Source organism: Fundulus heteroclitus, chromosome 9 (genome assembly GCF_011125445.2).
Source record: "Fundulus heteroclitus isolate FHET01 chromosome 9, MU-UCD_Fhet_4.1, whole genome shotgun sequence".
NCBI classification, from domain to species: Eukaryota; Metazoa; Chordata; class Actinopteri; order Cyprinodontiformes; family Fundulidae; genus Fundulus; species Fundulus heteroclitus.
Genome location: NC_046369.1, coordinates 35,859,798 through 35,928,523, shown reverse-complemented (window position 1 = coordinate 35,928,523; position 68,726 = coordinate 35,859,798). Strand labels below are relative to the sequence as shown.

The 68,726-nt window shown below is 39.4% G+C and overlaps 3 protein-coding genes across 4 annotated transcripts; 1 reads left to right on the top strand and 2 right to left on the bottom strand.

Moving 5' to 3' along the window:
• Positions 1-10,721: 10,721 nt before the first annotated feature.
• On the bottom strand, positions 10,722-22,150 carry lrrc8db (leucine rich repeat containing 8 VRAC subunit Db). The gene is made up of 2 exons (XM_012882527.3): positions 20,432-22,150; positions 10,722-13,965 (listed from the first exon to the last, which is right to left on the bottom strand). Exon 2 carries the CDS (start codon positions 13,961-13,963, stop codon positions 11,408-11,410), a length of 2,556 nt encoding a protein of 851 aa, XP_012737981.2. The 5' UTR covers positions 13,964-13,965; positions 20,432-22,150; the 3' UTR covers positions 10,722-11,407.
• A 1,448-nt stretch (positions 22,151-23,598) lies between these two features.
• lrrc8c (leucine rich repeat containing 8 VRAC subunit C) lies at positions 23,599-42,991 on the bottom strand. Its single transcript, XM_036141583.1, has 3 exons — positions 42,881-42,991; positions 33,613-33,755; positions 23,599-27,109 (listed from the first exon to the last, which is right to left on the bottom strand). Exons 2-3 carry the CDS (start codon positions 33,748-33,750, stop codon positions 24,857-24,859), a joined length of 2,391 nt encoding a protein of 796 aa, XP_035997476.1. The 5' UTR covers positions 33,751-33,755; positions 42,881-42,991; the 3' UTR covers positions 23,599-24,856.
• A 5,882-nt stretch (positions 42,992-48,873) lies between these two features.
• LOC105926470 (kynurenine--oxoglutarate transaminase 3) lies at positions 48,874-62,402 on the top strand. Of its 2 annotated transcripts, XM_012862831.3 has the most exons (14): positions 48,874-48,964; positions 52,853-52,940; positions 53,207-53,268; positions 54,101-54,245; positions 54,534-54,683; positions 54,783-54,869; positions 55,780-55,902; positions 56,003-56,123; positions 56,226-56,302; positions 56,381-56,470; positions 60,369-60,555; positions 60,919-60,992; positions 61,076-61,162; positions 62,194-62,402. In XM_012862831.3, exons 1-14 carry the CDS (start codon positions 48,900-48,902, stop codon positions 62,248-62,250), a joined length of 1,413 nt encoding a protein of 470 aa, XP_012718285.2. In that variant the 5' UTR covers positions 48,874-48,899; the 3' UTR covers positions 62,251-62,402. The 2 variants fall into 2 exon arrangements, with proteins under 2 accessions (XP_012718285.2, XP_035997475.1); XM_036141582.1 differs by lacking the exons at positions 48,874-48,964; positions 52,853-52,940; positions 54,101-54,245.
• Positions 62,403-68,726: the final 6,324 nt, after the last annotated feature.

Below are 68,726 nucleotides of genomic sequence, written 5' to 3'. Positions count from 1 at the left end.
TAAATTAAATGTACCAAATTAAATTCTACCCTGGACATTTTTAGAAACACAAGCAGTACCTGCTCAGACTTTCACATTCAACTAATCACAGCACTCGTGTTTCTAATCTACACACAGGCATCAAACACAACTGCAAACACAAGGTCACATGACAAATGAAAAAAAAAGTCAGATGTTTAATCGCAAAAAATGTCCAACACTAACTGAGAGGCCTAATTTAAATAACACAAACATATTTGAACTTTTTTCTCCACATCAACACACTGTTTAAAACAATTAGGTGTTACTTCGGTGTGTTGTAAGGTTAAGAAAGAAATCAGACTCAAGAAAACTAAACAAAAATGAAATCAATTAATAAAACCAAAAGAAAATAACAAAGAATTTACTTTTAAACATATTTCGAGTGTTTTACTCATTTATTTTGTTATTAATTTTTCAGCAACTTTCAGCAATTTTTAAGGCAGCCAGTAGCTACTTTCCCTACTGCTGACCCAATCATCGCCTGGGAGCCGCACATCTTGGCTCTGGTCGTCAGGGAAAAGGTTCACATGCCATCTTGTTAGAATAGATTTCAATGGATTGGTTCAGTTAACTTTTATGCCCTAAACACAAGCCAATCCTCACTTTTGGTTTCTTTTAAAATGGAGGATGAACCAGACAAAAGACATAGTGAAAGAGCTTGTCTCTACCGGCAAGAAGGACCCAGCAGGCGTGTGTTGCGATAGAGGGGATTTGTGCACTTGTTTAATGAATGTGAAGCTGATGGATTCTCATTCATCAGCCGCACGTGCGCGTGTGTGTGTGTGTGTGTGTGTGTGTGTGTGTGTGTGTGTGTGTGTGTGGGTCTAAAATCAATATAGAATTAGAACCAGATTTAATTGAATATGTAAATTAGATAATTTCAGTGAAATTATCAAGAAAGTTGAATAGGTGATTTTTTTCTAAATTATTCAAGTGTCTTTTAGTTGTTAAAACTAATTTAATCTCTACTCAGAAATATTGATTAAATTCTACGCAAATTGACTGTTTTCCAGTGGTTCCAGCGGTTCAATTGCTTAAATCGTAACAACTTGTTTTGCCAGTGTAAGCCTTCTCCTCTGCCAAGTAGGGAGCAAAAGCCAAGCAAAAATTGAGTTCTGGAGACGGTTCAGTGGCAGTGAACCCTGAGCGAGAGGTCCTGCTGAAAGTGGTGGAGGTGGCGGCGAAGCCTTGAAACACAGGAGGCGGAAAAAGAAGAGCTGCAAGCTTGTTGTCAAAGTATTTGCCAGAGGAGCCAGCCTCGGCTCCCAGAAACACAGCTTCCAATGCATTTAACATATATGAAAGAAGAACAGCTCTCTCTCCTCACACCATCCTTAACTATGTGTACTAACAAGACAGATGGAGGCCAAAGATGCAGACAGATCACATCAGGACATCTGTCACTTCATGGCAACAGCCCCCTTAATAAGTGACAAGGCTTCCTCACCCTGTGGGCACAGGACGGGGGAGGAGGGAGGCGGGGCTCTGTCTCGGAGCGGTGGCTGTGCGAAGCAGCCGTCAAAGTCATGCTACAGTACCCCCCCCCCCCCCCCCTCCAACCACCCCTGCCTTTTGTCTCTTTTTCTTTTTTATAAAAACAACTTGTCCCAATTACAGCCAATCACACGCGATGTGCACCCTTGATTAGCATCCTGGGCAGGAGACATCAAAGCTGGCTTCTAAGGGTGCTGACACGAGGCTGCGCAAGTAATTAGTGGACTTCACTGGAGAGAGTTTCATCACCGAATGTTTTCAAAATATCCAACGACTTAATTTGCACGATGAGGGAGGACATGTGTGTGTGTGTGGGGGGGATTTCACGTCGACAGAGCATAATACCCCACAGAAATAATTAAAACGTAATTAAAGCTCATCAGCTGTGCAAGTGCCTCGTAAAGTGCTGTCGCTGTTCCGTCGCTTTCCTCGGGACATTGGATGAGTGGAAGGCCACATGCAGATCCGAAATTCGCCGCGCCGCCATGCAGGGGCTAAATGAAAGCTCACGTCTTATTACCAGAAATACCAGGAGGGAATGGCATTGGGACTGATATGTATTTCTCTCGCAGTTCCAATTACAGCACTTACTATCCTCAGTGGGCACCAGCTTTTGTTAAAGATGTGCTGTCTGCCAAGGACAAAGCAGGCTTTAAATTAGACAGCTTGATGCTGATTGGATCATTAGAGCAATAACCTATTTCCTCAGTTGATGTGTCAAAGCTCAATGTAAGACCCAGATAAACAGATTGAGTCGATCTTTAAAAATGACAGCATGTTAGTCGTGTCCTCAGGATGCGCTGTGGTCTGTGATGACCACTTCCTGCAGTTCTAGCTAAGAGGGCAGGCCTTACCCAGGGGGTGGTGCATGCTAAGTGTTTATGACGAGCACTAAGGCCACAGCCTGATCCCAAGGAAGTAATGAAGGCTGAACCGGGGCCATGCGTTTTTCTCTGTCTACCTGACGGCAGGCTTATAACAAACTCGGTGTCATTCCAGCTTAAAGTCACCGTTTCTTGTCCGTGCTCCTCTGCCCAAAGTTATCAAGAAACACATTTACCCCTTCCAGCCTGGAGTTGGAGGGACGGTTGGCAAAATAGTTTCTATCAACGGAGCTATAATGATGTCCACGCTGTTTTCAGTGCAGCTGGGGAAGTGTTCGTAGTAAAACATGAACCATGCACATGTTAGGACGCAAGAAATCCATCTAGTGATGAAATGCTGCTACAGATACTAAAGATGCACCGATCACAATTTGTTGCCTGATTTCCAATTTCTGGTTTTAATAAAGCTTTAATGTGGCAATGCATATTAAGAATTGAAAATACTTTTTTCTGGCCTTCCTGCTATAAATTGTCACCAATAATTAATGTTTGGAGCAGAAGCACCATCCCGCAATGTGTTAGAGAGCTCTTAAGCTTCACACAATAGGCAAGGCAAATGTATCTGTGTAGCACATTTCAGTACAAGGACAATGCACAGTGCTTTACAATGTGTCAGGTAACAAGCATGAGACACATTTTGATAACTACACACAGGACATTCCTAATGCTTTAATGATTGTACACTGGGAACCCAATATTCAAATCGGAAACGGGGATGTGTTTTGAAAGATTTATTGTAGAGTTGAGAACAGGCTGGTGATGGCTGGTGATGGCTGGTGATGGCTGAGACAGGTAGACCAGGTGATGACAGTAGAGACCGATTGACCAGGTGAAGACGGTAAGGCAAGGCAAGGCAAGGCAAGGCAAATTTTTATGGCACATTTCTCTACAACGACAACGCAAAGTGCTTTACATGATTAAATATAGGGAAGTAAAAACAGAATAAAAGCAAGTTGGAATAAAATGTTGAAAATTTTAAGAAAATAAAACATGGGAAAATGGAAGCTAGAAGCAAATATTAAAAACAGTTGGACTACAAAGTTGAACTAATGATGCTTCAGTAAACATTTTAACTAGAACATTCAAATGTAATCCTAAACAGATGTGTTTTAATCTTGATTTAAAGGAACTCAGGCACTCAGCACTTTTACAGTTTTCTGGAAGTTCGTTCCAGATAAGTGGAGCATAGGAACTAAATGCTCCTTCTCCATGTTTGGTTCTGGTTCTAGGTATGCAGAGTAGGCTGGAGCCAGAAGACCTTAGTGGTCTGGAAGGTTGATACACTGATAACAAGTCTGTGATGTATTTAGGTGCTAAGCCATTCAAGGATTTATAGACTAACAGAAGTATTTTAAAGTCTATTCTCTGAGATACAGGGAGCCAGTGTAAGGACTTTAGAACTGGGGTGATGTGCTCTACTTTCTTAGTCTTAGTGAGGACGCGGGCAGCAGGTTGTGGATCAGCTGCAGCTGTCTTATCCACTTTTTAGGCAGACCTGTGAAAACACCGTTGCAGTAATCAATTATACTAAAAATAAACGCACGGATTAGTTTTTCCAGATCCTGCTGAGACATTAGTCCTTTAATTAAGATACGATAGTTCTGCAGAAATAGTTTGTCCAAATAGGTTTTTCTAGACAGGGGTTTGATTATTGCTGTTTTTAAGAACTGAGGGAAAACACCAGACCGGTTGACCAGGTGATGATCACAGAGACTACTTGACCAGATGAAGACAGAAGAGACCGGTTAACCAGGTGAAGATGAAGAGGGATGTCCGAAGTAACAGCTGATGAATCCCCAGAGAGGGTAGGGCGAGCCCTAGATCTCATGGTTTGCCCATATTCTAGAGAATGATCTCTCAACTCCCCACTCCGCCATTGGTCAGAAGCTAGTGAAAACATTGAGGACTTCCACATCAGAGCCAACAGGACAGGAGAGAGCGGTAAAAAAGCAAGGAGGGGGTGTGGCCGTGTTTATTAATAACCGCTGGTGCAGCTCTGACCACATTACAGTTAAGGAGATATTTTGCATAAAAAACATTGAGCTGCTAGCTGTTGGTCTCAGACTGTACATGCTTCTCCTTCTTCTTCTTCTTCTTTTTTAATGGCAGATTGCAACCATGACTTTTAAGTACATACCACCACCTACCATATCGGAGTATGTATCATGAATCATATCCAATGTGACATATACTTTATATAATAATAATAAAAGAGGACTGTATATCAGCAGTGCTGTGAGCAGAATGCAGACAAAGCACCCCCAGGCACTCATCCCTATTTCCCTGTCCTCCACCTTACCCACATTTAAACAATATGTTACATGCAAAACTAGAGACAATAAAATTCTGGACTTATTGTATGCTAATTGCAAAGAGGCATACGGCTCCTCACCCCTTCCTCCCCTGGGTTCTTCTGATCACAATTTAATTTATTTACAAACTTTGTACGAGCCACCGGTGACCAGGGAGCCAGTGGTAACACGCACTGTGAGGAGATGGTCAGAGGAGGCAGGAGAAGCCCTGAGAGACTGTTTCAGCTCCACTAAGTGAGATGAACAGTGTGATCCTCTTCTGTGTGGATTCCACCATTCCTCCTGTGAAGGTGAGATGTTTCTCCAACAGCATGTCCTGGATAAACTTGGAGATAGAATATTTGCTAAATAAGAGGAAAGGGGCTTTCAGGTAAGGAGATTAAAAAGAGCTGTTGAGGTCTTTATTGGATCCCCGGCAGTTTGCTTTCCAGTCTGGCAACGGGGTGGATGATGCCATCTTTTACCTGCTGCACCGAGTTCTGGCCCATCTGGAGAATCCTGGAAGCATGGTGAGGATCATGTTCTTTGATTTATCCAGTACATTCAACACCATCCAACCAGGACTCCTGAAGGACAAGCTGGAGTGGTCAGGAATGGACCACCAACTCTCCTAGTGGATACTGGATCACCTCACTGGTCGACCGCAGTATGTGAGGACAACAAACTGACCTGCAGTACAGGAGCACCACAGGTAATTGCAGACTCCTCCATCAGCTCACCAGGCTGCCACCTGCAGAAGTTCTCAGATGACTCCGCTATAGTCGGTCTCATTACAGATGAGGATGAGTCACAGTAAAGACAGGGGATCCAGAGCTTTGAGGGTCCACCTAATGCTAAATCCAGGGAAACAAAGGAGCTGGAGGGGGACTTTCAGAGGCGCAGACCCACCTCACTGACACAGGTGGACATCCAGGAAACTGATGTGGAGATAGTGGACTTTTATAAGTACCTGGGTGTCCCCCCGGACCATAAACTGGACTGGACTCATAATACTGATGCTCTTTACATGAAGGGCCAAAGCAGACTCTACCTGCTGAGGAGGGTGAGGTTTATGGAGTGCAGGGTGCGCTCCTGAAGACCTTCTTCAGCTCTGTGGTGGCATCAGCCATCTTCTATGGTGTGGTTTGCTGGAGCAGCAGCTTGACTGTAGCCGAGAGGAAACAGCTGGATACGCTCATTAGGAGAGCCAGCTCTCTCCTGGGATGCCCTCTGGACCCAGTGCAGGTGGTGAGAGACAGACGGACTATAAGAGAAATCACATCACTCATGGACAATGTCTCCCACCCCATGCATGGAGCTGGAGCAGAGCTGGAGAGCTCTTTTAACGGCAGGCTGCTGCATCCTAGATGCTCTAAGGAGCGCTTCCACAGATCCTTCATCCCAGCTGCTGTTAGACTTTATAATCTTAGCTGCTCCCAACAAACAAATATTTGTTTAAACCATACAAATTGTTTTACGGGTCATGAGCCAACCATTAACTATTAACACTGTTCAAAGATGCTAAGATCACTGTCCACATCATGCATATCATTGCACAGGCTCTAACTCAGCCATTAATTATTTACACCGTACACAAATGCTAAGGTAACTTGCTGCTGGACTATTATAAATAGTGCATATTGTCCAAGCTTTGTAGGTTATGGAAAATGCACGTATGGATATATTGCATTTGCTATTTAATTATAATAATTGTGTGTGTTTGTCACTGTCACACCCGACTGCAGAGTCATCTGAGTATTTCTGTAGATGACAGGAGTATATCTTGTACTGGAAGTCTGAGATGTAAAGAGTGAAAAAGAATGGTGAGAGTACAGTGCCCTGTGGTGCTCCTGTACTGCTGACTACCTGGTCAGACACACAAGCCTTCAATCTAACAAACCGTAATCCGTTTGTGAGGTACTCTATAATCCAGGCAATTGTTGAGGTCCCCATCTGTTTTGTCAGAAACTCCATTCTGGAGTTTCTGACAAAACAAATCAGGTTAAATTGTGTTAAATACACTGGCGAAATCAAAGAACATGATCCCCACAGTGTTGTCTGCCTTGTCTAAATGACAATGGGTTTGTTGAAGCAGGTGTATGTTGGCATCTTCAACCCCAACTCCATAGGGATAAGCAAAATGCAGGGGATCCTGATAGTTGCTTGTCTGTTTACTCAGGTGTACCAACAGGAGTCTCTCTAAGACCTTCATGATGTAGGATGTCAGGGCAACAGGTCTAAAGTCATTGAGGACGAACAGGTGAGTTTTCCTCGGTACTGGAACTGTAACACTGGAACCTTCTCCTTAGGCAGACTAGGGTTGAACAGGTGCTATAGAATCCCAGAGAGCTGTTCTGAACAGGCCTTCAGCACTCTGGGGTAGACAACATCTGGACCTGCAGTCTTATTCCACTTCAATCTCTCCAGCTTCCTCTTCACTTGACTTCTAGAGACAGAAAAGTGGAAGGGGAAGGCAAAGGGAGAGGCACAATTTTCTGCTGAGAACAAACATGCAGAAGCTGAAGGGTCCATGGCTGAGGCAGAAGATAAAACATCTGAGGTGCTACGATGGTATTTCACCCACATCTACCTGTAAAGCTGAACTTGTTTTAATAACACCTGCAAATAACCACAAAGCCTTATATTGACAGGAATCCAGGTTCCCGTCAGAGTCTGATCCCTAAACCATACAACCAGAATCAACTATAGATCCCATGAGGCTTCTCCAAATTAGCTCTAAAGTATCTGTCTGAGCCTCATTCACACCCAACTAATCAACTCAATACATGTGTTTTATAGTCATATTCAATAAATTAGAATATGCATTTCTAAGAGTTAGAATAAAAGTACCTATTGAAAATAAACAACATGTACGCCGGTATTACATATACCATTCATTAAGCTCCCATTTCTACATAAAAATATTGTTTTTTATGGGTCACATACATTATTCTAATCTATTATCAGCCTGGGTTAATCTATTTAGTGTGTTTTCCTTAGTGAATTGAGTTACTGAAGTATATTAACTTTTCAGTAATATTCTAATTAATAGAATATGATCTTTGTATATGCAGTGTCGAGGTTAGTTTTTCCTCCAACCATAGCCTCGTTGTGTCACTCTCTCGTGCTCCTGGTTATGATATCAGTTTTCCGTCTTGATTAGTTTTCTCTGAAAATAACATCACTTTTATTTTATCAAACGAGAACTTGACACTCCATTTCTAAAACCACTGCTCAGTCTTAGAAAATGCATTCTGTACCTTAACAATAAATGTAACATTCTATGCATGCTTCCAGTTAGCCCCATTATCTGCAAACAGAGATAATTTCATTTCATGAAATGTTCAAATGGCTGGTTGACCATTTCTTTAAATGCATAATTTATCATAATTGAAAATAAAAGGACTTATAATAGCACTTTGTGGTGTCCGAGTTTTGATGCCATGTTTTCCTGTAAGAGCCTTTCTAACTCTTACCAATATTACTCTGGCAATTAACATGTTTTTCAACCAGGGATATATTCTTCCACCAACTACCATTTTCCTTAGTTTAATCAATATTCCCTCTTTCCACGTCATATCATGGGCCAAAGCACTTTCTCTATTTCCCTGGGCTATTTTGACAAACATATTACAGGTTCCATAGTGATGTGCTCATCTTCTGTCTTGAATGTTAGAATTACCTTTTTACCATCGACAGTCTAGGTATTTGGTTTGTTCCATCTCAAGCACACCTGATGCAACAAAAGTAGCCCCTGATTGGTGGCCACACCTGGTCTGTTAGCTCTCATTATCTGCTCTTATGAGTAATTCTGTTCAGGGGTAGGAATCATTATGTAGTTTAAGTAGACTTTAGTGTGGAATATGTTGTATTAGTTTAATGAAGCTGTTCTTGCGTAATTTATTTTAAAAAACAGTAGGATTTGAGTAACTTAGGTAAAACTGCATGTCCGTATCAGTGGGTTAAATCCCACTTGCACTAGCATCAAATTTCCACTCGAGGGCAGCACAACCTAAGATATTTGTTTAGGTTTTTCGTCTTTCATAATATTGTGTGGCTGCATTCGTGTTGGAATCTTTTTTATTAAGTTCATGTTGGTGTGGAGATTTCAAGGGTAAGGGGGGGGGGGGGGGGAGTTTTATTCCAGTGTTACCGTGAGTTTCAGCGTCAGAGACAAGAAAAAATGGAGCTTGTTTTGCAATTATGGGATCTTTATGTCAGTTCTTTGTCTGAAGAAAAGCAGCAATGCAAACAAGGTCTAGAGCAGCTAAAACAAAAAATAAACCTATTCAAATTCTGAAGCCAAAACATATGTTAAAAGAATAGCTCTTTAAACAAAATGAATGTTTAATTGATTTTTAGCAGTTTGTGTTATTCACAAACTTCCTCCGTTTCTTACCACTGTCTCTAGCACACAAGATAAGAAAGGACCACATTTTAATAGTTCCATTCTGAATAATTTGGTAATACAGAAGCATTTTAATTTGATGTTATAAGTTTAAGATTTAAAACCAGAAGACAAAACATAAATTCGGACTGAAAATAACTTAAGTTTTTAATTAGAGGCTCTGTTGTATTTATAGCCTTTCAATAATGACAAGTGTAGAGAATAGGATCCTGTTTATTCGTGTGGCAAGTTTCAAAACCAGGCAAAGTGCAGCAGATAAATTTGCACATTATACAATATACTCAAAAAGACAGCAAAACCATTTGTTGACATTGAAAATAACTTGAAAAAAAATCAAAGGTACAACTAATAAAACATTTCCTTGTAGCTGGAGACATAAATTATTATTATTATAATTAAACTAATATCATGACAGACAGTAATGGCAAAACAGATTTCATGTCAAAAACAAAACGTATAGTGGAAGGTATTGTTTTCTTGTGCTCCATGAGTAAAAGCTCATTCAACAAAGGGAGAGTTAAATTTGCCAAACTAAGGTTCTGTTAGCAGGTTATGAGCCGTTAATAACTTACTTGCAGTAGACAATATTATCAGACATCTGTAGCTGGATGCCAATGCAAAAGTTTAGCCAATGTCAGATATCTTGGTTCTTGTGAATGTTGTTTGTAAACCACCATCAAGTTTGCAGTTGATGGGTATTTTCATGGAAGTGAACTTTCATGATTGTTACATTACCTCGCAAAAGTATGTATACCCTTGAACTTTTTTCACTTAAATACAACTCACTACTTTTAATGTTTTTGTGGTAAACTGCAAAAGGGACTTCATTTATTTTTTTATGAATTTACCAATGCTGCGCTGCTGAAGCCAAACTTCTGAGGTCCACTCCTGCTACATGTCCTGTCAACAGATTATTCCACCTGAGTTGAGAATCTCTGCAGCTCCTCCAGTTGTTGTGGCCCTCATTTCTGCTATCCTGATTAATGGCCCAACCTTTCAGTTTAGGTCAACTTGATAGGTTTGCTGTTGCCCTAATTTTTTCCATTTCTAAAATGGAAACCAGTGGGTAACCATCCCATGCTTTGAACAATGAAATGTTCAATGCATGGAATATTGTTTTGTGTTTTCCACCCTTGCTTTTATGTGTTCATTGGTCTTTTTATTTTACACAGGTGAACTTTATTTACTACTATTTTGAAGGCTCTGGGGTAAAGGATTAAAGGGGCTAGATACAAATGCATGCAACACTTTTCAGATTTTAATGAATAAAACATTTTAAAAACCATGCATTATTTTTCTTTCGCTTCACAATGATCCACTACTCCTTGACGGTCTACCCCTTACAATCCCAAACAAAATACATTGAAAGTTTGTGGTTATTGTGTGAAAAAGGCTAAAGGAGTATGAATACATTTGCAAGGTGCTGTAAGAATATCTGGTTGGAGATACCTCGCTGACAGTCTAAAAGGAAGGCTAGTAGTATGGCTAATCGTGTTCTCTTGAACCACATATAAAGTTTGAGTTTTAACTCACATTACTTTTGAAACAAGCAGTTACAAGTAATGTAATATCAAAAGTTTCTTCACGAAAATGACCAGAAAATGTTTTATTTTTTAACCCTAACCCTTACTCAAAATCAACACTACTATCAATAATGCCCCCCTGGCTGACTGTTTACTGAGTTTAGTCCAAAAGTGAATTTACATATAAGAACAGTGGAGAGGTCTGTTAAATTATCAAGATACCAGAAGAAATAATTATGGCATTTTGGGAAGACAGTTAATATTTCTTTAGAAATGTAATTCAGAAACTTGAGGTATGTTAACCACATAGCTATTGTTAGCAAGTCAGAGGAAAACCTCAAGGTAAATTAATTTTACAGAACAAAATGTGGCATTCACTGAAATTTAGAGCATCAGTACATTTTGACATTGGATGCCAAAAAAAAGGCAAGCAGCAGGGAAACTAGGATAACTACCCAAAGAATCCAAATGAAATCTCAATGATATGGTTTGGAAGTTGTGTCTTGTTATAAGGTTTCCTAGATTCACTAAATATATTTAGTCATGCAGAAGATTTGGAAATAACAGTGTTTCAACTCCCAATGTGTTTTCACATGATCCAAACAGAAAAATAAAATGATGTATCCAAACAGGAGACAGGCCACAATACTATCAGGACATCCACTACATTTTCTCCAGGACACCACATGTAAAGGCTTTGGGCTATGCTAATCTGCAGTGTGCACTAAAATTTATTGTGTGTGCTGGAAACAACAACTAAGCAAAACCGCATAAAAAGCCAGTAGGCTACCGCCCTTCCATTAAACACTTACACCCATTTGCAAAGGAAACACTAGCTTCCTGATTTATGCTTTCTTTGACTTCAATAGGAAGGGAGTCAAACAGATGGTCCTCTACGACCAGACAGCTCTTGCGAAGCAGGCTGCAATGACCGAGCTGAACCGGGAGACGGTCCAGGCAGTTTCCCTTCAATTCCAAGTGTGTGAGTTGTGAGAGGTGGCCGATTTTTTCCGGTACTGAGGTGATGCAGTTGTGGCCGAGACATAATGTCCTTAGCTTTACGCACTTAAACAGCTGCTTTGGGACTACTTCGACTTTGTTGCCTGTGATGGCAAAATGTTGGAGGTTTTGCAGGAAGCCCACTTCTGGTGGGATTACCACTACTGAATTATGACTAAGATCAAGGTACCTCAACTTGAGCAGAGTGAATAACGGAGAGGGCAGAGATTCTAGCTTGTTGTGTGAGAGATAGAGAGACTCCAGGTTTTTCACATGACTGATTGACAATGGAATACTGATGATTTTGTTGTACCACAGTTTGAGACAAGTTAGTCTTTTGAGGTGCTGGAAGCTGATGACCTCTTCGATAGTACGGATGTTGTTTGATTTTAGATCAAGTTCCTGAAGGTTGTTCAAGCTGAAGATGGCATGGGGTATGCGCTCCAGCTCACAGTTATGCAACTCCAGCTCTGCGAGATTAATAATTTTCTTTAAAGTATTTAGCACTAAGAGCTTAGTGCCATCATTGTGAATAACCAACCTGACCAGGTGCGGCGAGAGGTCCGTGATGTTTGTGGGGATCTTTGTCAGGTTGCTTTTAAGATGCAAAATCTTCAAATGCCGGAGATCTCGCAGAGACTCAAGTCCAATCAGTTTGTTGTTTTCAGAGTTCAGGTTACCAACCAAATATAACTCCCGCAAATTCTTTAACAAGTACACCCAGCTAGGGATCTCAGCAACATCCGTGAACTTGACATGAAGGCACCGGAGGTGATCACAGAGGAAAATAAAAGCAGTCTGCTCAACTTTGGCTGGACAGTGGTAAAAGTGCAACTCCTGAAGATTGATCATTTGTGAGATCTTAGCTGTTATCTTGGCCTCTGGAATCAATTCTAATTTCAGGATTTCCAAGTCTGTAAGCTCAAACACGGCGTCTGGCAAACCGGACAGCATGAAAAGATGAAGCTCCAACTTGTCTTGAGGATTGCGGGTCACATGTTGCCGTAACTTCTCAAAGGTCCACTCATGATTAAGGCTGATCTCTCGAAGTTTGTTCTCACTCACCTCAGACAGAAAAACCCCAAAACGCTTTGAATACAACAAGTCATACTGATCAACCATGTGGAGGAGGAAAGCAAAGTCATTCTTAACATCAGGTATGTCACTGAAACTGCTCTCCTCTCTGACCTTTTCAAAGGAATACTCCTTCAGAGGACGACGAAAAAGCCAGAACAATGTGTAAATGCAGATCACTCCATAAACACATATGAGCGCGATATAACAGACAAGGAGTTTCTTCAACATAAAAGCCATGTTATGGGTGCAGTGAAACTTGGAATATCCAGTCAAATGCTTTATTTCTGGCTCGCACACATGGTCAAAGTCTATAGATGCCACGAATGTCATTGTGTAGCACAGGATCAAAATAAATTTCACAGTTTTGATGACAGTCTGAATGGCATAGAGTCTGTATATCAAATCACTGTCTTCCACGTGCGCACGGAATTTCCGGACCTTCTCAAACAGGGCCTTGGCCTGCTCGCCGTCTTTCTTGTCCAGTATGGTCATGGAAGGAACTTCACTCACAAGCTTTTCGGTAGAAAAGGCAACTCCCGGTTTGTTTCCCACTGTGGCAGACTGGTTTGGACTGCCCTCCTCGCTGCTTGTGGACAGATGCTTTAGGAGAGTGGAGGCACCAGCCAACCTCTGCTTATTCTCCTCTGAGTCCTCGCATGCGGTCTCAGAAAGGGCTTTGGTTGTCCAAGGTGACTCAAAGCATTTTCCAAGTATGGAAACAAAATGTTCCACTTTTGAACTTGTCTTTGGGTATTTGAACCAGAAGTTGCTGCTGACCATTAATACAATAGTATGAATTAAAGCAAGGTAAGGGAAATATTTAGAATACCAAGGAAGGGCAACATGGTAGCACATCTGATTGACAAAAACATACTGCTGAAAATCCAGCTTGGTTCTGACACCTTTAGGCTGTGGCTGTATGAATGCAGGTGATTGTGGAAAAGGATTTGAGGGGAAAATGCCGTTAGGAGGCCGTTTTGACATTAGAGGTGCAGCTTGCTCTCCAATTGCATTCTCCTTGTTCCAGAAACCATCCCCTGGCTCTGGGGTTTGGGTTTCCAAGAAGCCCTGTGACACATCTTGTGTTTGCTCCAAGATGGGAAGACAAACGACCTGGTCCTTGGTCAGCTGCATGGTTCCAGAGAATATGGCCAACATCAGCATGACGATGCCAAGATAATCCATAAAGACATCCCACCATGGTTTCAGAATCCTATAAGTTGGCTGGATGTCATTGAGAGATGCTACTTCTGTGAGGGTGAACATTCCTGAAAAAAGAAGCAGTGCAAGTAAATTTTAGCTGCAATTGAATAACAAGAAATGATGCATCAGAATTATTGAAATTGGGTATTTCCCTTTGTTTTGTACATCAATTTGCCAAGGTAAGGCAAGGCAAGGCAAGGCAAGGCAAATTTATTTGTATAGCACAATTCAGTACAGAGACAATGCAAAGTGCTTTACATGATTAAAATATAGGAAAAATAAAACAGAATAAAAGCAAGTAGGAATAAAATATAGAAACAAAAATAATCCTGGACATGTTCTTCAGGTGATAGAAAGCCGACCTTGTAATTGTCTTTAGATGCTTTTGCAGGTTCAGGTCTGAGTCCATCACTACTCCCAGATTTCGGGCCTGATCAGTGGTTCCTAGCTGAAGCAGCTGAAGCTGTGTGCTAACTTTGATCTCTCCTGTATTGGTCCAAAGATTATAACTTCAGTTTTGTTTTTATTCAATTGAAGAAAAATTTGGCACATCCAGGCATTGATTTCTTCTAACACTGAACAGTACTGAACAGTACTGAACAGTAGTTTTCTACTACAGAATATGTATGTTTTCTCAGATAGGTTTTGACACAAGTACCAACTGAACTGCTTGCAGATATTTCTCCCTTAATAACATGTTGTGGCAACCATGTTTATCCCCAAGATCTTGTCTATGGAATGGCGACTCAGCGGTAAACATGAGATGAGCAAAAACTATTTTGTTTCTTGAACATAAAAGACAAGACCAACCTTCTTTTTGATCACAAAGCTAATTATGGCCTGAATTACTCAGATTATAATAGATTCAGATTTTACTGGGCTACTAAAATCCCTCACTGCAAAAGTTTAAAAAGATACATGTTTAATGACTGATATATAAAGATGGCTTTGGATCAGGTTTAAAAGTCCTGTAGTAAATGCTGCCTGTTGCTAAACATTGTAGGTGATCCTGAAAGAAAAGCACACATCCTAATAACTCTCAGAATGCCTGGAGAGCCTTGTGAAGGTTTTTAGCGACAGCCATGTGAGAATTTAAAGATAGCCCATTTGGATCTGGACATCCCATGGCAGACATGTGTTTGTATGTGCCACAAACTACATTTTATTGTGATATTTGAATCATCCATCTCTTTTTCTCTATGTCATTCAATTTTGGTCAAAGTATTTTCTACAACTACAAGGTTTACTTACTATTGTCATTGGAATGAATGTCATTCATTTTGATCTTATAGTAATGCAGTGATAGCACATAATGCAGTGTTAATGATTTTAAAAGAAAGTAATGGATGCACACATTAGCATTTGATGACAATTTCCTCTAATCTACCCTGGCTCAAAATTAAGCATTCAAGCTCAGTTATATACATAAATGTCCACTGTATGTGGACATTTATGTATATAATAGTGTGGTTTCCAGAGAAACCACACTATTTTGTTGTTGTCATCAAGTTCCTGGCATAATGTTGGTTGGTCAATGGATTTCTTTGACTAAAGAGTTGGTAGAGTTAATTTAAACTGGTTGGTTTCCTTGCACCGGTCATTTCATACCTAACAGTTAATTTAATTTAAATCAATTTTATTTATATAGCGCTGTTACGGCCAGTGGCCTTCTTGTCTGTTTTGTTTTTCTTTCTTAATATGTTTGCAGGTGTAGCTCCAGTTTCCTGCCAGCTGGTGCCAATGTGGGAGTTTTCAGACCTCCTGAAGTCCTTCCTGTTTTGTGTTCAGTCACTTCCTGCTACCATCATCCTCCTTCTGGATTGGACACTCACCTAATTGCCTCACCAATCTTTGAAGAACCCTCCTTATTTAAACCCAGCTCTCCCACACAGACAGGGCAGCTGTGTTTTAGAGCAGCTTGCCTCACTGCTGGGTGGTTTTTGTTGTGTGCTAGGTTTTGCTGTAACACTCTGTTAACCTGACAATTGCAGGCTGTGTCACTAGTTTGCTGTTTTGCCGTGACACTCTGTTTAAACCTGACCAATGTTGGTTGTGTCACTAGTTTGATGTTTTGCTTTTGGTTTATTTCAGTGTTGCTGCTATTTCCAGCATCAACACTTCACTTCTTGTGGCATTAAATCATTTTGGGATTTATTTTATTAGATCACTTCCTGTCCTCTTTGAAAGTGTACTTATTATTTCCAGCCAACTAAACAATAAATTGTTTTTACCTAACCTTTTCATGTTGGCTCTAAATGTTACTTCCCCTTTCCCCCTAGACAAGTTGGGTTGTAACAAGTGCCCATTCACAACACGTCATCTCAAGGCACTTTACAAAGTCAAAACATAAAAATTGGTCAAAACGTTACCTATCTAAGGAAACCTAGCGGATGGCGTTGAGTCTTGACAAGCAGCATTCACTCCTGAAAGAGTGTCGAGCCAGAGTGGACAGTCGTCTGTATTGTCCATGGCTTTGCAGCAATCCCTTATACTGAGCATGCATGCAGTGATAGTGGAGAGGAAAACTCCCCTTTAAGAGGGAAGAAAACCTCCAGAAGAACCAGGCTCAGTGTGAACGGTCATCTACCTCGACCGACTGGGGGTTAGAGAAGACAGAGCAGGAGTTCTTTCTAGGTTATTTGGTAATAGCGCATGATCTGCCTCCCCTGGATTTCACGGCTAACAGAACACCAGATCAGGTGTACTTACTATGAAGAGAAAAATTACAGAGAACAAAAAGTTAAAAGTTGAAATAACAAACAATGGAAACTGGAGAACAGTAGGAGAACTCAGCAGAGTGAGAAAAATAGGCCCTGATGTTCTCCAGTAGCCAAAGCCTATAGCAGCATAACTACAGAGATACCTCAGGGTAACCTAAGTTACTCTAACTATAAGCTTTGTCAAAAAGGAAAGTTTTATGATTAGTCTTAAAGGTAGACAGGGTGTCTGCCTCACGGACCAAAACTGGGAGTTGGTTCCACAGGAGAGGAGCCTGATAGCCAAAGGATCTGCCTCCCATTCTACTTTTAGAGACTCTAGGAACCACCAGCAGACCTGCAGTCTGAGAGCGAAGTGCTCTGTTAGGAACATACGGGGTAATCAGAGCTTTGATATATGATGGAGCTTGATTAAGGTTTGTATACGTGAGAAGGAGAATTTTAAATTCTATTCCTGATTTAACAGGAAGACAATGAAGGGAAGCTAAAATAGGAGAGTATTTTCATCAGAACTCTTGCTGTAGCATTTTGGTTCAGCTGACGTTTCCTGCATTTTGTGGACTTCCTGATAGTAAAGAATCACAATAGTCCAGCCTTGAAGTAACAGACACATGGACTAGTTTTTCAGCATCACCCCTGGATAAAATATAGATTTTTTTAATTTCTTTTGCCAGTGACTTAACATTTTAAAACAGTCTGTTCCAACAAATGGAAAAACTTGAAAACATAATTGAGAAAAAATAAACAGAAATAAATGAAACAGAAAACAGAGAAAGTAGTAGAGAGGCTTACTTGACAACCAGATACCTTGGTATGAACACCCTACTGTATTCTACAATAAGAGTAATGGGTGGGTGGGAAGATGTGGTTTCACATGAAGTCCGACCTTACAGGCTTTACGTACTTACACCACTTTGACCAAATTCTATAAAATGTATCTTTTGTATCATGAAAGAAAATAAGATATTTTGCATTATATACATTTCATGCACTATAGCAAGCCATTCTACAAGCCATTTCCGTGTGATAATCTTTTTACATTGTCCCGATTTCATTAATGATAGGAAGACCTCTAAAAATCCAACACTGCAACCACTCAAGGCATGTTTCAGATTTTGGTTAAAATGATGTCTGACTTCAAGGTATCTGTAAAAGTCAGCTTTTTCTAGACCACGCTCATTTTGTAAAGCCTCAAGACTTCTGAATGACCCCTTGTGGAGAAATGGAGGCACATATAAGGCCTTTTTTTTTAAAGGGACCGTCTTTAAAATCTGTCATTGTTTTTGTTGGGTTGGAAATTAGAATCTATACTAGAGCTCAAGTTTAAAAAGGGAATTATATTCCATCTATGAAGATCAGATTTTATGTTTGACATTAGTGGCTGATAATTAACCTGAAACATCTGAGAATTATCTTTGTGCAGTTTAATCCCCAAATACTTCATAAAATCATTACCCCACTTCCATTTATATTTATTTTTCAGTTCTTTTGTTGGGCTAAAATTGAATGACAACACCTGAATTTTATTTATATTAATCTCATACCCAGAGTACTGGCCATATTCTTCCACCAGTCATCAGTTTTGGGAGTGTTTGAACAGGTTGTGTTAAAGCTATTAAAAGATCATCTGCGAACAGGGCTAATTTCTGCTCTCCATTTGAAGTCATTACTCCTGTTATGTCAGGCCTCTGTTGAATCCACTGACCCAAAGGTTCAATGAATACGGCGAAGAGGAGTGGCAAAGTGCAGCATTCTTGTCTTGTTCCTCTATGTAGACAAAATAACTTATATCCACTTTCATCTGGTTGTCAAGTTCACCTCAGAGTAAGCTGTTAAGAGTATGGAGGTTGTGCAAAACATCGATCCCACTGGCAGCAAAACAGACCCTCAGCATAATACCACCACGTTTGATAATTCTTAAAATTTCTGAAGGTTTGACAACTCTAACATTTTTTTTCATTGTGGTCATTGCTCCTGATCATGAAGCCTTTCTCCCTAACCATTTGCTCTTCATGTGGGAAGCAGGAAATTTCAACAGTGCTTCACACTTAATTTTTGATCAAACAACATCTCCTTGTGATCCCCACAAACAATCCATGTTGATGTTAACCTGCCTCTACTGTAGACAACAGCTTGAGTTTTGGTGGTTCCTGGATTTTTTCCTGAACATGTTTATTTCACCTGAGAGTGACACTTTGATTCAGATGTTTAAAACTTATACACAGTTGGGTGTTCTAACAGGGTAATGATCCCAAATGTACTAAAGAGGGCTTTCGAAGGCTTACATTAAGCTTCCTGAATGGCCTCCCTAAACCCTGAACCTCAAGCCTATTAACACTTTGTTTAAAATGTTGAAGCGCCTGGAATCAAACAATTTAAATGAGCTTATCTCTTGTTCATTTGAAACCTTTGACCAGAATTATGCTAAAAGCTTTTTGATAGCTAGAAAAAGCTAATCTCTTATATGTGGTGGTGTATGTATATAATTGAACCAATAAATATAATTTTGACAAGATGGCAATTTAAACAGTGCTTCAGTGCACAATAAATGTAAACTTTAATAGGTAAAATAATGTATTAGAAGCTTATAAATTCGTATGATGTTCATGCACACTATACAGAGTCAGACAGTATGGGATTTTAAGCAGAATTTGCGCTGGGGCCCCTCTTGGAGCTAACCCCCCCCCCCCCCCCCCTTCCCCCCCAACACTCACCTGGCCCCAAACAGAAGCTCTAATATCTCTTTAAAACTGTCCAAGCTTAACAACATGTTATGGATTCAAATCCCCTACATTTAATACTCTAATCTAACAGTTAAAGCAATGTAATCACAATATGTTTTTGGCTTGATCCACAACCTATTTAACTCACACTGTTTATTGAATAAAGAGCAGTAAAGAAATTCCAGATGTGAGGTTATTTTTATGACCTACTTCTTTAGGCTGATAGCCATGTATCCTCCAGAAAGGAGGGGCTAATTTAGCTGAATGTATGTGCATGCACTTTGAATCGTTTTCTTACTGAAACGTGCTTTATAAATAAACGTGCCTTGCCTTACATGGAACATGGTAATATTTTAACTGAATTAACCAAATATTTGTTACTGTTGCCATATGTAGAACAATATTAATATTTATACCTGTTTGACTACAGCTGGTACATTTATTAGTACAAGGAACCCTAAACAAGTTCAAATGCTCTTAAAGTTTGAAGTCTTGTCAATTATTATGTGTTAGAACATAAGTGATCTTGGTGGGCCCCCTTCTGGCCCAGGCTCAGAAGCAGTAGCTCAGTTCCATTGTGGCTTGGGCCGGCTGTGCCATCAACACTGCATGTGGACCTGTGACTGGAACTGTAAATCCTCAGTTTGCACCCATGTCCCCCAACAAACCCATCAGTGGATGCAAAGCGAAGATTTAAGATGCTGACTGCAGGTTGAAGTGTTCCAGAGTGGTTTAAATGCAAAGCGCTGATTAGAACTAAACACACCACAAGATCTGATTTGTGCTGTTTGCACTGAAAGCATCAAGTTCACTATTTATCACAGCAGCAGCGGAGCAGGCTGAGACCGGTTCCATTACTCAGGCGCATCCATGGATGCAGAACAAGAGGAGGAGCTGACCCTGACGCGCTGCTCCACGGTTTGGGTTCCTATTATAAAAGCAACCTGCTCATATAATGCATCTGATTTAAATGTATTTTAAGCCTACCCTGAGTAATAAATAGCCCCGTATCTCTCTGCAAGTAGTACTGGGCCACACCACCACAGATTCATTAACAGACCTTGGTAAAGTGAGACACTGCAGGTACTCACCTTCAGGGTGCCTGATTCCGTTATTTGGACTCCAGCTGTTCCGACCGAAACATTTTACCTGTCATTCTTCCAAAAAACCCACGAAGGCTTGCGTTCTTCTCATGGTTCCACCAGCAGGCCCGTGTGCGGTGCCGTATAAGCGGCTTAGCAGGCTACCCCCTCTCCGCCGCAGATGGTCGGGTCCTTTGCCTTTGACACAGCCGGAGCGGCAGCACCAGCTGCTGGGGGTGGACCCGGCTCGATGCGTCCCTTCCGAGCTCGCCGATGACCCGCAGCGCGATCTGCCAGGACCGCAAACCTCACATGGTGGCGCACGGAAGGTGGTTTTTTCAGCCGCAGCCCGACAGCACGCAGCGCTGTGGAAACACTCCGATGGACAGTACAGATAGAGATGGCCTGCTGAAGTTAGGGACCGTCGTCAAATTGTAAACGCTCAATTTCAAGTGAGATCACAGCTTATATTGACTTATTAGATAAAAACCCAATGGGTTCCGCTGATCATAAGAAACGTACCCATTTACAATAATATAGTAAATACATATTAATTCTTTATCCACCCAGAATGTATTGCTTAAGATGATGATATGCTCTTGTCATTTTTCATTTTTTTAAACGAACAACTTTTTTCTTCTGTGCCTTTCACGTCCTTAAAAACGAACAGATATTCAGTGTGCAGGTGGGTTTTTTTTTTTTACTTTTCAGACTCCATGACTCCATAAAATAACAGTGTACATAACCATTATTAAATGAATGAACACTTCAATAATTTTTGCATTTCCATTTAAAAAAAGGGAAAGCCTATAGGACACTTCACAAATGGGGGTGTCACAATTTAGGTTTTTCTTTGTTTTGGACTTTTTCTAGTTTCAGCCTGTCACCTCTCAGCCAGCCGCCACTATCTCAATCAGATCCACCCGCTGCTCTAAGTAGAGTCAACTCTGCTCACCTGTCCACATGCCTACTTATACCTGCCTCAGTCATCCACTCACAGGCAGAACATCTTGTCTGGCCTCATGCGCACTGCTGCCTTGACTTGCCCAGTTTCTGTGTGCTCAGTTTGGACTTGGAATTTCTGCTAGAGTTCAGCCCTTGCTCACATAAGTTTCCAGTGCCTGTGTGCTGCTCAGTTCTGCCCTGTTCTCTGAGTTCCAGCTGCTTGCTCTGCCTGTTCTGGCGGTTCATCGGCCTGCACCAGATCAGCTCCTGCCTTCGTCACTCAGTCTAAGTCTGTCAGTACCTGCATCTTCTGGTCCCCTGCTCATCCCTACCTGCCTGCATCATCAGCCATTATTCTAGCGCTAACTCTAGCGCTATCTATTGACATGCCACCACTCACTGGACAGTTTCTATTTGGTTTCAGGTCTCTTTTTTTTCTATTTGCCATTTGACTTGAAAATTAAAGTCCACCTAAGGTCCCACAGTCTAGAGTTAGCGCAACGAGGCACATCATCTTGGTTACTCAAGGACCAGCATGTAGTTTCCACCGTAATTAAGGATGTTGGAGTGATCATCTGCTACTGTTGGGCCACTATGTTATATCAAGTCCAAAGTCGGAATTTGTTTACCTGAAAGTTTTACAGTAATTCATGCTTCCCTGCTGGCAGCCTTTATGGAGATACGGATTTCAGTTTTCAACAGTACTTGGCACCTGCTCACAGTTGCAAAGGTTGCTGTCCCAAGCTAAACCCCTATGTGTCGTTAAGAGGAAAATGAGACACCAGAACCAAAAACACAGATGGGCTGAAGACTATTAAAACATTCTGGGCCTCCTGAACACCTCAGCAGAACCATCGGCTGATCGCCTCTATGCATTGATGCAGTGATTGATCTAACAGGAGCCCCAACCAAGTACTGAGTGCATATACTGAACAGTATACATGTTCTTTAATTGACTGACATTTTAATAAATGTACTATTTGAATTGAGTCATTAAATAAATAAAATCTTAAATTATTTTAATTTAACAAGATATGCCTGTATATTATTTTTCTTACAGTTTTATAGAACAACATATTTTTAAAACAAGAAAAAAAAAACACGTAAGACATCGGTATAACTTGCCATGTTTAATGCATTTTATATGACAATTTTCACCTTACAGAATAGTAAAGCCAGGTCCTGACTTGTTTATGCTATTTTCTTTGCTTTACCCTGCCATAAAATGAGTCCCTCAAAAGACGTGTAAAAAAAAAAAAAAAAAAAGGTAAGTTTTGTAAAATGGAACAAAAAGTTTAGTATGATCTCATTTGAATCTTGATGTAACAGAGATAGAAGTAAAGAAGTTAACTTTAAGCTACCTCAGTCATCATCTCCTTCCTGTTCACATTTAGAAGCGGATGTCATCGAATCCACAGACATATATACGTAGACGCGTCATAGGGCGCAGGTTCGCACGTCAACGTCACCGCCATATTGTATGTGGCAGAAAAAAGTTAATTTCTGTTATTGTGAACGTGGATCAGAGAAGCTGCCTCATTCCTGTGCTGCAATAAATACACACACACACACACACACACACACACACACATATATATATATATATATATATATATATATATATATATATATATATATATATATATATATATATATATATATATTTGTGTGTGTATGTGCTATGAATATAAGGATCAATTTGGTAAATCTAAACTTTGTGGTCTTCATTATTTCATAAAACCACGTCACATGTGAACCTTTAGGAACAGACCTTTTGGGTGAGTATTAAAGGGGTAAAATTAATAATATGAGGGAGAAAAGTCCTAGGTCAATAAAGTAAAAAAAAAAAAAAAAACACAAAAACGATGTTATGATCAAAACATCATATTATGAGAATTAAGGGGGAACATTTCCAGAATATTCAGTTTGCAGAATTATTTCACTCCTGGAGTAACAGGGCCAGGTTAGATTATTTTAAATATTTTTATTCTTTAAGAGAATAAATTCAGGAGAATGAAGCTAAAGGGATACGAAAATAAACTTGTAATATTACAAAAAAAAATACTACGAATACAAAGTATATTCAGAGATTAAAGTCCCTCTGATACTGTTTAAGTGACTGAGTAACTGCAGATTTGCCACATTTAAGATGGCGGACGCTCTGACGCATCGCAGCATAGGCAGAACCCGCCCAATGACGCGTCTACTCTTATATTATGTCTATGATCGAATCAGTCTAAAAACACCAAGAGAAAAGCTGCGGGTCAAGGAAAAACGGAAATTTCTATGCAATGTACAAATAAAATTGTTCAAGGCTAAACAATCAGGAGAACGGTGTGTCAGAACTGGAAATAGAAAGAAAAATTTATTAAATTTTAAGTCACTGTATGAGGAAATCATAGACTTTTAGTTCTACAGCACAGTAATTGTAAAAATTGTTTAAAAATGTAAGAGTTTAGATAGATTGTGTGAGGTTTTAGTCCTGAGGCTATGCAGAAGAAGCAACTGTCTTGCTGACATGATTGATTTAACACAACTTACATCTACATTTGTATCAACATCAGAACCGTTCTAAAACTGGGATTTGTATATTGCATAAATATACAGGTACAAGGCTACCAGGGTTCCTATACATCTTTCATTTAAACATCCAAGTATTTCTATAGTATTTTTTCCTGATTGCTCAAACAATATTTTTAAAATACAAATACAAAAGTTCACTATGAAATGGCTGGCTGGAGACTGATGTGTTGATGGATGTGCATTGTCTTTGTAAAAACTAACCATAAAGTACTGAAAAGTTTACAATTTATTATTTTGGAAATCAGAAACTTATTATGCAGATAGATACTGTCACAAAGACAAGGTCTTAGAATAATATTTGTTTCTCATCCTTAACCTTCTTTTTCCATACTTATTCAGTCCTGAAATATTTCAATTTTCTAAACGTTTCAAGGCTGTTGAGGAACCCTGGACTTGTAACCTCCATTTATTCCAGTTAGAGCAAGTGACCTCTTAAGGTTAGATTAATATTTAGTTACCAAACCTTGTATGTGGCAATGATGACAAATAAAGGAAGGAACAGTTTGATAACTTCAGAAATATGCTCATTTCATTTCATGACACAAATTAGAAGATAAATAGCACAAAAAACATATGTTTAAGACACTATAACCATTTGATGGTTTGCTTGACCTGAAGACCACAAGCCCTTTAAGTGACTAATGAATGTTCAATGTACAGCAACCACACTCATACATTTACCCATGGCACTTTTACCACCACATTAAAGGAGTATATTTCTTATTCCCTTTGTTCCATGTCGGGTGGATGAAAACTGTGTCCCTGTAGCTGCCACACTAAATATGATGATATATATAAAGTTTCTTAAAAGTAGTGCTATAGTTAGAGCTTAGAATGATTTCATATAAAACAAAAGCTCTGAAGTGATAGAGCAAATAGCAGGCATCGAGACTACCGTAAGGCACCTCACTCTGCCTTCATTTGGTCCCTTACATCTGAAGGCAGAGTTTCAAACAGTGTCTCTTCCACTATAAGGCCACTGCGCTTCAAAGCACAACAGCAACCAAGCTCTTGTGGCAGGAACTCAAAGTGGTTGCCTTTTAGCTCCAAGTGGGTCAGCAGACTGAGGTAAGAGATCTTTGGTGATAGGATGGACAGGGAGTTCTTACCCAGCTTTAATGTTTTGAGCTTTTTGCAAAAGAACAGTTCATCTGGAAGGTTTTCAAGTTTGTTACATGTAACTGAGAAGTACTGCAGACTCTGAAGTACGCCGATTTCAGGAGGGATGAATCGGATGTCATTGTTGGATAGATCAAGGTAGCGCAGCTTGTTACACAAGAACAGATGTGAGGGCAAGATCTCAATCTTGTTGTGGCTAAAGTAAAGGCGCTCCAAGCTGCTGAGCTTTTTGATATGTTCTGGGATATACATGATGCTATTGTGCCAAAGCTTGAGACAAATGAGCTTTCGGAGATGCTGGAAGCTGACGATCTCTTCAATGGATCGAAGGTTGTTCTCTTTCAGGTCAAGCTCCTGTAGATTTGTCAGGCTGAATATCGCATGCGGAATGCGTTCCAGATCACAACGCACAAGCTCCAACTCAATCAGGCTAGTCATCTTTTTCAGGTTGTTGAGCATCACCAACTTTGTGCCATCATTGTGCAGGTACAGCCGCTGCAGATGGCTGGACACATCCACGATGGACTGTGGGATCTTTGTCAAATTGCTCTTAAGGTAGAGGGTTTTCAGACACTTCAGCTCACGAAGAGACTCGAGAACTATATTCTTTGAAGCATCAGGACTAAGTGATCCAGAGAGGTAGAGTTCTTCTAGGTTACGCAGGACGTACAACCAATTCGGAAGTTCCCTGTTGTCGTCAAACTTCACACGAAGCACTTTTAGGTTCTCTTTGAGGAAGGAAGTAGCACTTGTGTGCAGCTTCAAGGAACACTGGTAGAGCGACAGCTCCTGGAGGTCTTCCAGCTGAGAGATGGACGCAGGGATGGTGACGTTGTGGATGATCTCGAGCTTGAGCGACTGCAGCTCCGTCAGCTCAAAGACGGTGTCGGGTAAACCGGGGAGCATAAAGAGTTGAAGTTCCAGTCTGTTCTTTGGGTTTGTCTGGAGTCTCTGACGCAGTTTCTCTGGGGTCCATTCGTGGTTCAGATTGAGTTGTTTCAGTTTGTTCTCACTGACCTCTGAGAGGAAAACAGCAAATCGCTTGGAATACAGCGGGTCGTACTGATCAATCATGTGCAACATGAAAGCAAAGTCGTTTTTCACATCTGGGATGTCGTTGATGCCGGTTTCGTGACGAACATACTCAAAGGAATATTCTTTGAGAGAGCGGTAAAACAGCCAATAGGAGGTATAGAGGCTTGTCAATCCATAGACAGCCACCAAAAACAGATAACAGTAAGACAGCTTGGAAAACAGATGCGCCATGGTGTGATTGCATTCGAAGACTGTATATCCTGTAACGTCCCGGATTTCCTTAACTTCACAACAGACTTTATTCTGCACTTTATACACAAGAAAACTGTTATAGGCAATGATCACAAGGAATTTCAACACCTTGAACACAGTTTGACGAACATACATAAGGTAGAGGATGTCTCCCTCTTCCACGTGTAGTCGAAACTTCTTTACCTTTTCAAAAAGAGCCTTGGCTTGCTCCCCCTCTTTTTTATCAAGGGCACTTGCTGACGGCTTGTCCACCACAATCTTTTCCGGGATAGACCTGAGGGACTGCGTCTTCTCCAGACTGCTTTCTTCAGGAGACAATGTAGTGTTGGATCTGGTTGTTCCGCTCTTTTTCTGGTCCTTTTCCTCTGGGTTCTCTCCAGACACCTCAGACAATGCCCGCGTAGTCCAGGGGGAGTCAAAACACTTGCCGAGCATTGAGATGAAATGCTCTATTTTTGAACTTGAGCCGGGGAATTTAAACCAGAAGTTGCTGCACACCATGAAAACCAGCGTGTGCATGAGAACCAAATAGGGAAAGTACTTGGCGTACCAGTGTAGCGCCTTCTCGTAACACATCTGATTGATAAAGCTGTATTGCTGAAGATCCAGATCAGTTTTCACCCCTTTCATTTCTCTCAGCACATCTGAGGCATTGGACTGCACGTGTAAGAGTAGGCTCCTATTTACTTCACAAATGTTCTCTGAGCGGGATGATATTCTGTGAGGAAGGCAAATGATTTTGTCTTGCATTACCTGCAACAAAATGTAAGAAAATGGGGAACATGTGAGATCTTTAAAACATACATCAGAAAAAACAACAAAAAAATGCTTGATTTTAAGTTAAAAATTCTATTGTTAAATGTTAAACGTTTTAATGAAATAAAATGTTTGTGGAACCCTCTGCTAAACTAAATACTTTATTTCACTGTTTTTAAAAACAACCCAATAAGGGAAATCACAACTAATTTGCTTAATTCTGAGACTGATTTTTAAGGAAGTGCTTTTTAAATCTTACTTTAGTTCCCATACAGATCAAAACTTTTGTGAGTTTGACATTACTGTAATAATTTCCATTTCACGTGAATTTTGACAATAACCACTGTAAATATTCCGTGTAATATATAAATATATCCGTTTCTCCTTGTAACTGAGAGCACTTCCAGAACTACACTGTGCAGAAAGATTTCAAAAGAACTTGATTTGATCTGTTCAATGAGCGTGATTTAACACAGCTTAATGGTGCATGTGAAGCATCTGCAAAAGTATCAATAACCCTTGAACTTTTTCACATTTTGTCACATTACAAATTAGAACTTCAACAAGTTTATTTTATTTAGAATTTATGTTACAGAACTACAATGACTGGTCAATGTTCTTCTACTTAGGGGTTTTCCCTTTCAGGGGTTGGCACAGATAGTTATTTGTTTGATCCAAAGGCTTTAAACTGTAAAACCTGTAAAATCAAAATGGATTTGTAACAAAGTGTTAACCACAACAAACCATTTAACTGAGGAGGAACATTTGGCCTGAAATTCTTTGGAGAATTCACATATAAAGCAGTATCAACTACATAAATGGTTTATACAGTGATGTAATGTGACCTTTAATGCTCTTTGATATTAACATGCTTGTTTTGACATTCAACTCCTTTGAAAATTCTGTTACCATATCCCGGTCTGTAACGCATCATCTTCAGGGCTTATCAGTATCCTTTGACTGGTGATATTTGCCTCAAAAACAACACTTTTGCTTTTACATTTACCTTTATGTCTAGTTTTTTTCAGCTATGGAGAGTCGCAAAGGCTCTTCTTCGGACTTGCCACATTACTAAACTTCCAGCAGCATCTTGTTGTTTTGATTCTCAGCCATGATTAGTCAGACTGTTCTCAGGAAGGGAAGGAAGGGCTGGGTGTCTGTGTGTCTGCAGTGTGTCTCTTATGCCAAATTAGGTAGATGAATATGGCTCAATATTTTTAGATTTTCATGTATTTTAATAAAAAAATTTATGTATTTTCATACTTTCAATGATGATTTTTTTAAAAGATTTTTGATTAGTAATTATATCAAAATATAAATTATTTTTACGATCCAATAAAGGGAAAAGCCACAATTACTTTAAAAAAACTGTCCAAATAGGCTGATACAATTAAAAGCTAAAACGTTTCTTATCTTAATTATTAATGCGGTGACATTACAACAAAAGTACAGCACGTAGACTTCCGTCACGTTGGTGGCACTAATGTCTCTTCCACTTAGTTTACCGACCACCATTAAAAGTCAGATAAACCACAGCAACAGTAACATCTGTCACCATCTACACATTAGCCCACACAGCAGCGCCTGAAGTGAAAATCTAAGCTTGTTCATCATTTCAAGCTGCATATCAGAAGGTATACAAACTGCAGATTCCCCACTTATTCCATGCCCGGTTCTAGGTCTTGTGACAAAAAGGACCCGTTAGGAGTTAGAGCATAATTTCAAAACATTGGGGGTGGTTTTGATAAGGGGAAAAAAAGACAAAAAAGTCTAAAAATATGGACAAAAACAGTTACCTCTAATAGTTCAAACAAATCATGCCTGTTTCCCCTTTTGAAGCCACAAACACTGCAGAGCAAAGCAGGATGAGAAAGGGACACAAGGAGATCTAGTGTAAAGGTGAACCAATGAGTGCAGCTGTCACTGGCTGCCCTCTGAGTGACAGAAAAGGTCATCCGACACTTTAAATCACCATACTTATACAGAAGTTCTTGAACATTCCTTTTTTCTTACTCTTCAAGCTGAAAATTATGATTTCATTGAAGTGATGATAAATCAACATTTCATGAAATGAATAAAGATGTACCTCAAGAGTATGTTTCCACTTTTTTTGTTAATACATGAGCCCTGTGCCGCGTGAACAAAAAACATTGATTTTGTTTCAACACAATAGTCTCTGTATTTGTCATCTGTGGCAGCATGGCTTGAACAAACTGCTGTCAATTTGCTTTTGCTCAAGCACCTGATATTTAATTAACATGACTTAATAGTCTAAAGATTAATGGGAAAGTTTAAGTTATAAAATAGCTTGCTGTCCTGTTTAATGTTGGGATGTGAAGCAAAGTTGCAAACAAACAAACTTTCACCCCTTTATACTTAGAAAGCATCTACTGTCTCATGTTGCCAATATTTTCATGCATTCAATGATCTATTACATCATCAGAGGAAACCTTTTGGAGTACTTTATCATGCTCTTAATAAATTTAATATGAGGGACTGGAAATTGTAAAATATTTGTAAACCTCAAACTAATTTTATTTGTTTAAATGGGATTCTCAAGTGATCGATGTCCTTTTGGTTCCACTTAGAGCTTCTGGTTAAGCACAACCACAGCATACATTGCAAGGTGACTTTATGAAAAACTTCTCTGGAACAAAGAACCTTCTGTGAATGAGGGGTTACTATGTGGATTTTCTTACCCACAGAACTAAAACTGAACACTGCCATCATTTATGATTAATACAGAAGCAGTTTCATTTGAAGGACCAGCTATACTGGAGGCCAGATGTTTACATTCACTGTATAAAAAGACAGGAACTCACTGTTTGCCATTAAATCAGACTAAATGTTTCTGTTTTAGGTCACGTAGAATTAACACATTTGATTCTATTTGCCTTTATTCCAGAATAATTCAACAGAAATATAATTATTTTCCTAAAATTCAGAAGTTCACATGCATTGGGGTCGATAATAATGGCATTGCTTTGTAAGCTTCTGGTGCAAAGCTGAGTTTGCCAGAACTACACTGCTTCCTAAATCAGCCACAATATCAGGAAGAGAATTGTGGACCTCCACAAACGTATGTGGTTCATCCTCAGCATTTTCCAAATGTCTGTAAATATATGGCATTATGTTTGGGGCAAGAACCTGAGCACACAGTGAGACTGGTGTGAGCGCATATATCTGTGAACAAACAATAATTTGTGGTTTTTGCGTTTAAGTCACGCTCACATAGTACACTGAACTCTGATTCTCCTGCTCCACCTGCTCTTTACTCATAAAATAACCACATTCATCAGTTTGAAAAAGCATAAACAGCATTTTCAGCCACTATACTGTTTAGGAAGGAGACAGTTTCTGTGACCCAGAGATAAATACGTTTTGGTGCAAAATGTGGATATCAAGAAAACATCGAGAAGATGCGAGTATTATTATCCACAGTGCGATGAGTCCTGTACCCACGTGCACTGAAAGGCCAGTCAGGGAGACTCTGTTACTCTGACATTAATATTAAAAAAGACTATAGTTTGCAAATGGACTCAGGGATAAAGATCTTGAGTTTGGGAGATATGTCCTTGGTTCTGATGAAACTAGAATTGAAAGTGTTAGAATTAACCGTACCCAGTTGCAGTTCTCCCAGTCTTCTCTACTGTAGACTTATGTAGTAATAAAAAGACTCGATGGCTACAGTGATCAATGGAAAATATGGAAGGAAAAGGGGGAAGCTCGTAAGCCTGAAAACACCATCTCGACAGAGAAGTGAGAGGGTGGCAGCATCATACTGAGAGGGTGCTTTGCTACTGGAGAGACTTGTACACTTCACAAATAGATGGCCTCATGAAGAAAGAACAGTTGAAACTGGAATAAAGGGCCGATCAGAATGAAAAGGCGTCATGTAAACAAGCCGATCGGAATATTGTGATTGGATTAAGCTCAATCAGAGAGAAATTGTAATCCGAATGAAATGGGTGCTTTATGCCAATTGATAATCCGATCAACGTGCGTATAAACGGCTATCGGGATCAAGTTATTCCAAATGTAGCAAATTGACCCGAGTGCGCATATGCGGCCGACATAAACGTGACGTATCGCCACGTTGTTGAGTGGTGGGAATATGTCAGGAGGCAAAACTGCTGGAGCTCCTGATACAACCTTTCTATTTGAAACATTAAAAGTAAGTGTAAATTTACTTTTAATTTACTGTAAATTATTATTTATTCAATAATGTTTCAACCGTAATTAGAATATGGTGCAAGTCCAGCCTGGGCGCTAGGAAATAAACAAACCCGTACAATACTGCTTTGTTTACTGTTTTTTTGTTGTTCAGCAAAGACTGAAGTTCTTCTTCTGTGTTTTTTTTAGGAGTGGCTCTTTTCCTAACAAAGCCAGGTGCATATACACGCACATTATGATCGGACTAATTGATTGTGTGCCCATATAAACGCTACAATCTGAATATTTTGTGGTTTTTAATCTGAATACATTTCAACCCGATCATGAAATTTTGTGCATGTAAACATAGCCGTTATGTGGAAAATATTCAAGGAGTATATCAACACATCAGCTAGGAATTTGAAGCTTGAACACAAATGGGTTTAATGAACAGGCCATCAAATTAGTTACAAAATGACTCACATAAGACAAGTCAATGTTTACGACTGGCCCTAACAAAAGCGCTAATCTCAGTCTAATAGAAAATGTTTGGGCAGAGCTGAATAGGTGTGTGTGAGCAATGTGGCGCACAAACCCAACTCATTTACCCCAAAAAACTCATTTTTTGAAAAAAAAAAAAACATTTGTTTTTTCAAACTCATTTCAAAATGAGTTTGAAAACACTATTTTTTTCAAACTATTGTGAAAAACTACTTGAAGGATAATCAAAATGTTTTTGACAAAGTAACACAATTCAAATGCAATTTAAAATACAGAGGACTAGGGTTGTTGCGATGCAAAAAGTTCAAACTCCATTTCATTTTATTATAATTGCTTGTTTTCAAACAGTAAACAAGAATCTGGTCATGGGGGTTGGGTGGGGTTGCAGCACTATGCAAACATATATTATCTTTGAATTCGTATGTTTTTGCATCAGTTATGTTGAGATATTGCTTATTTATGACAACACTGCTAACAACATGATATGCAAAATTAAAATTTGAAGGAAGTAAAATATATCTAAAGAAAAATCCTAATTATTGCACAATTTTAAAAAAAAGGAAAAAAGAATGCTAGATGATAAAAAGGTTTGTTATTTAATGACAGGATGGGACAAATAAGAAATATGTGTTTTATTATACAGTGTTTGTGAATATCTGGTTTCAAATGTATGTCATTACAAATGATCACCAAATTTTTTGTGTGTTATTGCCATCTTATTTCTTCCCTATAAGATAAAAATAAAAATAATTATAAAAAATAAAAAATATTCTAAAAATAATAATAAAATACTGAAACATGGCAAAATATGCAATAAGTCAACAGGTAGAAATATTTTTGCAGGCACCGAATATGCATTGATCTCTGGTTACCTGTGTCAGGAAGTTTGTCAGTTTAAAGGGTTTCATTAGTGCCGTACTACATGGCAGACACAAGTTAGCATCAGTAGACAGAAGACATGCCCATGCTGTTTACTTGAAACACAAATAATGAAAAGCAGATGCAGGACAGCAATGCTAATAGCAGGAAATAGGCACTTTAAATTACTGCTAGCAGGCTTTTAAAACAGAAGGGGGGCCTTTGGGGCTCTCTGGGGATCCTCAGACATGTCTGTGGAACATAATACAAAAGTAACGCAGTGGCTAAAAGACAAAAACAAAACATCAAATCAGATTTTGGATGAGCTGTCAGTTCCTCAGACTTAAAATCTGTTTCTTCTTCAAAATCTAAATGAATTAGTTAACTGCCAGGCCACATAATGACAAGTAATTACACAGAGCTGGATGTTGATACAGCTCTGGCCCACAAAGTAAACTTGGCTGCACAAATAATTGTCGCTCAATCTGCAACGTCTGCGACTAAATCCAAACAGTTACAGCGGGACAGGAGAGGGGAACAAAGGCTGCCCACGATCAGACAAATACTCTGTTAGGAGATTTTCACAAAATATTTTGCCGTTACTTCCAGGGTCTCCACTACGGGCTCTAAGAAATCTCCCACGTTTCAAACAGAGCAAGAAGTTAAGGGCCAGGCCACAAGGGTTTGGAATAATCTGTTTACTAAAAGGGGCAGGGTGGGAAATGTTTCCACAGCTAAACTTCTGATGGGCTGTATGCTTCCTTTGCTGTACACAGGCCGGCCTGTAAAAGAACACAAGCAGTGTTTTTGAGCTTGTGCCAGTGCAGAGAGCAGGGCAGTTATGTTCCATTAGGGAGCTTATAGGCTTTTACCTGTGAATTCATTATTATTCTGGCTGGAATAGGGGACAAATTATAGAAACTGTTCCAACTTGAGATGTAGTTTGCTCTACCTTTAGATTGAGACAACATAAAAACGCTTTTACTGACCTGCAGAGTGCATCCAAACACACCTATCATAAGCATGATCACAGACAGGTAATCTGTGAACACGTCCCACCACGGCTTCAGGACTCTGTACGCTGGCTGCTGTTCAGTGAACTGCCGGAATTCCATAACAGGAATCATGATGCCTGTAATAAAAAAAACAAACACAAGAAAAGTCAACCTTATGGGTTTTTTAAGGAAATTGTTGACTGACGGGAACATAGTAGCATCCTCTGTGGATATTTAGGTTTCCTTTCGACATCAACCAAAATTAGAAAAACCTTCAGCTTTTCACAATTCCTTCCTAAACTGTGCTTTGGAAAGATTAACTGTTCATTCCAAGGTTTAAATTAAAATCTAATGTTTAGACAAAAACCTTTATATACTCAATTTCAACAAGTTAGAAAAAAAACATTCTACTCAGGCTCATTTGTCAGATCTAAAGTACATTTTGAAAATAATAACATTTAAGCAGGTATTAAATATACCATTCCTACATATCTGTAGAAAAATATTTTTTTTATAGGTCTGGCTTTTAATAATAGTCTATTAAAAGTCGTGTTCACATTAGCCGAGAGGATAATCATCATATATAACACAAATAAACTCTTGAAGTCATTAGTTTGTGTGAAATTAATCTATATAATGTGGTTGACCTAGTTAATTGAGTAACTATAACAAACTGTTTAATAATATTCTCATTCATTGAACATGACTAAGTATCACAGTTACACAAGTGATGAATCCATGTAAACCTATATACACAGTACTTTGAAAAAGTAATTTTTACACATTCCACATTTTGCACATCACAAGCAAAAGCTTTAACATCTTTATAGTGGAAGAAATTTGACATATGATTAATAATTATCTTACAAGTAAAAATGTGCAAAGTATGGTGTGCTTTTGTAATCAGCCCCCTGAGTCAATGCAAACGTATCGCTAGGGTCACTGTCCTGCTGGAAAGTCTTCCTGTATTCCCTGCGTTTACCTCCATCCTCTCTGGCCAGCTTCCCCATTAATGCTAAAGAAAAGCATTGCCACGGCAGGATGCTGTCATCACCATGTTTCACATTGTAGTCTCATTATTGTGATGTGCAGTGTTCATTTTTCACTTCACAAGGTGTTTTCCATGTAGACCATAAAGTTCAGTTTTGGTCTCATCTGACCACAGTACCGTCTTCCACATGTCCCATGCGTTCCACATGGCTGGCCAAATATGTAGAATGGCTGCAGTAACAGCTGTCCTGTTTAAGGGATTCTCCCGTCAAAGTTGTAGATCGCTGAAGCTCCTCCAGAGCTACATAGGCCTCTTGGCTACTTCCCTGATTCATGTTCTCCTTGTCCAAGTCTAGGGGGACAACAATGTCGTGGTAGGTTTGAAGTTATCCCATATAATATGGGATAACTTCAAACCTACCATGACATTGTTGTTCAGATGATTGATTGAGCAGATCTCTGTGAGAAGTCCAAAGCTCGAGATATTGTTTTAGAATCTAACTCTACTTTAAACATCTCCACAACTTTTTCCCTGCTCTGTCTGCTGTGTTCCTGGTCTTCAGGATGCTGTTTGTTCGCTAATCTTCTCTAACAGACCTGAAGGCCAGAAGCAGACCAGCTGGATTTATACTGTGGCTTAATTACACACTAGTGGACTCTGTTTCCTCTTCTTTAAATTCTAACCCAAGTTGGTTGTATCACTTTAGTTCAGCTTCAAAATAATGCCCTAATCCACATATAACCCAATATAATACACTGAGGTTTGTGTATAATGTCACCAGACAAAAATAAAGTATATTGGATACATACTCTTCTGAATTGTGTTGTTTTTGCAGTCAATTCTTAAATAATCCTCAGAGTTCATCCCTTTGAGAAGATTCAGGAGGAAACCCTGACTGTTGCAGCTTACATGCCTGTCCTCTGAAAAGGACAGCAGTGTATCAAACTGTGGGCCTCACTACTGATGTTAGCAGAAGTGCAACACCACAAAAGAAAAATGTGAATTACTGCTGAGCTTAAAATAGGAGCTAGGCATGTTCGTCATGATGTAAAAGGTTACAAGTAGTGTAATACGCATATAAAGGAAATCCTGGAGCTTTCCTAACCCCCCACCCCCCAAATAGTGGCAAACCACCAAAAATCCCTTTAAGAAGAAGGCAGTTGGCGAGATCACAAAAGAATGTTACTGTTTATAAATCCACAATCCCATCAAGGTCCTGAACGTAATCCAAAAGAAATGTTGTGGAAAGACTTTGAGAAATCCTAATGATACTCCTAAGGAGGATATTCTGCACCACCAAGGGATCAGATGGCAATTTTGCTGAATATCACAAGGGAAATACAAATGGCGATTATGCTTTGCATAATAATGACATAGTAATACAGTGACTTTACACTAAACAATACAGAGAATATAGTTTAATGTACAAAGATGAAAGCCTCACAGACCTCCAAGATTGGAGTCACAGTAGTTTAAACCCACTATTTTTCCTAAACTTCACAGCCGCCAGTGTTGAAAAGTATAATTACCTTTAGTTTGCATTTGCTCAGTAGCCAACAAAGACAAATAAATAACATCTGCTACTAATCAGTTTTTAGGGTAACACAGTTCTAAAACCACTGGTGGCAAGCTACCAGTGGTGTGTCTGTAAAGCAGTTGGCTGTAGACTCTATCCCAAGTGTAATGCAGCAGCATTAAAAAATGTTACGAGACTATCATACTGACTCATGGCTATTAATTGAAGGAACACTTTCAAAACACATCAGCTCTCAGTTGGAGAATAAAGTCATCCTGAATATGCACACCGATAGACTGGATAACGTGTTTGAAACAAATCGTGCCGCATCTGATGAAAATGGTCAAAGCACAAAGGGCTTAATCTGAAGTCACATCAAAGGTTAAACTGAAAAACCGATGTGGCAGGCTAGTCCAATTTGCTCAAATGTCTTTGCAGAAACTCAAAATGCTTGTATGCATGCCTGACAACATCGGGACTTGCTCCTTATGAGATGATGGATGGTGTCCTGAGTCATCTCCTGCCAGGTCCTGACCAGGGCATCACTGAACTCCTCCTGGATAGTCTGAGGTGCAACCCATAGGACGGACCTAAACATGATGATGTCACAGAGATGTTCTATTGGATCTAGGTCAGGGGGGCATGGAGGCCAGTAGATGGTATCAATTCCTTCACTTTCTGCCCGTCATAGGCAAACAAATAGCTTTCCTGGAGATCTTGTGATCATGTTACAGGAAACTCACTTATGCATTTTCAAAGGGAACAAAATAATGGAGAAAATGTGCATAAACCAGACCTCGGCACTTTGCTTGTGCACACACGCTATGGCCTCTGAACTATTTATCTCTATAAAGACTGTTAAAATGTGACTTTGTTGAGAGAGAAGAAGTGGTGCATTTCTGATACTATCACTCTCTGGTCACCTTCAGTGAAGTGCTGCCACTGTACATATCCTGTTTCTTCCTGACAGTGGCTTGGCCCGCAGCGCTTTTTAATCTGCAAAGGCCTGAGAAATACACTCTCACTGAAGTAAAACACGATTTTACCTAAACAGAAATAATTAAAAAGCACGCTTTCTGTGTGTGTGCAAGTTTGCATGTCTATGTGTGCATTGTACTTGTGTGTTTATGTCTGTAATACTAAAAGTTAAAGAAACCCTAATTCTTCGTTTAATACAGTTGTGATTATTCATATATTTTGCTGTAATTGTTGGGCAGCCTCCTAAAAGCATAAAGGCAATCTCACAGGTCTTGCTTTTCTGACATCACTTAGGTTTTCACATGGAAAGCAAGTATTGATTCCTTCATCCCAGCAGCATCACAATGACAGCGGGGGCTTAGAACAGCTATTACAAAGATGTTTATGCACAAATGTCCACTGATGGCTCGCTGTAATGGGTCACGGAAGTCTAACAGCTCAAGCTGCAGACAGCCATGAGGAGGCTTGGCTTGCCAGCAATGCTATCTCAATCCAATTACATTTATGGAATAGATTTAAAGTTTCATCACATTATTCCGGTTCACACAAACATCCCTTCAGTGCTTCAACTGTGCCGAGCTTGGACAATTTCTCCAAAGTGAGCAGAACCAATTTGCTCATCAATCTCTCAGAGTAAGTGCTGAACAATTGTGAATAATTAATCCAACACACATTATTGTAGTATTTTAAAAGCTAATATTAAGCATGACTCACCAGTTTACTTTGGATGTTATGAGTACACTGTGATGTAACAGGTAAATAAAAATGCTTCTCTTTCTTACCTAGAGTGCAACAAGATTACATACCTCCTGCAGTTCAGCTTTGCGCTGCAAAGTATAACGTGCTGGGTAACAAATGTTCTAGGATTTTAACACTGCATTTTCACACAGATGGCAATGAACTCAAACAGTGTTCGCCTCACTTACTTATAAGATTCCTATTTGGAGTTCCAGCCAATTGAAGTCAGGGAAAATGATCCTTTTTATTGAGCTGTGGTGTGTCGTCCACTTGCTCCAACCAGCATTTATCTGCAACTTTAACAGAGCCTGTAGTGAAAGTAGCTCAAACCTCTAAAAGCTGCCTACTGCCAACTTGTCTTCTATCGATTTTACTTTATTCTTTTCCCTTTAACAGATGTAGATATCCTAATGTATTTGTGTAACATTGCCTGCTCTGTGTATTATACAGAGCAACAGACTCTGTATGTGTCATTAATCCTTAGTAATAATAATAATAATAATAATAATAATAATAATAATTGAACTTTATTGATCTCACAATGGAGAAGTTCACTTCTGTATCTTAACCCATCCCATTGGGGAGCAGTGGGCTGCCACTGTGCGGCGCCTGGGGAGCAATCTGGGGTTAAGGGTCTTGCTCAGGGACCCAGAGTGCCAACACTGGGGATTGAACCGGGTACTTGCATCCTTCTCTGAGTGCAAGCGCACTGCTCTAACCACTAGGCCACGAACCCCCCCATGTCGCAGGCATTACTTATTAATGATCTGTGGATTATTAGCAACTGTTTCCGGGTTAAAACTTGTTTACATTCAGTTTCAGATCTTACCCACTATGAAACAGTCAAATATAATGTATTTAGGTAGCCAACTGTAACCCCAACCAGAGCTGTCTTTTGGAGAATAAGGATCGACACATTTGATTAAAAAGGAACACTCAGCTGTAACCACTACGAAACAACCTGAGATTACTGCTGTATCAGTTTGATTTCACAGTTTTTAATGGTATTCTTGACTCCAGTGTTGTGATAGGTGGAGATCTGTCTCCAGGTTCAGAGGTGAGTAGTAACTAGTTACATTTACTCAGTTACATTTGCTCTTTGAAAAAAATATACTTTTAGAAGTAGTTTTACTGCACTATACCTTTTACTTTTACTTGAGTATTAAGTATGGCAGCTCTTACTTACATAAGTAAAATTTCGAGCCAACCTTCTAACCTGCTGTAAGTAACTTCATGAATAAAAGAACATACTTGTTTTAACCAAAAATGAACCAGACATAGAAAGGTAGAGTTTATGTTAAATTGAGACTTCTTATTTGTACAGAAGCTTTATTGCTTTAATATTGTTTTCTATCTGCTGAGCTCATTGAACCATTTAGAGGTCAAATTAACATACAGTAAACAGTATGTCATTGGAAGTACTTTGCACTGCTCTAAAATTCTGTATATACACTAACTGCTCTAAGTATTGCTTTAAAGTTTAATGTTGAAAAAAATGATTTAGAAAAGTTTTTCTTTTGTGTTTAAAATACCAGAATTTGCACATAACCTTATATTTTTGTCTGTCCGATTACATAATTTTTAAATATTAAATCATCAGCTGTTATGATTAGTTGCTCAGTACTTGAAAAGCCTTCTTATTGGATACTTTTTTACTCTTACTTGAGTACTGTCTTTGCTGACAACCTTTTACTTTTAATTGAGTAAAAATATGTTTATATTAAGGTGAGACGTCTTGTTTGTACACAAGCTTTGTTGTTTTAAGGATATTTCCTATCTGCTGTGCTCATTGAGCCATTTACAGGTCAAGTAACCATACAGTAAACAGTAGATATTGTTATTGGAAGTACTTTGCACTGTCCAATTTACTGTATATACAATAACTGCTTGGTTTCATAAGATTTATGTATAAATATAAATATTTACTCATTACTTGATGAGCCTTCTTACCAAATACCTTTTTACTCATACTTGAGTAATTTCATGGTTGAGTATTTTTTACTTTGACTTGAGTAAAAGTATGTTGAAGTAGTGCTACTCTTACTGCAGTACAAATTTTGGCTACTCGAACCACCTCTGGGCTGGACGATACTGGGGAAAAAAAGCATTAAATATAAAAAATAGAAAGAAATGGAAATCATATTGATCAATATCAGCAATTAACCAGAACTTCAAAACATATATTTTAAGTGCAGCCTTGGCCATTTTATGCTGTTTCTTGATGACTTATTTTTAGGTAAAGAACATCAAACTCTGAACTGAAACTCAACCCTTTTAACAATTCAACCAACTTTTTACCAAAAACTGAAAGTTTTTGCAAATTTTTAAAAAAGAACACGTCTACAGAATTTATGCTCCCTGCAGGTTTTCCTCTGAAGTAGCACTATTCTCCTAGACTCTGGAGGGCAGCGTTGCACTCCTACGCCAAGCGTACCACACCCCACTACACATAGAAGAAGAAAACACAGTTGTTTCCAACAAGTACACCTCTTACTTTGTTCTAAGAGTAACTGTGATTTCTGTTCAGGAATTGTTAACAATTTGTTGATCGCAATGATGTTTTTGGGCCAAATCATAAAGATGTCTATGTTTACGAAGCTCCGCCAGAAGGAGCGCTTGCTCTTCCCTCATCTTTTTCCATGCGAGACTGTCTGCCTAGTTAGGAATTTTTCTTTTTTTTTTCTTTTTTTTTTCTTTTTAGGAATTTTTCTAGGTGCACGGAGCGGAAACTTTTGGCCGTGCTGATGGGCGTGGGAGTCAAAATTACATATTATGATTTGCAGACTTGGTGGATGCGTCAAGCATAAACCAGGCTTAAGGAGATGAGTTTACAAATCTATCAATTTTATACCCTTAATTTATCACAAATAGTGGTTTTAAAATGTTTTAGGCGAGAAAATACACCCACAAAAATCATCTGTACAGTCAGTTCATCAAAGTTATGAGCGAATTTTGAATTGGTATTTGGACTTGGGAGCTGTAGAGACAGGCTGCTCTTAACGGGGAAGCTGTAGTGGGAAACCCCGTTGCTGCGGTGTTTAGTTAGTCAGATCCTTTCATTTCTTGCAGACTGTGTCTGTTTGTCGAGGCCAAAAAGTAAATAGAAAGCATTTACTAAGTTTGTGGAGAATATCTAGAGGTACCGGATATCAAATGTGAAAATCTTGGCTGGATGTTTTCGGCATTTTGAGTTAATTATAAACTTTTGCATCACAGTTCTGTAAGACTTCTACACTAATGATCAAACAGGGCTCTTTCATGTACCTTGTATACAGAAAACACACATTTCCCTAAAACTGACTTGTCATATAAAGCTAAGGTGGTGGACTGTGAACTCTTTTTAGAGCTGGACGATATAGATAAAAAGCATATCGATAAAATAGAAATAATATTGATCATAGCGATAATTATCAACAAATTCAAAGATTATATCTTAATTGCAGCGCTGGCCATTTTAAACTGTTGCTTAGCGACCTATTTTTAGATACAGAACACACAAACCCTGAGTTAAAACTCAACCCTTTATCCAACCGACTTTTTTTTACCAAAACTGCAAGTTTTTAAAAAAGAATGTGTGCTCACTGAACTCGTTGAAGGGGACTAAGCGTTCGTGGGTCTGTTTGTGATTGGTTGGGAGGATGTTATGACTATAATATTTACTAACATGGGTAAAATGCAAAACGAAGGAAAACTGTTATTCTATTGAACTTTTTATTGACCTTGTTTTCTATCATCGATATATGTCCGTCGATCGATATATATTGTTATTGAATTATTGTCCAGCCCTAATTATTTTACCATTTACAAACCATGAACCACGCCTGAGGAAAAAAGAAAAGAAAAGATGTCGGCTACCCACCCGACCCGTCTTGAATCACGGACCAAGGAGTCTAACACGCACGCGAGTCAGAGGGCAACGATGAAACTCCGTGGCGCAATGAAAGTGAGGGCCGGCGCGCGCCGGCTGAGGTGGGATATAAGTGGATTAGTCAAAATGTTTGCTTGTCTATTACACCGTCCCCCAGCATATTACAAAAATGGCCGGGGTGGAGTGGAACACTTTGTGACCTGAAAGGGGCGAGGTGCAAAGTGCCTCCTTTAGATTTAAAGAGGCCGCACCAAAGCCAGTTGCTCTCAGACACAACTCAGAGCAGGGGTACATTAACGAAGAAGACCAAAGCATTCCACTTCCACTTTATACTGAACACAACTGAATAATTTCAATCTAAAAAAAAGGAAGAACTGAAAATATGATATTAGTATATTTTCAGAAACACTAAGCCAATAAATGAACATTACGTTGCAAGTTAATTAACATACCTAATAATAGATTCCTAACATTTAGAGGTTATATTTGAATGAAGCCCTGGCTTTGTTTCTAAATGCCGGAATCAGATTGTTTGGAAATACATCTTAGTCAAACTGTGCAGCTTGCTTCAGGTAGGCAACAGAGGAAACACACTGTCCTGCTGGATGAGTCAGCCATTGAATTGAGCTGAGCAGGCCATAACCGGGTCCCTTCCTGACAGGAAACTTCCCTGAATCCCAGATATCCACATATCCAAAAACAGACATAGCAGGAACACACCCAGACTTCCAGCGTTACAAAAGTACTGTCTTGCCAAGGAGGTGGAAAAAAACCAGCCGCAATGCAGGACTTTTTTTTCTTCTTCTTTAGATGGGGTATGTCAATGTAAAAAAAAAAAAAAAAAAGATCAGAGTAAGCTCTGACTGGGTCAGAGAGGAGCGGTGATTCAGAATGAAATCAGCGCAAACGCTTAAAAAGTTAGGAGTTGGGAACTCCCAGTGGTCCTTAAAGCATAAATATAGGAGGGTAAATATAGGAGAGAGCCCCCTGCTGCGGCAGACGGGCTCTGGCACTTTTACTCTGCGCTGTTTTCCTGCCACTCCACGTCTGAGCAGAAAACTAACGGTAATAGCGCTCAACTACTTTCTCCGCCGACACCAAACCCCACCGCGGGGTCGCTCTACTTTCTAAGCAGGAAAAATGAGCGTGGTTCGGCGGCTGAAATGCTTACCGTTTTCTGGAGACGAGCGTCGGCGCTGCGGGTTCCTCACGCGCGGCTCGGGCTCCCTCTGTCCCCGCTGACCAGTGAAGGCTTCCTGGATGCCTGGTCCCAGCCGCGCGCCCGGGCATGTGGACCGTCAGCTGCAGGGGCGTGGACTTCAGGAGCCCAGCTCACTTTACTGTTTACGATGCACAGTACCGCTACTGGGCGGCAGAACTATCTCTGGCTCAATAATAATAATAATAATAATAATAATAATAATAATAATAATAATAATAATAATAATAATAATAATAATAATAATAATAATAATAATAATAATAGAATGCTGGAGATGGGTACCAGCAACCCCCAGCGACCCCATAAGGGATTAAGCGGTTTAGAAAATGGATGGATGATACTACTACTACTACTACTACTACTACTACTACTACTACTAATAATAATAATAATAATAATAATAATAATAATAATAATAATAATAATAATAATAATAATAGGCGATTAGAAGGGCTCAGTTCAAATGAATAAAACAAGAAACCTTTTCTAGTAACTGATCTAGAATGTGTTTTGGCTACATACAGACTATTGTGCTCAGCAGAAGCGTTAACAGTCCTTAAATATTAAATTTAGTTTACTCATGTGTTCTGAATACATGAATAAACTACATGGGTGGGTGGAAAGCTTATTTTTTTTTTGCTGTTTTTTAACCTTTGAGCTCCTTCTTTACCACGGGGAACAGTTTCCCAGATTGTAACTCTTTCAAGACGGAAGTTCGAAACTATGATACAAAATAATTATAAAAGAACATAATTTGAGGTGTTTTCTCTAGCTGTGCTATGTATGGACCTACAAATACTAGCACAAATATTCTGTAAATGGTGTCTGGTTACAACCATAAACGTCTCCTTACTTTCTTGGAATTGTATGCCCTATTGACCAACACTGTTACGCCTAACTGTGAAGTGAAAAAAGGATGTCTTCTGATTTTTTTTTTTTTAAATATAAATCAGAAACAAGTGTGTCATTCAAATTCATTCTGCCCCCCTTACTCTGACACTCCTGAATAAAATCTATTGCATCCAGTTGCCTTTAGATATTACCCTAGTATTAGAGTCCATATGTCATTTAATCTGACTATTACTGTCGGCCTCAGATGTTTGTTACAGATCATCAGTGAACAAGCATCATCATGAAAACCAAGGAACACGACAGAAACATTAGGGAGAAAGTTGTGGAGAAGTTTAAAGTTGGTTTAGACTGTTCAATTCATTTCCAGATTACTTCATTAACCACACAAGGAAAATACATTTTGTAAATCCAACAGGTTTCTTCAAGGAGTCTTCATAGGGGACTCTTTGCTTGGGATATAAAACAATATGTTAGGCTTAAAACATCTCACAGAGTACTGTTCAGTTCATCATCTAAAAAAATTTGAGCATGATGAAACTACAAGCTGACTATTTTACTGTTAGCTTTAGACTTAGACAACTTTATTTGTCATTTTGTATGCACAAAGTGCGTACAGAACGAAATTTCAATTTAAATATGGTTCTTTGTATTATTAATTTGAAAGGTCAACTTCTAAAACCCTAACCAGGGACTGGGCCTGTGAATTAGCATTTTACTACAGTGGACCTATACAACAAATGTTTTCTTTTAGATTTAACATTGCTTTTTGTCTGGTCCCTGATCAAAGAAAATTTTGAAATACAGTAAACAAGTTCCAGTAATGGCTGTCTGCAGAAATCAATAGTCCAGCCAAACTCTGGAGGAGCTGACACAGGTTTCCACATTTGAGGAGGAGAATTCATTTGTCAACCAAATCTGACCTTTACGGAGAAGTGGCAAGAAGAGAGCCAATGCAGGATTAATAACCATGGGAAGTCCCTTTTACAGTTTGCCACATGCCCTATGGGGCACTCAGCTATAAAGTATTCTGGTCAGAGAATACCAAAACTAAACTTTTTAGTCTACACACAAAAGGCTTTTTGGAGGAGAAAACATTTGACATCTGAAGAGCTGAACACACAATCTCTAAGGTGACACATGGTTGCCCTGCAGCATCAAACTGCAGGGCAACTTATTTTCATCGGAAACCACAAGCTTCGTCCACACGAATAAGGGTTTGGCTGTATCTGACTAACTTTTTAGTCACACTCTCCCGTCCAGGCGAAAGGCTGCCAAACCAGCAGCGCTTGGTTCCTACTCAGAGAGTAGGAAGGCTGGAAACCATCCCCTGCGGTGGCTTCAACTGGACTCCTCACGTTAGTAATGCTAGCCTCACCTCTCCCTTAACAGGCATGTGCTAAAAAAAAAACATAATAGCTGACTTCGGAGTTGCGGTCGTGTTTCAGCAGAGGTGGGTAGTAACTAGTTACATTTACTCAGTTACATTAACTTGAGTAACCTTTTGAACAAAATACTTCTAGGAGTAGTTTTACTGCACTGTGCGTCTTACTTTTACTTGAGCAAATATTATGAAGAAGTATCTCTAACTCTTACTTGAGTAACTCTAGCTGCCGTGAGGAATTTCACTGAATAAAGAACAAACTTGTTTCAGCCAGAAATGCACCAGAGAGAAACACATCTATAGTTTATCTTAAGGTGAGACTTCTTATTTGTACATGAGGTTCGTTGTTTTAAGGATATTTTCTATCCGCTGAGCTCATTGAGCCATTTACAGGTCAAGTAACCATACAGTAAACGGCAAATATTGTTATTGGAAGTACTTTGCACAGTCCAATTTACAGGATATAAATTACCTGATTGGTGTCATAAGTTTTATGTTGAAAAACATTGTTTAGAAAAGTATTTTTCTGCCTGTATTTGTTACTTTTTAACTCTTATTGTTTGTAAATTGTTTATGCTAGTCATTAAAATACCAGAATCTGTACATAATTTAACGTTTTTGCTGACCGACTACATCATTTTAAAAATATTAAAGAAGTTGTTATAAATATTTACTTGATGAGCCTTCTTACCAAATATTTTTTTTTACCATGGGTAAAAAAGTATTTGGTTGAGTATTCTTTACTTTGACTTGAGTAAAAGTATGTTGAAGTAGTGCTTCTCTCACTGCAGTACAATTTTTGGCTACTCGAACCACCTCTGGGCTGGACGATATAGGAAAAAAAAAAAAGAAAAATAGAAAGAAATAGAAATCATATTGAGTGATATCAATAATTATCCAAAAATTCAAAACATATATTTTACATGTAGCCCTGGCCATTTTATGCTGTTTCTTGATGACCTATTCTTAGGAAAAGAACACACAAACTATTAATTTCTTGGTTGGGTATTTTTTACTTTTACTTGAGTAAAAATATGTTGAAGTTGTGCTACACTTACTTGAGTAAAATTTCTGGCTACTTTCAGTGTTTCAGACACTAATCAGTCTAATGCATTTTACTGTTCTACTGTACCAGCGCATGTTTTTTTATTTTTCGCCCTACTCTCCCTCCACCCTTGCTTCTGCGGCAGTGTTACTGTGCCACTCCCTGCTGTGGCTTTGAGTGTTTCATCTTTATGCTCAAACCTCTCTACGTAGATACAGCATTCAGCTCTGTGCCTGCAAGGCTTGAGACCGGGGCAGCTTTTTATTTGCAATAAATTCAGAAAACCATTGATCATTTTGCTTAAGTCTCAAAATTACATGATTGGTTTAATGTGTACAAAGAATCCTCAAAGAATGCTTTTAAATTTGTGGTTGAAACATGACAAATAAAAAAATAAATTGTATAGGTGAACTTCTGCAAGGCTTTCCGCAGTCGCAAATTAAGAGATGAAGAGTTATTCCGGATTTTTTTGGTCGGTAAACCCCATTTGGTATTCCTTGTATGCCTGTGCAGATTCTCAGTAACCCGGGTCATCGCAGCAGCAAACAGGCTAAATCAGAGGCAACCAGACTTTCCTTCAGTTCTTTCTGAAAACGTTTCCACACCTATTCAGGAGTCTCTGTTGGTTCTGACGGCTCGCTATTGAGCAACCTGCAGTTGGTGCGCTGATGTTTTTAAGGACATGGAGGCCCATCCTGCTAGGTGCATTCCAAGTCAGCTGGGTGGGCATTATTAATGCAAATCAGTAACCCACATATTATTGTCCTGGGTCGTTGGAAGATATTGCTTTGTGTGAGTGGAGGACTTGGTCACCTGAATCACAACGAGATGCTGATGTAATGTCTCTGGAATGTGTTGGAGGACCAAGCTGTAAACACTGGGGAGTTGCAAACACAATCTTCCCCTCTGTTTAGTGATGGCTATTCTCTTTTTACCAAGATGGCTTCTTTCACCCCTCTTTCAAACCATCTGTCCTCCCTGTCCAAAATCTGGACATCATTGTTGCTGAAAGAGTCCCCTTTGTTCTTGAGGTGCAAGTGGTAGGCTGGATCTTGCCCCAAGCTGCTGGCCCTCCTCTGCTGTGCCATGTGTTTATGTAGCTGTTGTTTAGTTTCTCCATTGTAGGAGACTGAGCAGTCCTCACTGCATTGGAGCGCATACACAACGCCGCTCAGTTGTTGTTTGGGTTTTCTCTGTTTGGGATGAACCAGTTTTTGTCAGAGAGAGTTATTAGGTTTGAAAATTACCGGTATGTTATGTTTGGAGAAAATTCTGCTGAGTTTCTCACAAACACCCGACACGTATGGAATGTTCTTGTGTCTCTCCTTTGTGTTCGATGCTGTGTTGTTCTTAACATCTTCTCTGGTAAACCTTATGTTGCTGTCCACTGAGTTGATGTGGTTGGTGAATACCTCAACTTCTTCGGTTTGGATGTTGACATGCTTTTTAATGAAAGCAGTAACAGGAAGTAACTGGGGTGCAGATAACATTCATTATTAAACATCTACAGGGCTCTTGTACTGTGTATGGAGCAGCAGCTAATTCGACATTACAAAAAACTGACAGATTACAGTATTGGGCATTAATGGTATGTTCAGGAGCAATAAAGTCCACTCCTATAAATTCATTATTAATAGAAAAATGATGAGTTAGAATTGAAAAGAATTAAAATGGCATTGACATACTGGATTAAATTAAAAGGAAGTAAAGACGAAAATCCAGCATCTACAGTATTACAGAATTGCTGTGAATACCTTAAATTTCAAAACAATGTGTTTGGGAGGGCAGAAAATCAATAGGCTATGGACTATAAACTAGATAATAAAATATTCTCTCAGAGTAATCCGGTTAGTACAATTCCTTTTCGACTATATTCAAAGATAAAAGCAGACATGAACCTAATTGAAAAGAAGAAAGAATGGAAATGAAATGATATAGAGGTGAAAACGAGTGTATACATTATGCATACTTACTATAATTACCTAGAGATTTACACAGATGGCTCAAAGAACATAAAAGGCTTTCAGATTATTTATCGGTTTTCACAGCAGAGATGGTCGCAGTCATGATAAGTTTGCAGTGGGTGGAGGAGGTCAGACCAGATAAGGTGGTGGTGTGCACAGATTTAAAGGCAGTAATTGAAAGTATTCAGTCAAGGGAAAGAATAGTAAGGATCTTATATTATAAATTCATATTCCATTTGAGAAAAGGGAGTAACGCAATAATCAAAAGAAAATAATTAGATACACAGTAGTAATGAAGAAATTAGGAGGAAAAAATAATAGAGAAGAAGTTATAATGATGAGATTACGACTAGGTCATTCATTACTAAATGAAACTCTATATAGAATAGGGAAAGGAAATAATGAACAATGTGTAGTTTGTGTAGAAAAATAAAATGTTGAACATATATTAAGGAAATGTGTAGTATATTTAGCTGAAAGAGAGAAATTAAAGGAAAGGGTGCAAAAGGCAGAACGAGAATGAAGTATTAGGTACAGAGGAGGACAAAGTAATAAAAGCATTACTCATATACTTAAATGATTATAAACTGAAAAATAGAATTTAGTTTGCGGATGTCGTGAAGTTACATACTCTTGTACAGTAGGTGGCGGTAGGCACCTTGAAATCGTTTGCAATCCGTCACTGAAGGAAAAGAAGAAGAAGCGCGTGAGAAGTCTCCTCATTCTATGGTCCTCCATAGCCTCCTTCCTGCTGGAAGCATTGGCGGAGTTCGAGCAGCTCAACAACTACTGTAAGTCAGCTGTAGTCGCTGTTCTGGCAGCTTAACCTTTATCAGAGGGTAGAACATGAGGCGCTGACGGTCTTTCGAGGCTTTTATCACCGAGATACAGAGCAAACAGAGAATGAACGGGCGGTCAGTCCGTCCTGCAGCCATGACATTAACCGCTGTTAGTCTGTCAGTTTGCGTTGCTGCTGGCTTTTGGTGCAGATATGCCTCTGCAAATTCTCAGTTATCCGGGTCATGGCAACAGCAAGTAGGCTTAAATCGGAGGCAGTTTTTCGCTCAGAAAGATTGAGAAATAGTCCACTCCCCGCCGATTTAATGCATATATATATGCAAGGAAGCGGTGGAAAACTCTGCTGTGTCGCAAACAAATTGGTAAAAACGGATGCAGAGGTTTTTAATTGATGTGAGGGATTTATGTCCTGCTGCTTTATGTTTTGCATCAATGCACTTGACACATGTGGCCCTTTCAGATGAACCATGCTGGAATTTGTTATGCACACTGGCGCCACCTAGTGGTACCGTTTTAACAACAGCCAAGAGACGTTAGAACAGGCATGTCCAAACTGCAGCCCGGGGGCCATTTGTGGCCCCTGTTCTGAGTTTGGGTGCCCCTCCACTGCATTTCAAGAAAGATCTGGTCCACCAGCACAGGTTGCTGTTGCAGATGGAAGAGTTTAGTTTTTAATTATGGAAAAAAAATATTACAGAAAAGTTAAAATGCTACAGTTGAAAATGTTATGTACAACACAAAGTTTTCATCTTTTAATAAACACGTTTTTGTCAATCTCATTAATTTCATAGTAACATCTATCCAATTACTATCTATCAATTACTTAAATGCAAACTTTGGTACATTAACATTAATTATTTTCTTATATTGCTAGACCAAAAACAATTTAGCGTATAATTGTTAGAGTCAAATTAAATTATTCAAAAATAATTTGCTAACTGGATGAGCGTCTTTTAACAAACAAATGAGCAAAACCTTTTTTTTTTTATCGATTTTGTATCTACTATGATTTACACACTCATTTCCAACAAAAAAATCTGACATTTGTTTATTTAAAATTATCATATTTTGTAGAGCATGTAAAAAAATTAACATTTTGTTTGGTTTAATTTTTGGTTTAATAAAAAATAGTGTTCATTTTTTGGCCCTCAAATTCCTTTGACATGACAGTTTTGGCCCAGGCACCGAAAAGTTTGGACACCCCTGCGTTAGAAGCATTAATTTTTACACAGCAATGGTTACATATAAACAGCGGCGTATAGAGAGAGTTACGACAGACTTTGAACTCACCGTCGCCCGGTCACATGGTTCATGTAGCCCCTAATAGTTCTAAACGTCTCAGCGCTGTCAGTCAGTTTGAGCGACAGACGGCAAAACACAACCAATTTCTCTTTCCCCTCGTAATTATTGACCAGTGATGTTCTCTGATTGCTTCACTGACTTCATTTTGTTAAAATGTATTTTTAGGAGTAATTCTAAAATATAAAATGGATTTAATCTGAGTATAAACCTAATAATTACTTTGATTCTCACTTCTTCCGTTGTTAGGTACTTCACACATGGTCTTTTTTCCTGTGATAAGATTTTTGCAGGCTTTTGTCAACCTCCACTTTGACAGGATATTATTTACTGGCCAATGTCTGTTGTAAAGTTTTAGCCATTTGGACAAACGTCCTTCATAAGCTTCATTTGCATCCTCCCCACATTCTCCTACCCAATCAGAATCTAGAAGTTCTGTTTTGAATGGCTCAATTCTTTTGACTGTCTTACCAGTTTGCATGTGGGCCTTTGCAAAGCCTTTTCCTTTATTTATACCCTGGATATTAAGAAAAACTGGAAAGTTATTAATATCACTTCACATTAAGCTACTTGTTGTCTTTTCATGAATATTGGTAAAAATGTAAGAGTAGCTCAATCTTGAGTTATCCCACTTGGTTTATCAATTATAGGTCTTTAGCTATAACTATAATGTCTTTCATCTATGAAGTAATTAGTTAATTTATGCATCTTCCAGTTAAATGAATAAATATTGAAATCCCAGCTTGTAAGGACTGATTCATTGTTGCTTAGTTTTCCCAAGACGTTTAGTACCCTAATTGTTGAATGTAAGATCTAGGTGTTCTATAAACACAATATAGAAATAGATCATCTTTGTCAGAAGGCATCTCTATGGTCATCTATGAATAAGCCATTAATAACCTTACACAATTATCCTTTTTGAATTTTTTTTATTTACTTTTTAAAAATCTGAGCCTTCTAGCAAAAATTGATCACTAATCTAATCAGCTAGCCATGTTTCTGTTACATCAATAACTTGAAATACAGATGCTGAAGATTTTAAACATTCCGTGATTTTGGCAGAATTTGTTCTGAGACTCCTACTTTTGAAATAAATGAGTGAAACACCACCCAAGACCAACTTTCTAAGTTGATGAGCTGGACAGAAGAGGAGAGCACGGGTCGGTGCAGCCTCTAGGGCTGGACCAGTGGTCGGCAACCTTTACCACTCAAAGAGCCATTTGGACCAATTTCACACATTAAAGAAAACACTGGGAGAAACAAAACCCCTTTGAAATTTTAAATGAAATAATATAACAATTTTCTTTTCTTTTTTTGCCTTTGTGCAATGTATAAACAAACTATACCGTGTTACACTTATGGAATCAATGAACGACTGCAGAGAAAATAACATTTCTGAATTCAACAAAACATTTTTAACTCCGAAAAAAGACGTTGGTTTGAAGGTTAAGTAAAATACTGAGTCTATTTCAGTCCTTGCACTAATGGGGAAAGTCTTTATTTCTCTGATTTAATAACATCTTTATGGAGCGCTCTGTTATTGTTACTCTGTGCCGCTCCATCAAAGTGTTCTGAGTCAGACTCAGATTTCGATGCTGGTACACAAAAGAAGAACACACACGCAGGTAGATCATCAGAGTTTAGTCCGTGAATCCACCTGGATGGTCTCAGAGACGCTTCATGTTGTGGAAGTCTGGCCGATCTGAGTGTCTCTTTCTGTCTCTCGCTCCAGGCTGAGATCCTGTGCACCTGAAAATCCTCAGGATTCTATGGTGGATGCTGTGCATAACTTTATTGCAATTTAATTCAAATTATGTTCTAATTTTATTTCCATAACCTTTGTTATGATGGTTGTGTTGTTGTAACTGCAACAAATTATTTCTTTTTTTCTTGGTGGAGGAGCGTCACCAACACTGAGGGACACTGAAGAGGGTGCGAAACTAAAAAAGTTACCGCTGTTTTAAATAATAAAATATTTTAGATGTTACAAGATCACCATAATCTTCATAGCAGTACATTTTGAAAATGAACAAAATAAAAATAAAATAAAACCTTGGTGATCTCTTCATTCATAAATTTCAAAAACTTTTGATCTCTCACAGTTCCTCTGCCACTTTTATTTTTGCCCTTTTTAAACAGTTTTGGTCAAAAAGAAAAATGTATCAAGTAGAGCTGGACGATATAGGAAAAAAAAGCGTATCGATAAAATAGAAATCATATTGCTCGATATTGATAATTATCAAACAAAATTCAAAATATAAATTTTAAGTGCAGCCCTGGCCATTTTATGCTGTTAATTACCTATTTTTAAATAAATGGATTCAAACACAACCCTTTTCTCAACCAATGTTTTACACAAACTGTTAAGTGTTAAAAAAGAAAAAGAACGCGTGCTCTCTGAACTCTCTGAAGGTTTGTGATTGGTTGACAGGATGCAATGACTGTAGAATTAACCTACATGATAGGCTAGAATGGACTGTTCTTTTATTGAACTTTTTATTAACCCCAGTTATTTATATTGAACCATACGTCTATGGATCGATATATATAGTTTCTGTTGAACCTTTGCTCTGTTCACTCAGCATGCGCTTTACACGGTGGGTCCTGGACGGCTACAGGTTCACTTCTCGTTCATCTCCCACAAACTGCAGGAGCTTTTGTACTTCACAGGTAAGAGCACTTCACAAAGATTTTAACTTAGCCGGTGCATAATCAGCGCATGATTGGTGTTTGACTTAAAATGAACTCTTGAAATAAAACAGGTGAGCTGCCTGTAAGGCAAGTTAAAATAAGCGGTAGACTCCTACAGTTGAAGACCGTCCCCCTTTGACTCACTTAGTGAGTTCACTCTGAGGCCCAGCTAACACTGTGTGCAGAACGTGACACGTTTTAGGCTAGTTAATACTTCATGCAGTGATATGCATCTTGTTCTGCAGTCTATGATGTCGTCGAGGCACTCTCACGCCAAAAGAATTGAGGGACTGGACAAGAATGTTTGGTAGGTTGATGAGTACCATGTTTTGTTTACTGTGTTCTTTATGTATTAATTCCCCAGTTTGGTTTTGAAGCACAATAAAAAAACGTTAAAACTTCTGAGCACTATCACGGCCACTGACGTTCAACTAAGCAGGAATACTGACAGCGGGTAGATGGTGGTGGTGAGGGGTTTCTACATTTCTAATTTACCTTCAGTGGAAGATTTCCTTTGGGTTCTCTGCCTTGCATGGTAAAATCTAACTCAGATTAAAACCGTTTTGAGCATTTAGATAACAGACAACAGGCTACTGTTTTTACTATAGGTCATTTAAATATTTGGATTTGGAGGAAGAAAACATGTTTTAAAAATGGACTGAAAATCTATAAAGATTTTAGTTTGCGAAAGTGTAGGAGCCCCGATATTACTCCTGTGCTGGCCTCTTTTTGCTTGTTTCCTATAAAAACTATAAAACACCCTCCTTCTGGTTTTCTGAAGCCCTGCACTGATGCCTGACTATCTGAACTCATCTCCCCGTCTCCAGTTTGGGACCTTTTGTGTAGTCCACATGCTAACCTAGTAAATGTTGGGCCTTGGCTGCAGCTACACAACTTAAACCCTGTTAATTTTCTTGGTTTTTATCTGAATGTCGTGATGTGTAGTTTCTATAGCAACAATCAAAACATGCCATCCTTTCCATGTCATGTAAATAAGTGACTGTCATTAAACAAAATCTAAAAAACACTCTGAGGGAATTTTTAAAATAACCTCCAATTATAGATCTATACTGTTTAGATCAGAGTCCTAAACATGTCTTAGCTGTTTTGTCCAGTAACAGTTTAGCCCGTCTCCACAGGGTGGCGTTTACATCAGTAGCAGCCGACCCATCCATTGTCAACCTCGGCCAAGGCTATCCAGACATCCCCCCACCTTCTTATATCAAGGAGGCCTTGGCAAGCGCTGCGTCAGTGGATCGCATGAACCAGTACACCAGAGGTTTTGTAAGTTTTAAGGACTCAGAAGCCTGATTGTAGTCAGGAATGAGAAGCTAATTTCTACGTAGAAAGGTGGCACTGAAAACATTTTAGTGGCAGAATTGGCACCATGGTGGACTTATTCTGCTATGCACTGATGTAACCACTAAAGGCCATCATAACACAACAGCTTGCTATTGGTATTATCTGCTATTCAAACTGGATGTAGGTGATAACACAAGGAGTTTTGCTGTAGGATCAATATTAACTGTTTGTGTTGTCTTTCTTGTATTTCGTGCTGCACCGATTTACCAGGGTCATCCATCCTTGGTTAAAGCCCTTTCTCAGGTGTACGGGGAGGTCTATGGACGTCAGGTCGACCCTTTTAAAGAGATCCTGGTCACGGTCGGTGGTTATGGCTCCTTATTTAGCACCATGCAAGGCCTGGTGGATGAAGGAGATGAGGTGATGACCTTCTTTTTCGTTCATAAGCTTCCATAAATGCATTTACAGTCACGTGTGTGGGGCGTATGGTAGATCTGATTTGTAATATTCTTTCCACAGGTGATCATAGTTGAACCTTTCTTCGATTGCTATGTACCAATGGTCAGGATGGCAGGAGCCAAGCCTGTGTTGATCCCATTGCGGCGTGTAAGTTCTATCTGGAGATTTCTGCCAACTAATGTTTAGAACCAATTAGAATTTAGACGTGACCCAAAACCTCACAGACAAACAACTTTAGACGAAGCAACTGACACACCTTTCTAAAGTGAGAATAAGAATCCCCTGTTATGTTTATTGGTACCTGTGGTGAAGATAAGTTTCTTCAGATTGTCCAGAGAAATGGGTCCTGGCTCTCTCCTCCTGTTTTCTGTAGGACTAAGCTCTGGAGACGGAGCGGATCTAGGTAGCGTTCGGGTCAGACAAACCGTATCTGTGTCGATTTGACCGTATGGTTTTGATAGTTGTTCTGCTGGTGAACCCAGTCGTGGTGGATCTTCACCCGATCTTTCTGTGAAATCTCTTGGTGTTTGGAAACTTTTGTGATGATGCCTACACTCTTCACAAGGTTTCCAGAGCCTTTCTACTTTTTATGACATTCCTCACCCTTTTTTTTACCGTAAAGCCAGCGGCAGTATGTTGCTTTTTTCTCCTTTTATTCTCTTGCACTAAAGTTCCCACCATATTTCAGCAGACGGCCTTTTTTTCTCCAAGTTCTCCAGTGTTGGAGTGCACAAGGACTACTGAATGGAGAAAACTGATCTCTCAACCCTGTGTTTGTATTTCAAAAGATGGCACTTGATGGTCTCTTTATACATTTAAGACCAAAACACATCGCGTTAGCCAAGTTAAATTCATTTATTTTTCTCTTTGTCTAAAATGCTGCTAGTGTCTTCTGGCAGTGAATATTCATAGACCAAATCCTAACTAAATTATGTTACATATGCAACTTTACTGACTTCATGAAGGGATGAGGTTAATTTTTTTTCTTACAGACTGTAAACGCAATGCTAGTAGACGTTTGGAGTCATAATGCAAATTTCCCTCTGGCAAATTGCAGAAGTCTGGAAAGAAGACAGTCTCTAGTGCTGACTGGTATCTTGACCCAAAAGAGCTTTCTGCGAAGTTCAGCTCTAAGACGAAGGCCATCATCATCAATACTCCCAACAATCCTTTAGGGAAGGCGAGTAACACCCCTGGACGTCACAAATCGCCTGATGAGCTGGTCTGCTGAGTGGATGTGACCGAGACAGATGGATGCTTCTCCTGTTCTCTCCCTGCAGGTTTTCACCAGAGACGAGCTGCAGGTGATCGCAGACCTCTGTGTTAAACATGACACGCTGTGCTTCAGCGATGAGGTGTATGAGTGGCTCGTCTATAAGGGACACCAGCATGTGAAAATCGGTGGGTTTCCAGTTCAGGACGCCTGCTGACAGGAGCTAGGAGAGACTAAAGTAATCAGGCAAATACTTTATTATAATGTAATAAAGGTTTGTTTCTCTGCAGCTACTCTGCCTGGCATGTGGGACAGGACGATAACCATCGGCAGTGCAGGGAAAACCTTTAGTGTTACCGGTTGGAAGGTGAGGCAAACGTCCGGTTTCTCATTTACTAATGTGCGCTTCAGTCATGTTGAGGAAAATCAACCTGTTTTCTTCCAGCTTGGTTGGTCTATAGGACCTGAGCACTTGATAAAACATCTTCAGACCGTCATGCAGAATACTCTCTACACCTGCGCAACACCTCTGCAGGTACATCAGAAACAATGGATTACAGTCACTTGGAAAAGTATTCATACCCCTTCAACAGTTTCACACTCTTCAGGTTACAACCACAAACCTCCATGTTTTTTATTAGGGCCTTTTGGGATAAATCACCACACCGTGGTGCATAACCCTAAAGTTGAAGGAAAAGGAAGCTGTTGTCAATTTGTTTTACAGAAACAAATCTGAAAGTTTGGTGTGCGTTTATATTTAGACCCCCTAACTCAATATTTTAGACAATCTGAGTCCTCTTTGTTGGCCATGTTTGTAAACACAATGAGGAATTTTACTTCAATTTGGTCTCAATCTACAACTTTTTTATATTTAAATCTAGAAAATGTGATGGGAAATCGAAAAGTTTCGTTTTTGAAGACAAGTCTGAATTAGTATAAATAATCATGGTATCAATCTGGGCCACCTGCCTGTTAAAGGTGCCATCCATCCATCCATCCATCCATTTTCCAAACCGCTTATCCCTCATGGGGTCGCGGGGGTGCTGGTGCCTATCTCCAGCGTTCACTGGGCGAGAAGCGGGGTACACCCTGGACAGGTCACCAGCCTGTCGCAGGGCAACACAGAGAGACAAACAGGACAAACAACCATTCACGCACACACTCACACCTAAGGACAATTTGGAGAGGCCAATTAACCTAACAGTCATGTTTTTGGACTGTGGGAGGAAAAATGGTAAATAATGGTAAATGGTAAATAATGGTTGCATTAGTTTTTTTGAAAGATTATTATGTCCTGCTGGCATATTAGTTGTTATTTTGGTGTTTTACGCTTATGCTCAGTTTGTTAGTAAATAAAACCCTTTGGGTTTATTTACAATAACAAAGGAAGTACGACATTGCGCATGCACAGCAGGGGATAAACAAGGAAACAGCTAACGGCTATTAGCATCTTCCAGCGAAGTGTGGAAACAATGAAGAATGTTCCAAGATCCAGTGTAGAAAAAAATAAATAAAATAAAATGATTCCAAGATGGAAAAGACTGGAATGTTGTTGGGAATACAGAATGAACGTTGGCGTTCTCTGAAGCGGATGCTAAAGCTGTTGAGGCTCAGATGTGATGCTGATTTGACTGACATGAGTAAACATCCTTATTAATACTGGAATAATAGTGATAGCAATGCTCTTCTTAGCCTCTACAGTCTTAAGTAGAAACAACATTATAAATAGATCAATTGATTGATTGGTTCTTACCTTGACGTTGTGTCTGTTTCCGTTTATCAACGGAAATTTTCTTTCTCCTTGATGTTCTGATATGAGGCCTTCATAGTTGCCATAGATCGGTGTATTTAATTAATAACCGTTAGTCTTCGATCGCACTGAGCTGCCGTTTTACCACGAGGCATTGCAGAGGGGCCCGGCTTGTTCTGACATTATTTAGTAGTGATTTTGTAGTCGCCATCTGGCTTTCTGACAGTTCTGTGATACTGCCAGTAGATGGCGCCACTTCTGTTTACATCTGCTCATCACGCCTGGTGCTGGGTTCTATTTAGCCTCAAAAAGGATCATCAAAACATTATCAGGATGGACGCTTGGTGTATATAACCTTATTTTATCATTATCAAACAGTTTTTGGTCTTTTTTTATAAGCATATAACGTGGCTATGTACCCTTAAGTCTTCACCAGACAGAGAGCCTGGAGTGGCAGTTATTGAACCATCTTTGCTTGCAAGCAAATCTGGCTAATCTGGAGATGAAAAGTTTGCCCTTGTTCTTAGCTAAATAGCTGAAGCTCAGTCAGATTGTATGGAGAGCATCTGTAAATGTCTTTTTACAAATTAATTAGATTTAAGTCTGAACTTTGACTAGCATAGCATAATAACATACAATTATGCCTCAGTTTAAACCATTCCTGTGTTGCTCTAGCCGTATGTTTATGCTCTCTGTCTTGTCAGTCCCAAGTCATACACTACCGTTCAAAAGTTCGGGTCACCCAAACAATTTTGTGTTTTCCCTGAAAAGTCACACTTATTCACCACCATACGTTGTAAAATGAATAGAAAATAGAGTCAAGACATTGACAAGGTTAGAAATAATGATTTGTATTTGAAATAAGAGTTTTTTTTTTACATCAAACTATGCGTTCGTCAAAGAATCCTCCATTTGCAGCAATTACAGCATTGCAGACCTTTGGCATTCTAGCTGTTAATTTGTTGAGGTAATCTGGAGAAATTGCACCCCATGCTTCCAGAAGCAGCTCCCACATGTTGGATTGGTTGGATGGGCACTTCTTGCGTATCATACGGTCAAGCTGCTCCCACAACAGCTCAATGGGGTTCAGATCTGGTGACTGCGCTGGCCGCTCCATTACCGATAGAATACCAGCTGCCTGCTTCTGCTCTAAATAGTTCTTGCACAATTTGGAGGTGTGTTTAGGGTCGTTGTCCTGTTGTAGGATGAAATTGGCTCCAATCAAGCGCTGTCCACTGGGTATGGCATGGCTTTGCAAAGTGGAGTGATAGCCTTCCTCATTCAGAATCCCTTTTACCCTGTACTAATCTCCCACCTTACCAGCACCAAAGCAACCCGAGACCATCACATTACCTCCACCATGCTTAACAGATTCTTCCAGCATCTTTTCATTTGTTCTGCGTCTCACAAGCGTTCTTCTTTGTGATCCAAACACCTCAAACTTGGATTCATCCGTCCACAACACTTTTTTCCAGTCTTCCTCTATCCAATGGCTGTGTTCTTTTGCCCAACTTAATCTTTTTCTTTTATTGGCCAGTCTCAGTTATAGATTTTTCTTTGCCACTCTGTCCTGAAGCCCAGAATCCCACAGCCCCCTCTTCACTGTAGATGTTGACACTGGTGTTTTGCAGGTACTATTTAATGAAGATGCCAGGTGGGGACCTGTGAGGCGTCTGTTTCTCAAACTAAAGACTCTAATGTACTTCTTGATAAGTACATTAGCGGCCTCCCACTTCTTTTTCTACTCTGGTTAGAGCCTGTTTGTGCTGTCCTCTGAAGGGAGTAGTACACACCGTTGTAGGAAATCTTCAATTACTTAGCAATTTCTCGCATGGAATAGCCTTCATTTCTAAGAACAAGAATAGACTGTCGAGTTTCAGATGAAAGTTTGAAAGTTTTCCTTCATTTTGAGCGTTTAATTGATCCCACAAATGTGATGCTCCAGAAACTCAATCTGCTCAAAGGAAGATCAGTTTTGTAGCTTCTGTAACGAGCTGAACTGTTTTCAGATGTGTGAACATGATTGCACAAGGGTTTTCTAATCATCAATTAGCCTTATGAGCCAATGAGCAAACACATTGTATCATTAGAACACTGGAGTGATAGTTGCTGGAAATGGGCCTCTATACACCTATGTAGATATTGCACCAAAAACCAGACATTTGCAGCTAAAATAGTCATTTACCACGTTAGCAATGTATAGAGTGTATTTCTTTAAAGTTAAGACTAGTTTATAGTTATCTTCATTGAAAAGTACAGTGCTTTTCCTTCAAAAATAGGGACATTTCAATGTGACAACACATTTTTGAAAGGTAGTGTATGTAGCTTCATAACAGGTTTTCCTCCAATATTACCCGCTATTTAGTGCCATCTGTTCTCTCATTAGCTCTGACCAGCCAACAGCAACCCACCTTCATGATGCTGCCACCACTATGTGTCACAGTGGTCATGGCGTCTTCAGGGGGATGTGCAGTATCAGCTGTGCTTCACAAGGTGTGGTTGAATGCAAAAAAGGGCAGTTTTGCTCTCATCTAACAAGAACACCTGGGTCATGAAGACCTAGTGAAATAACTAGAGGTTTGTGGTTGGAACCAAAGTGGGGAATAATTCAAGGGGTATGAAGACTTTTGCAAGGCCTAGGAGAAACACAAAAGCAAATAGGTTTTCTTCTGTTGCTATTCAGGAGGCAGTGGCTCAAGGTTTGCTGCAGAACTATAAGCTGATGGGTCAGCCCGACTGCTACTTCTCTTCACTGGCGGCAGAGCTGGAAGCAAAGAGGGACCGCCTGGCCGCCATTCTGCAGGAGGCTGGGATGACTCCAGTTATCCCAGAGGGTGGCTACTTCATGCTCGTGGATGTGACACCGCTAAGTGAGTTCCTGCTCCTCACACCAAACATAGTAACTGACCCACGTATTAATGCCCACACTAATATTCTGAATGGGATTCTTTTCTCAGGCATGCAAACTACTGTTGCTTTCACAACCCAGTTCTAGTAGTGTTTATATGTTTGAAGAAGCCCCGTCGATGCGTCAAATAGGGAAAGTTTTGGAAATCACAATTTCATTCTTGATATTGGATCTAGTTGTTGTTGAAGAAAATCTTAACCGGAAATCAGATTTCATCATCACATAGCTTGGTCCCTTCAAATTAACAGTTTTTAATTCGGGGGAGGAAGTTTTTTTTTTTTTTCTCATTCCCTGAATTGTTCTCCTCATTCTGGATTTATTTCAGATCAGGACCTGTCACATATGGGCGAAGACGAAGCCTATGACTACAAGTTTGTTAAGTGGATGATTCAGGAAAAGGTATGAAGAGTTCTTCATGAGGTTACCTTTGCTGAAAGGTGTTCTTCATAAACCAAAGTACGGTAATAACTGGTTTCTTGCAGAAATTGGCTGCTATTCCCGTCACAGCATTTGTTGGAGAGGAGTCCAAGAAGCAGTTTGAGAAATATATTCGCCTGTGCTTCATAAAGGTAAATAGAAGAATATTTATGGTGCAGAATGTGCAAAAACTTTCAAGCCTCCACTCACGTCTTTCTAATTTGCTACAAAGGAGACAAACCTTATTATATTTAAATTTATATATTTAGTTCTGTAAATTTTAGTAGACCATAGCTGAACCAATAGGAAGGTTTATTTTTCAGTTTACATTTTGGACCTTTGCTTTATTTTATATTATCTTTTCCTTTCTTGTCCTTCAAATGCATGAGATGCCATCCTTGAGGTGGATATTGGCTGGAATGCTGCTGACAGCCCTGTGTTCTATAGATGATGCACTTGACCAGAATGCTGGCTCCGGGTTGAGCTGCTTGGTTGTGTCTCTTGTCTGGATGAAAACACTTCAGGAGCTACTATAGCAACCAATCCTTAACTTTTCTCTCACATAGAAATACTCCAGTGCTGCTGTGCTCTTTTTGTGTCTCTGCTCTGTCTTCTCGAACCCCCTGATGGCCGTTCACACTGAGCCTGGTTCTGGTTCTGCTGGAGGTTTCTTCCTGTTTAAGGGGAGTTTTCCTCTCCACAGTCGCTACGTGCACTCTTGGTATAAGGAATTGCTGCAAAGTTAACGACACAATTAAGGCATCAGTGACTCAATTCAATCTGCTGGGTTTCCTTAGAAATCTTTTGACAGAATCTGTCTGTAGGATTTGATTGAATTGACTGTAAAGTGCCTTGAGATGACGTGTTTTGAATTGACGCTATAAAAATAAACTGATTTGGTTCATATATCTCAGATACTGTCCATCTGCAGTGAAATATTGTTTAGACTGCTGGATCTTTTTTATCCTCCACATGTCCACCTTACTCTGTTCTTACACAGTGCTGAGATATGCCATGCTGTCAACCGTTGGTCCTGCATAAATATTATGTTTGTCAAACGTTGAATATTTGAAGGCAAATATAAATATAAAACTTGGCCCTTCATGAAGGTAAATGTTCAACATTTTTGCACAGAACAATGTAAATTTTCTTAACTTGAGGTTCATGTCTCTTTGTTATACAGGAAGACAGCACTCTGGAAGCAGCAGGGAACATCCTAAGAAACTGGAGGACAGTTTAACAGGATGTGGAGAGCGTGAAGAAATCTGCAGATGAGCCTTCAGTGACTTACAGTCCCTATTCCTCACTACACATTGTTACTGTTTTTGCTTTTTTGTTACACCTTCATATTTTAGATCATGACTGTAATTTCAATAAAAGAAAAAAAAATAACCAGGGGAGCACAAAATGCAGTTTGCAAGTCTATTCATCATTTATATAGTTATTCATGCAGAGGGCTGGTCTCCGTCTCCAGCAGACACTGGGTGAGAGGCGGCGTACACAATGGACAGGCTGCCAGTTCATCGCTGGACAAACAACCATGCATACACATTAATACCTAAGGGCAATTTGGAGAGATCAGTTAACCTAACAGTCATGTTTTTGGACGGTGGAAGCCGGAGTACCTGGAGAGAACCCGCACATGCACAGGGAGAACATGCAAACTCCAAATGATAACATTTTGCAAATGATTATTTCATTTAAGGAAAAATATTTCCAACGTTACCTGGCTCTATGTGAAAATGCAATACTGTCAATCTTTAAGAAAGTTGATGTCAGTTTCACTGTGACTACTGACAGACCCGTAGAGTCAAAAATAAAGTACAACTTATGTTTTTTCAATTTTTATTATTTTTTAATATGTGCAAGAATACCTATAACATTTGACAATCTGGAAACTTAATATTTACGTTTAGCTATTCATTTACAGCATGAAGTAAGCTAATAGATCTCAAATTCCAACAAATCATGGTCAAATCAAAATGGAAAAAGAACTGATGGCAAAAAAAATCGGACATCAGGGATTTAGCGGGTCAGAAAATGGATGGATGGATGGATCTATAAGGCTGGAAATCTTTTTTTAATGCTTTGGGAATTTCCAACCTCCAAGTAGGAACTTGCAACTGGAAAACTTCCTAAAGTCCGAAATGCGTGTTAAACGGTGAAACACAACCATAAATGACTTCCTCATTCATGATGACTGCTACCCGCAGCAACATTAAGTAAAACGTCATACTTTTACTGGTTTTAGCAGCTCCCTATTATTTATGTAACATTTAGTCAGTCACTACTTTTCAGTGTTCGTGAGACAGGATATTTCAGTGCTGTTTATGAACAAAATCTCACGTAGAATAGTTTTTGTCATTGTTATTGCAGTGGCTAAACGAGCAAAGAATTGGCACCTTTTTTGTTTAACGTTTTATGTTCTGTTGAACAGTTCAGGATGACTTAAAAAAAATTAAACGTATTTCAATAAAATGTGACTTAAAAGGCATTCTGAGACACAGATTGACTTTATCTGTCAAGAAGGAAACTGGAACGACAAAGGCACCTTGGTAGTGTTAATACTTGAACTAGATGGCAGCAAAACACGTCCAGTACTATGTTGCTATCTGTCGAATTTACATCAACAGGCACCTTGGTAGCATTAAGACTTGAGGTACTGTCAAGCAGTTTGGGGACAAAATGTTTCAGGATCTCAAAATGTAAAATATCTGTATAAAATGCATTCTGTCGTCTGTGTCTCATGTAGGTATGATGCCCCAAGTTATCAACCTACCAAATAATGTAACTTTTGTATGAGGAAAGAGCAAAAGAAACAGTATTTGATCAAACTGCAAGAGGTTGAACCTGTCCATGGTGCTTGCTAACATTATGTGGTATCTTTATGCTAAATAAGTTACAAATTAGATTCAGATAAAGTGTTGCGAGAGCGCCACCAACAGGCAAGCTGGGATTAGTGTTGGGCTGCTGTACGTGAATAAACCCATTATTGGCTCAGAATGTTGATCATAACATTATGATTACCATTATCACTGGTAAGACCTAACACTGTACACAATTTGGACATTTATCTCAAATTTTTGTAAATCACAAGTTCTATCAGTTTATTTTTTTTCTCTTGACAGAGTATACGTAAGTTAGATTGGAAACAAAATCTGTAGTTTTTATATTTAGAATTGTTTAGATTGCTTTGGTAATGTTTAGACACTCCTATTAATGTAAGAGATTAAGAACACACCAGAGGGCGTAAGTTAACTCTTGTTTTTGTCTGAGTTGTAAGATATTTTTAGGTATTGATTTGTCCATATTTTTACTGGAAATAAACAACATATTTTTTTAAACAATCGAGAAGGCCACAGCATTGTAACTGATTAGCATAGAAATCATGTTGGTGCATGTATTGTAATGTAAGGTTTGGCAAGGCTTTGCACTGCCTTTCAGAAATAACACTTGAACCTGAGCCATTTTCTGCTACTTCACAACTGTGAAGAGAAAATAAAATAAAAAAAATGGCTTACTACATTTTTTTTTTACCAATTAAAATCTGAAAACTGGTTTGCTTATGAGTGACATGTTTCTTACTCTTTTCTCTTTAAAATAAAACCAGTGCAACCAGTTATTTTCCACCTTAAGGTTTTTCCATTCTTTGAACAGTTTTTTTTTTCTTCAGGTTTGTCATGCGACAACAGACATCTGTATAGACTATAATCTCAGTATAATTCACGCTGTTCTCTAAAGGCATCAGAGGTTTGTTAGAGAACAAAGAACATAACGAAGACCAAGCAGCACAGCAGACAGGTCAGGGAAAAAACTTTGGAGCAGGTATAGTAGGGATGAATTAGAAAAAACTATCCCAGGCTTTGGACATCTCATGGACCTCAGTTGAATTTTTCAGAACACAGAAAGAGTGTAGATCAACTGCAAATGGACCAAGTCTGGCTGTCCACCGAAACTCACAGGCTGGATAAAGGGCAGCAAAGAGGCCCATGGTAACTCTGAAGGAGCTGCAGTGTGTATGGCTCTAGACAAATCTGGAGTTGACGTGTCCAGGGTGTACCCCGCTTCTCACCCTGTGACCACTGGAGATAGGCATCAGCCCCTCCACGACTTTGCATGGAAAAGCAGGTATAGAAAACGGATGGGTGGGAATCTGGACTTTCTCAGGAGCGGCAAAAAAAAAGCCACAAGAAGTCTCCAACGCAGATTGCCACAATCCATTCATGGGACACAACAAACATGTGAAAGAAGATGCATTGGTCAGATGAGACTAAAATATGGAACCTTTGGCCTACATGCCTTCCTACATTTTCTTCAGCAGAGGAAGCTGGTAAAAAAGGAGGGGAGGTAAACATGTGTCCACTCAGGAAGGTGACCTGGATGCTGCAAAAGAGGTTTACCTTCCTGCAGGAAAATGGCCCTGAACATAAAAGCTAGAGCTACAATGATGAGTGGTGTGTTTGACTGCTCTAAACAAATCCAAATGGGAAGCTGTGGCCACACTAGAAAAATAATGTTCACAGAGATTTTCCATCCAGTCTGAGTTTTAGCTATTTGGCAAAGATGAATGTGTGCAAGGTTGGCTCAGACTTAGAGCTGTGATTGCAGCAAAATGTGACTCAGGGTGGATACTATGTCAATCACAAATCGCTGCTAATTGCTGCGTTGAACCACTAGAGGGAGACATAGTACACGGGGCTGAGCCAGAGCTCTGTTTCCTGCTGTCATACTGTGTTTGTGTTGTGTTCTAATTCTGCCGCACGATTGCTTTAGAAACCACAACAAAACCAAATCCGCAGATGAAAAACAAACGGTGGCGCCGGTGGATAGAAATACTTGCCTCAGCAGAGCTTTCAAATTTTATGGAAAGTTAAGAGATTAGTATAGGGGTAGTATCTCGGTTTCGCTGTCACGACAACTGGACGCTGGAAGAGTGGTCCCAGTCAACTCTGACTCATTTTTAACCCACACCTACACATGGAAGTAAAGAGGTTTCACTTTTGAAATACGAAAGCGTGTCAACACTTTATTGTTTATTTGTCTAAGTTAGTGAGTTAAACAGAAAAAACACGTTTTCCCATGATTACATAAACAGTGGGGGGAAAGCATAAAGACAGTAAATGGCTCATTTAGAGGGAAGAGAAGGAATGAGGGGTATGAGCTGAAGCCCCTGAAGTCCCTTAAAATGCTCCCTAAAAGTGCGCACCTAAATTACATGTAACTTCATCATGCACACCTGAATTCTAGCGCAAAGCGACGCAGCAGTCCCCCGCAGCACCACTGGTTCTGTCGTTAACCAAAATAGCATGAACCACAACTACTAACTCTGCTATTGATTTTAATTGGGACATTTAGCTACGGGCGGAAGGACATTAAGCAGTAGTTCAAGTTTTGAAGGCTGGACTCTGATAAAAGCCCCTGGCTCCAGGGGGATTGCAGTAAGTAAGAGAGTTGAGGCAAAGAAACACAGCACATAGTTCAGAAATAATTTGGAATGAATAAAAAATAAACCTATGAACAGAATAAGTGGTGTTTTAGACTGCAGCTGGTTAGCGGATCTGTTTTCTGATCAGACCGTACCGTACCGGCTTACTTTCACCACTGGTTAAGACCAAAATTATTTATAACTCTGATTGCTCTTCCTGCGCCTGTTACCACAAACAGCAGCAGTAATTACTGATGGCCATAAGCTGCGAAAGAAGCTAAAACAGCTCTACAGAAGGCAGAGTTTAGACTGAGCTCTGAATGGACAGAGCTGTGAACGGATCATCCGCGGCCCATGTGGGCTTTGTTATTTTTATATTTTTATGCGTGAGAAAAGCCATGTGTGGCGTGTTTGAGTGTGAAGTCAGGGAAATGCGTGTGTCACACGGTCATTGCGTGAGATTTGAGAGCCCTGAGCATCAGGGATAATTACTGTAATATGTAAAAAGGCCTTATTGTTTGCTGCTGATGTAGACGCTCCAGGTTCAAATTAAAGCTAAAATTATGTGTGGATTTGACAGGTACTTAATATTCCAGTGTCATTTTATTCCTCCTAAACCGTGTCACAACTTGTCACCTTACTGACACACAGTATTTCTTTTGAGTTTGAATGCGTCAAACCAGAATCAAAGTACCAACATGTTTGTTCAAAACAGCTCAGGTTGAATGGAGAACATCTATGAACAATAATATAAATCTTGTCACTGTTTCTCAGTTGCGGTTAAACCTTGATTCTGACTGGCTTTGTTTGAAACCATTGGATTGTAACTGTAGCTGTATGTTTAGGGTTGTCCTGTTGGTAGGTAGACTTCCATTTTCCCTTCTACTGTGACCAGCTGCCCTGTGTCTGCTGAAAGAAGCAACCCCACAGCATGATGCTGCCACCACAAAGTTTTGTTGCACAGATAGTTTGTCCAGACAGAAAACTGGTATTTATTGCAGCTCCCCTGAAGTTACCATGGGCCTCTTGACTGTTTCTCTGATTAACACTCAGACAATGCCAGGGGAACTGATTGCAGTAGTTTTAAGGGGTGGCAAACTAAAGCAGAGTAAAAAAAAAAATGCACACTCTATTTTTTCATTTATAGAAATGTCTGCAAACGATGCATTTTTTACTTCCACTTTATTATTATTATTATTATGCAGTGCTCTGTGTTGCAATGCATTTGTTACTATGCAATGTATTTCCCAATTAAATGCATTGATGTTTCTGGTTGCTGCTTGGAAAAATACAAATAGGTTTATGAAGCACGCATGCCCTAGCAAGCCACTGTAAACAACAAGGTTATAATGGTTGCAGTTAAAAGTAATCCAAACTATAAGTACGTAAACCACCAAACATAAAAGAACTGGAAAAGGTAGCTCATTAATTTTATAGTTGTTGAAAGCCCACTGATTGTATTTAAAGGAACAATAAGTAATAATGACACCTAGTGGTTAAAATCTGAACAATGCATATGCAATGCCTTTCACAGACACCTGCCATGTTTACTTCCACAGGATATGTATATGATGTTACATTCGGTTAAATTTGTAGTCCGCTTCTCTTACTGGCTTCCAAGTTTGGAGGATGCCAGGACAAAATAAAAATACCAAAAGATGTGCTCTTTTTTGGGAACCCTGGAAACACTTGTATGATTGGCTCAGGAACCAGGAAATAAACACGGGCTACACTGTGAACTGAAGTAGTTCCGGACCATACCTCTAGGTTTGAAAGGAGAAAAACTTGTTGATGGAGAGGACCAAGTGTTTATAGGGATTACTACTCCCATCCCAGATGACAAATGATTTAGGTTGATTTTAGAGTAAATGTCGTATTATTGCTCCTTTCAACTGTATGTACAGTAGGATGGGCAGATGCTTGAAATGTTGACATTTTATTAGAAGCCATGAATAAAAGCCCCACTCTATCAGTCCTAAATAACTGATAGATATTTCTCTTAAGTGTGTAGAGTGTGTAACCTGGTAGGACATGGACAAATAATGATGGTGTTCAATGCCTGAAGCACGGAACATGTGCTCTGTAAATTTGCAGTAGTAAACACCCAACTTCAAGCCATTTGCAGCGGTCACAGTCAGAAGCAGCAGCATGCCTGCTCTTAATCCGGTGGAGGAAGCGTTATCTGATGAAAGGCTTTTAATTGTAGCTTCAGAGTTAATACTTAGCGTTCCAAGCTACTTGGCGTGAAATTGTGCCGCCGGTAGGCATGAAGGTGTTGTTTTCTGCTAGAC

Excerpts from the sequence above, each read along its gene's own strand:
- lrrc8db (XM_012882527.3), bottom strand. The coding sequence starts at position 13,963 with ATGTTCACCCTCACAGAAGTAGCATCTCTCAATGACATCCAGCCAACT.
- LOC105926470 (XM_012862831.3), top strand. The coding sequence starts at position 48,900 with ATGGTCCTCCATAGCCTCCTTCCTGCTGGAAGCATTGGCGGAGTTCGA. Across the intron at positions 54,684-54,782 it reads TGGTGGATGAAGGAGATGAG|GTGATCATAGTTGAACCTTT; the intron begins GTGATGACCTTC and ends TTCTTTCCACAG. Across the intron at positions 61,163-62,193 it reads TTCGCCTGTGCTTCATAAAG|GAAGACAGCACTCTGGAAGC; the intron begins GTAAATAGAAGA and ends TTTGTTATACAG.
- lrrc8c (XM_036141583.1), bottom strand. The coding sequence starts at position 33,750 with ATGATTCCTGTTATGGAATTCCGGCAGTTCACTGAACAGCAGCCAGCG. Across the intron at positions 27,110-33,612 it reads TGTTTGGATGCACTCTGCAG|GTAATGCAAGACAAAATCAT; the intron begins GTCAGTAAAAGC and ends ATTTTGTTGCAG.